Source organism: Microcaecilia unicolor, chromosome 7, assembly GCF_901765095.1.
Source record: "Microcaecilia unicolor chromosome 7, aMicUni1.1, whole genome shotgun sequence".
Lineage (NCBI taxonomy): Eukaryota > Metazoa > Chordata > Amphibia > Gymnophiona > Siphonopidae > Microcaecilia > Microcaecilia unicolor.
The window spans coordinates 95,980,202-96,052,290 of record NC_044037.1 but is presented as its reverse complement, the minus strand read 5'-3'; positions in this window follow the sequence as shown (position 1 = coordinate 96,052,290).

Here is a 72,089-nt window from a genome sequence, read left to right as displayed (position 1 = left end):
TTCCCTTATTGGCCGAAGCCGGCCATCTCTTAACCACGCCCACATCCCGCCTTCGGTAAACTACTGACACTCCCCCTTGAACTTTGGCCAGCTCTTCGACGGAAAGCAGTTGAAGCTGGCCAAAATCGGCTTTCGATTATACTGATTTGGCCGGCTTTAGGAGAAGGCCAGCCATCTCCTGATTTGTGTTAGAAGATGGCCGGCCTTCTCCTTCGAAAATAAGCAGGATAGAGGCTGGGAGGGGGTTGGTGACCACTGGGGGAGTAAGGGGAGGTCATCCCCCATTCCCTCCAGTGGTCATCTGGTCAGTTCGGGCACCTTTTTGAGGCTTGGTCGCAAGAAAAAATGGACCAAGTAAAGATGGCCAAGTGCTCGTCAGGGACGCCCTTCTTTTTTCCATTATCGGCTGAGGACGCCCTTGTGTTAAGCACGCCCCAGTCCCGCCTTCGCTATGCTGACAACACGCCCCTGTGAACTTTGGTTGTCCTCGCGATGGAAACAGTTGAGGGTGGCCAAAATTTGCTTTACATTGTGCCGATTATTATATTGAGGAATAATTATTTGTGGTTTGTATATGAATGCTAGTATAATTATATTGCAATTTAGATACCCATTTTAGAAACATAGTACAAGTACATTATAAAGTACAAGTGTACATGCACATAGTACATTCATGAAGCGAATTTTATGGTGAGCGTTAGTAGTAAATTTGAGAAACTATGATCATATAGTACACATCCACTGGCTTAGGAGTGAGGTCCATTCCTATCATGGAATGAATAAAACTAACCCATAAGGAAAATTTGCCTCTAAGACAAATCATTTACATACAGATATTTGTATCTGTTTCGGAGCAGGTGCAAATTTATGCAAAAGCATTTGGATACCATTTGGGTATTCCAGATAGTTTTATTTTGGCTTTATAAAAATAGGCATGAAATATGCACTTATTTTGACATTTTAACAGGTGCCCTGTTATGAAATTAGTCACAACGTGAATTTAAAACTGAATTTATGAAGCTGTTCCTTAAGAGCAGAAAAATAAGAAATTAGATCAACATTTTCCTGATGGTGAATAACATTTTGAAACTGGGCTGTGAAGTATGTTTACGTTTTTCCAACTGTGACATATATTGCCATTGTGATAATGTCCATGCATTTGATGTACACTATGATCATCACCACAAAGTCTGCTGGCTATACCATTATGGAAAGTCATGCCTTCAACTGGTGCAGACACAAGACTATGTGATTTGGAAGACCAGCTTTATGGAATGTTTTTTTCTATAGGTCTGCATTCAGAAACAGATCATCTGAAGTTTCACAAAAAAAGCAATATGCTTTTTATTTCTACCTCTAGGAAATTGATTTGATATGCATGAGTTTGCTATTGTCCAATGTTTTCTGCTATCTACCTGGAAAAATTCTGGTCATTATTCAGCTGAGGTAGTTAGTGTTTATTTAAAACACCAGTTGCTATGGCTGAATTAAATCTAGATATTCAGTACTGCTATCCAGATAGGAGCTGTCCCTGAGTACTCTGATTTAGCAGTAACTAGACAGTGAATAGCAGTGATAAAGAAAATGATATCCAGATACCAAACTGGATAAAGTTAGGATAGCTTTTTTTTCTGTTTTTACTATTGGAACCAGTATCCGGTTAGTAGACTGATTATCGCCACTAATTGGATTCCTGTCAATTAGCCCCAGCTCTGCCATAGTCCACCCCAGCACTCTCCAGATAGTACTGAACCAGTCTGTAATGATATTGTGGCACTACCCACCTAATGTTGTTGAATACCCACACATAACTGCAGCTAAGAGAAATATCAAGATGACTACAGCAGTTATCTGGATATTTCTTTTTGAATACTGGCCTTTTTTTTCTTTTGTATTTCTTTGTTTTATTAAAGCGTTTGTCATACAAATAATACAAAAGTGAACACTACAGCAAACAAACCCCCCCCCCAAAATAAACACAAATATGTTAAAAAAAAGATCAGCATAACATAATCAGAGGTCCATGGCAATACCTGTAAACAAATAGTATGGATACCCCAGGTCAATGAGTGCTATGTGGCTCCTGGCAAAAGAGATCTAAACGAGCCCAGGTCCGCAAAACAGACCTAATGGTTCTACGCCTATGGGCCAAAATTGTTTCGTATTTCCTGATCACGCATACATAACTCCACCATTCATTATAATTCAAGTACATATTGTTTTTCCAATTGGAGACAATTAAATGCAAAGCAACAGCTAGCAGTATATTGTACAATTTCTTATCCGACTCCAAAAGAGAGATAGCAGGACAAGAAGCTCTTAAGATCACAACCTCATAAGAGAGCGCAGTGGACTCAGGCAAGCGAAATATTAAACACATTTTTTTCCATATAAGTTGCCAGTAAGCTCTGACGTTTTTACAAAAGAAAACCATGTGTGCCAGTGAACCATCTTATTCCTGACAAGACGAGCAGCTGAAGTTGACACTCTTAGTGATTCTGGCCACTCGAGCAGGAGTCCAATAGACTTTGTGGAAGATGAAGTATGAGGATTGGGATATTGCTGCTGACTTCGTGGGACGCATGGTGTTAACCCAGAAAGTGGACCAATCAAACTCAGACGCATCCAAACCAAATTCCGCTTCCCAAGACATCCTCAATGGAGCAACTGCATCAGCATATAGGTCCTGAAGTTTTTTGTATAGCAGAGAAGCCTTCTTCCCACCTGATGTAATTGTACAAGTGAATTGGAGACCTGAAAATTTGAAATATATGTGGAAAAGTCCTTCCATGTGCCAGAATCTGGTATAGAAACATTATACAGTGCAGACAGAGCAGCAGGCGACAACAGAGTACCAGCAACATACAGCTGCGACAGTTGCCATACACCCCTCTCCTGCCATTCCACTGTTTGAGACTGCAGGAGACCAGCTGGAAACCAGAGTTATACCAGAGAGATATATCCTCCAAAGAGACAGCACGGATTCCAAGACCAGCCCTAAACGTATGGATATCAAAGGCAGTGGCTTTTAACAGCCGAGTGCATCTGGTATAGGGGTACAAATCTACATACGGGAGAAGAGATAAAGGGCAAGGGTGCACCAACGCCACCTCAAAAATCTGCCACCGAGGCGTGAGATGAGAAAATTCCCTTTGGAACCACCTAGACTGGGCAAGCTGAAAGGCCTTATGATAATGTTTAAAATCAGGAACATTAAGACCTCCCAAGTGTTTCTTGAGTGCAATGCAGGGAGGCTTTTGCCTCCATAAAAACTTAATTAGGAGGGAATCAAGCTTGTTGTAGAGTGAGTTGGAAAAGGAAAAGGGGGTCATGCTGAAAATGTAATTTAGCTTTGGGGCTAGAACCATCTTGATTGCCTCTACCCTCCCCCACCACGTTAGATATAGTGGAGACCATGCATCCAGGATGGAAGCAGTTAAAGATAAGATTTGGTCCTTAATGAGGGACAGACTTTGATCAACAGATTTGGAATACCATACTCCTAAATACTTAATTTTGTGTGGCTCCCAGGAAATGGGTATTGAGATACCTGTGATCTATGCACTAAGGAATTGAGTGGCATTATGGCTGACTTAGACCAGTTTATTTTATAACCAGACAGAGAGGAAAAAGAATTGATCACTTCCAATACACTTGGAAGAGAATTTGGTGTGGTATATAACAAAATATACCATCCAACAGAAATATGCGAATGAGCTCTAATAGCTATAGCTAGTGGCTCCAAGGCAATGTTGAAAAGGAGAGGTGACAATGGACACCCTTGTTTTGTGCCTCTTCTAAGGGGAAAAAAGTGAGAATTATTACCATTCACTGAGATTGTGGCCATCGGATTAGTATACAAAACTTTAATCATTTTAATAAAGGATAAGCTAAAATTAAACCAAGCCAAGACATGGAACAAATAAGGCCATTCAATTCTATCAAAGGCTTTCTCGGCGCCAAGTGAAACCGCTAGAAAAGGTTCACGAGAGCCCTCAACATGTGCCAGAATATTCCAGAAAAGTCTAGAGTTATCACCAGCTAATCTATCTACCGTGAACCCATTTGAATATTGGCCTTTTAATCAATAGGAAGACTATAAATAAATCCATTATATTTTTTGGGAGCTACTTAAAGTTTAAAACAATGTTTTAACACAAATATATAGGAATTTGAATTCAAACCATTTATCTGATTATCTGATGTACAGCCCCTTAGGTTTGAAAATGCTGAACTCATCTGTTTTCTCATGTGTAAAAATACATATGGTACAGTATTGGCGTGCTTAACCATAGACTCAGTGTAACTGTGTGCACCCAAATCTGACAAAGATGTATATAGGTTGTATGCAACTGTTCACGCCCTTCCCATGTTTTGCCCATGTGATCACCTTCATGACATTTACAAGCTATACCACTTACATGTGCCCTTAAAGAATAGCATGTAGGTGTTTTGCTGTTATTTATGCACATAAGCATACATTTGTCTCAAAAGGAACGGCATTCTATGCACTAACGCACTCAAGTGGCATATAAATGCAGGTGCCCTGTTTTAGAATTGTCCTTAGAAGAGGTAACCTGCACAGAACAGAAGGTATAACCCTAAACAAGGGCATATAGGGTTGAATTCTATAAATAGCACCAAAAAGTGCATAGATGTATTGTATAAACTGCACCTACAGTTAGGCTAAGTATATAGAATAGCACTTAAGCCCAGAGATCACACCATTTATTTATTTATTTTATTTATTTATTTATGACATTTGTATCTCACATTTTCCCACCTATTTGCAGGCTCAATGTGGCTTACATAATTCCGCAAGAGGTGATTACCAGTTATGGATAGGAGAAATACATAGTTGGGGCAAAGGGACAGATTAGGTTAGGTTACAAGAGGAAAGTTCATCCTATGATAAGAGCTAAAGGTAAGAGGTTAAACTTCGATCATAACAAAAAAAAAATAGCTTGAACAATTAGGATCATTAAACTGGAAAGCAAGATAATTAGCAAAACAGTTGAGATATAGTGAATACATGTTGTGTAATTGTGTTTTGTTAATTTATGAGGAGTTGTTATTGTATGCTTTCTTAAATAAATAAGTTTTCAATAGTTTACGGAAGGTCATGATGTCGTGTGTTATTTTTATGGATTTTGGTAATTCATTCCAAATTTGTGTGCATATGTAAGAGAAGCTGGATGCGTATGTTAATTTATATTTCAGTCCCTTACAGTTTGGGTAGTGGAGATTTAGGAATGTTCGTGATGAGCTGGTAGAGTTCCTGGTTGGTAGATCAATAAGGTCTGACATATATCCTGGAGCCATTTAGCCGCAGCCATTTGTACCAACCAAAACCTGGCGCATAGACGTGGAGCCCCTTTATTCTATAATTACGCGCATAACTAAATGTCACAGCCCGATCTGCCTATGGGCTTTCCATTTCCTCACCACCTTTTCCTCTTTTTGAAATTGGAACTGTGGCATTTTTTGGCACCAAGGCATTTCCGTTTCTGACCCACACACACATACAATTCAACCAGGACCATTGTATTACTTGCACCTTTTCTTCATCTCACTAATCAGTATAACCTCTGACCCCTGAGTCAGGCGGTTTGTTCTGTCGAAACATGGCCCCATGTTTGGTCTCTGTCTGGTGCTAATAAAGATGTTTCCTGTACATTTCCTGCGTTGGAACCTTCGTTGTAATGTATACTCCCTGTGCTGCAACACGTGCTTCGTTCTGTACTCTTCTGTCTTCCTTGGATTCCCGTAGAGGTGTCTTCCTGTTTGTTGCCTACCAACCCTTTTCTGACATGCATGTAAAATGTAGGCATGGATTCTGCACCTAAATTTACACGCATACATGTTAATTGAATCTAATTAGTCCAAATAATTGTTTGTTAAAAAGTCAATTATTGGTACTCATTAGCTCATTATTCAATTAAAATTTGCACATGTTTTTTTAGAACTTTTTATAGAATTAATGGGGTAGGGCATAACCTGCAGAGGGGAGCAGATACAACTCTGATCATAGACATAGAGGGGCTAACCCTCACTAAGTAGCAAGTACAACTCTTGAAACCAACCTAAGCAAACTAGTTGGACCAGGCTGGTTTTCTGCCATCATTTATTATGTTAGTATATTACTATGTATTCAATATACATTTGTCCTTTAGATTGTAAGCTCCTTTGAGCAGGGACTGTCCTTCTATGTTAAATTGTACAGCACTGCGTAACCCTAGTAGCGCTTTAGAAATGTCAAGTAGTAGTAGTAGTAGTAATATACATGTGCATGTGTTTGAAACATTTCTCAAATGATTCCATGCCATTTTTAACCCAAAAATGACAGGGAGAAAACCCCAACTTTTGGGGTTTTCCTGTGTCATCATGCAGTATTTGAGCAAAAAGGCATATTATTTTGTACTAATGAGCACCATTTCAAAATAGTGCACAGTATTGTGAAACAGTGTGCACTACTGCAAAATAGAGGGCACTATCAAAGAAAGAATTCCCAAATAATATAAAAACAAAATGTAAAAATCCCATAAATGACATGGGAAACTAAACAAAATGAACATTTTTGCTCCACACCCCCTAATAATTAGTCACCTTTTATAATGTAAGTCAAGGTGAATTGAAATTCAGACACAGTTTACTGAATGTGCAGCCTTTTGTAAAATAGTCGTAAACTCATGGTAAAAATAGGTGTCTTTGCCAACGTAAAGTGGGAAGAGCAATGCAATTCTACAAATCAAAAACCTAAAAGAGAAAAAAAATTTAAATCCAAACTGCACTGTGTATAAAACAAACAAAAAAAACCCCAACTAATTGGTTAAACAATCTTTCCATCATGTTAAATTTGTAATTAATTTTTAGAATTTTGATTCTTTAATCTTAAATGAAAATCCAATTTTCTAAACAACACTCAATTTAATTATGGAGGAAAAGGAACTTAGACACCCTGAGGGCTCCTTTTGCAAAGCAGTGCTACTGATTAGCTTGCACTGAATGTGAAGAAGTCCATGGGAATTGAGTGAGCTTCTTCACATGCAGCACACAACTAATCAGTAACGCCGCTTTGTGAAAGGAGCCCTGAGTGTCTTATCTGCACCCAATGGAGACCACTCCATTTCACTTGAAATCTTCCTGAGGGGAATTTGTACAAAATTCATTACTGCTCCTCCAAAGCAGAACCACTGCACTCTTTCACTCTATAGTACTTGCTCAATCAAACGCTGCCAAACATTCTTTCACTTTTGCAGCACTCAGAATTTCAGGAAACATTAGGGTGCAGATAAGTGCTCCTTCTTTAGCATTTAAAATTCTTTGTTGCTGCAATTTTTAACATAATATTGCACTTTTTTCATGAGATTCCTATGTGCCTGAATTTTTGAATGCCTCAATTGTTGTCTAGAATTAAAAATTGGAGGTTTTTCTGGTCCAATGATTGACATAAAGGACAAAACAGTATAAATAGCATGAAAAATTGGTGCAAAAAAAAAATAACACACTAAGTGCTATTCTATAAACTGCGCTGAAACTTTGGCCAAGTAAATCCAGGTGTAAATCCTGGCGTCTAAATTAGGTATGGGTCCCCCTTATTCTATAACAGCACACATAAATTGTAGGAATGCCCCTGATCTGCCTATAACTCACCCATGGCTGAGACCCCTTTTTGAAGCCATGTGGAAATTCCCCATGACTAAAATATGCATATAACTTTCAATTAATGCCAATTAGTGCTAATAATTGTTTATTATCACCTAAATATCAATTCTAATTGGCTCATTATTCAATTAAATTGCATGTGCAAATTGGGTGCACTCCCAAATTTGAGTGCACAATTTTAAGAACCATTTATAACATTTTAGGGAATGTGTGAGCTCTTGAGAAACCATTATGCAAAGTTCCACTGAGGGTGTCTAAGGATCTTTTCCTTCATAATGAAGTTGAGTGTTGCTATAGAAAATTGGACAAGATGCGTCCTAGAGAACAGACATGTATGGAGCTCTCATTACCTCTGAGCAAAGCCTAATGCAGGAATGAGGGGTTTAGATTTCTTAGGAACAGGGCGACATACTTGGAAAGGGAGAGACTGTTCCGAAAGAATGGGCTTCGCCTTAACAGGGATGGAACCACACTAACTTGGAAAAAGGAGATAGAACATCTTTTAAACTAGAATGGGGAGGTGGGGGGGGGGGGGGGGGGGAGCTGACAGTCGGCCAGGAGTGCATGGTTTGGTATGCAGTATCCTTGAAGGATACTATTGAAACAAAACATTTAGGGAATCCCAGTAGAGAGGTTTCTACAATGCTGAAAGTAAGCCAGGTGTGCTTAATGAGAGAGCAGGATAAAGGATGCGCATTATCCCCTTCAACTTCTAAGCAACTTGTAAATCAAAGGAAAAAAACACAATTTGAAGTGCCTGTATACAAATGCTAGAAGCCTAACAAATAATGGGAGAGTTAGAGAGTATATAGCAATAAATGATGAGGTAGATATAATAGGCATCTCAGAGACTTGGTGAAAAGAGGACAATCAATGGGACACTGTGTTAAGGTACAAATTGTATCACAATGATAGAGAGGACCAAATTGGAGGTGGGGTTGCGCTATATGTTAAAGAGGGAATTGAGTCAAATAAAATAAACATTCCACATGAAACAGATAGTAGCGTGGAATCATTATGGATAGAAATTCCATGTGTGAAGGGAAGGATTATTCTTGTAGGGCTGTACTACCGTCCACCGGGACAGTTCGAACAGATGGATGAAGAAATGTTTATAGAGATTAGGAAAGCTGGCAAATTGAGCAATGCTATAATAATGGGTGATTTCAATTACCGTTATTTTCAAAATTTCTACAATTTATCAGTGTTTGAAGGGTGCACATAAATTTGAAACCATGAAAGTTGGTGGAGAAAAAAGACCTCAGTAAAACCTGACACACCTCTGTTCAAAGGACACGCCTTAAATAAAGAGGGGACCTCCTTAATCATTGGTCTCAAAAAAACTCCACTTACACTTCTTTCATGCTTTATATCATAGCATCCTTTCAAAACACTGTTAATGAAGGCAAAAACAAATAATCTCGGCCTCAAGCCATTACTTAGCTTGGATGGTGAAACCAGCGTGATTTTCTTAGTTTCGTGCAGTATGTCTGACAGTTCCTTCCTGCACTCGTACCCAATTCCCAACAGGGAAGCCCTGTTTCGCCAATAGAATGGCTGCCTCAGGGGAAAACACAAAACAAATGTTCAATAACACATCCAAGTCACGACCGACGCCTTCACTGCGCATTCAAACATCTTCTCAGGAATGGCGGACATTGAGCCTGCAAAGAGGTGGGAAAACGTGGGATACAAATGCAATAAATAAATAAATAAATAAATAAATAAATAAATAAAATATTACAAAATAATGCCTTAGAGTGCACTTGATGAAGGATTTCTAACTAAATAATCTGCCCAACAGTTGTCCTGTGTCAACATAAACTGTATACATACTTTATGGAAAACCACCATTTAAAAAATTTCTATCCTGCACTATCCCACAATTTAGGCAATTATTAGACAAACAGAACTTATACCTGACCAGACATAAGTCTACTATAATGGCAAACATGCTAACATCACAGTATCCTGCAAAATAATGATAACAATGGCACGTATCCGTCAAACTTTGCTTTATAACAAATGTAAATGCCTGATTAAACTGTGTTAAAACCACCTTTTCTAAAACTTTAGATAAAAATGGCAAATTGGCTTAAAATATTTAGTAAATCTATCATAGTCCACAGCTAAGGTGTTTTCTCTTACAGTTTTCCATTGAAAAAAAGTGTATTAAAATTCTGGTAGGACCTCAGTAATAGCAACATTGTCAAAACCCCTTCCCTGCCAGATTCTTTGTGAACTACTAATACTTATCATTTCTATAGCGCTACAAGGCATACACAGCGCTGTACACCACAAAAAGACAGTCCCTGCTCAAAGAGCTTACAATCTAGATAAGACAGGTAAGCAGACAGAGCAATTAAGGGTAGGGGAATAAAGAGGTGAGGATAAAAGGACAGGGCAAGTGAGTCAGGAGTCAAAAGCAGTGGCAAAGAGGTGGGCTTTGCGTTTGGACTTGAAAACGGCCAAAGATGGGGCTAGACGTAAAATCCTGAAATGCAATACTTCCAGTCACCTGAAAATATGCATACAAATTCTGAAATTTGTATAGTTCTGAAATTTGCGTAGTTTGATTGTCAAACTACGCATGTCATATATATCTTGACTTGCCCATGCAAGAAATTTTATGTAGGTAAACCCAAGCGCAGGCTACATCAGCACATTACTGAACACCGGTCCTGCATTAAATTAGCTAAAACCGGTGTCCTGCTAGTTGCACATTGCTTGGACAAAGGCCATCATTTTGACTCCCTCAGATGCTTTGCTATTGATCATGTCCCTCACAACATTCGAAGGGGGGACAGAAATAAGATTTTGATTAGGAAAGAACAAAAATGGATTTACACGTTACAGTCACTGGAACCACGTGGTTTAAATTCTTTGATTGAATGGTTTGTGTTCTTTTAATTCCCCTCCCTCCCCATCATCATATGAAGTAACATTAAATCTTATGAAGCTTCTTAGAGCCTATATAGCAAACCTTAACACCACCAATTCTGAACACACAAATATGAATAACAATACCTTTAAAAAGGCAGCAGTGAATATATACAACAGCAATTTATGTCCCATTTTAAAAGCCAAACAGATATAAGTCCCCTGATTAAAAAAAAAAAAAAAGCATTTACAATTTTATTACTGGCTGGGGCTGGGCTGGCACTGGCAGGAACTCGATTCTCAACTCGAATGATCTCGGACTTGAACCTTTCCAATTCCCACGTTTCCACAGGGCAGGCCAGGCTGAGGCTCACACTAGTTCAATACTCAACCCGGCCTGCGTGCACGTGCAGACCGCAGCTATTTTTTTAGCCTGCCCTCAGATGTGAGCGGAGCGAGAGCGAGGCTGAGCACGCCGCCGCGTCATCATATGGTACTACCGCGTAGGATCATATGGAGGGAACAACAACAACTACGACGTGCTGCGTGGCCGTGATGGGACCTGCTGCTGCTGCAACAAGTGCATTTTCCAGCGCCGCCGGAGCCGAAGGTAGGCGGGATAAGCCTGCTGGAGAGATCAACTGAGCCGGCCCTGAGCGGGTGCCCGCAACCGCGCGACGTGGTACGCTGCTGCAGTGTTTGCGCTTGCCGCTTGGGTGGGAGGGCCGAAATCGGGCTGGAGCCTGCCCTGGAGAGATCAGCTCAGCTGAGCCAGAGCGAGCAGGTTCTGTTTCTGCGGTGGTCACTAGGCTGCTGCACAGTGTGTGTGCGCTTGGGTGGGCGGGCCTGAGCTGAAATTAGGTGGGCCTGGGTCCACCCAGGCCCACCCGTAGCTACGCCCCTGCTGTGGCTGCATTTAATTTTCGAAAGGGTGACTACAATAAAATGAGGAAAATGGTTAAAAAGAAACTATAAAGATTGGCTGGAAAGGTTAGGACACTAACCGCCTTATTTTCAAAAGAGAAAGACGCTCATATTTCGACCCAAATCGGGAGATGGGAGTTTTTCTCGCAAAGGCGCCCAAATCGGTATAATCAAAAGCCGATTTTGGGGGTTTCCAACTGCACTCTGTTGCGGAAACGAATAAAGTTGACAGGGGCGTGTCGGAGGCGGGACTGGGGCATGGTTATCAACCGAGGAGAGATGGGCGTCTGTAGCTGATAATCGAAAAAAAAAGCGTTTTTACCGCGATTTTGGGTCACTTTTTTTGGACCCTTTTTTTCATGAACAAGTCCCAAAAAAGTGCTCCAACTGCCCAGATGACCACTGGAGGGAATCGGGGATGACGTCCCCGGACTCCCCCAGTGGTCACTAACCCCCTCCCACCAAAAAAACCCCCACTTTAAAAACTTTTTTCCCAGCCTGTATGCCAGCCTCAAATGCCGTACCCACCTCCATGACAGCAGAATGTGTTCGATCCTGTCACAGCCTTTCCCTGGGTCAGATGTGGCTCTCGGGTGCAGTACAGGGTCACATCAGCATTGCATTGTGGTGGGTGTAGGGTATTGGGCTTTGTGATTTCATTAGCTTGTGTTACAGTCTCACGATGTTGGTAGTTGGTAGGCTCTTCTCCCATGGTGCTTTTCCCCCTGCCTACTGGGTCAGAGTGTGCCCTGTTGTGTTTCCTGTTGTAGTCCATGCGGTAGTGGCCATTTTTGTAAGCCAGTTTTAGTTCCCTTTCCTGTGTTAGCCACATTAGAGAACTTAGTTCTTACCTTGAATGTGGTTGAAAGAGGGCATTGTACAGCATTCTGCCAGCTCTGACCTACTGCTAATCTCAGTACCAGGGAGACTCGTTGCCAGTGGGGCACAACCTCTGATCTGCAGTTAACTGTGAGTAAACGCGGTTATTCCAATAAAGGACGTTTTCGGAGAGATTAGTCTTCAGGTGTCAACTGGTGTGCCAATGTTATACAGCAGCAACAAGTCCTAGAGGCCTGCATGTATGCAGGTCCCTGGAGCACTTTTAGTGGGTACCGCCGTGCACTTCAGCCAGTTGGCCCCAGGCCCATCCCCCCCCAACCTGTAACACTTGTGCTGGTAAATGGGAGGCCTCCAAAACCCACTGTACCCACATGTAGGTGCCCCCTTCACCCCTAAGAGCTATGGTAGTGCTGTACATTTGTGGGTAGTGGGTTTTGGGGGAGGGGGGTTGGGTGCTCAGCACCCGTGGTAAGGGAGCTATGCATGTGGGAGCGTTGTCTGAAGTCCACCGCACTGACCTCTAGGGTGCCCAGTTGGTGTCCTGGCATGTCAGGGGGGCGAGTGTACTACGAATTGTGGCCCCTCCCACGACCAAATGGCTCGGATTAGGACGTTTTTGAGCTGGGCGTTTTTAGTTTCCATTATCGCTAAAAAAAACAAACGCCTAGCTCAAAAACGTCCATTTTTTTGAAAATACGGTTTGGCCCGCCCCTTCACGGACCCGTTCTCAGAGATAAACGTCCATGGAGATAGGCGTTTCCGTTCGATTATGCCTCTCTAAATCAGGCATGGACATTATTCAAAAATACCATCTTGGAAGCTCAGTCCAGATGCATTCCACGTATTGCAAAGATGGAAAGAAGAGAAAATGTCAGCCTGCATAGTTAAAAGGTGAAGTAAAAGAGGCCATTACAGCCAAAAGATTATCCTTCAAAGAATGGAAAGAGGACCCAAATGAAGAAAATAAGAAGCAACATAAGCACTGGCAAGTCAGGTGCAAAGCATTAATAAAGAAGGCTAAAAGAGAATATGAAGAGAAACTTGCCACAGAGGATAAAACTCACAGTGACAACTTTTTCAGGTACATCAGAAGCAGAAAGCCTGTGAGGGAATCCATGGGACTGTTAGATCATGAAGGAGCAAAAGGGGTGCTCAGGGAGGACAAGGTCATAGTGGAGAAACTGAATGAATTCTTTGCTTCTGTCTTTATGGAAGACTAGGTAAGAGAGCTGCCCATACCAGAAGTGGTTTTCAAGGGTGATGATGTGAAGGAATTGAAATAAAGCTTGGTGAACCTGGAAGATGTACTGAGCCAAATTGACAAATTAAAGAGTAGTAAATCACCTGATCCAGATGGCATACATTCAAAGGTACTCAAAGAGCTCAAGCATGAAATTGCTGATCTGCTGTTAGTAATATGTAGCCTGTCGTTAAAATCGTCCGTAGTACCTGATGATTGGAGGGTTGTCTATGTGACACCGATTTTTAAAAAGAGTTCTAGAGGTGATCTGGGAAACCACAGACCAGTAAGTCTGATGTCAGTGCTGGGCAAAATAGTTAAAACTATTATAAAGAATAAAATTACAGAATAAATAGTTAAAAATGGTTTAATGGGACAGAGTCAGCATTGGTTCAGCCAAGGGAAGTCTTGCCTCATCAGTTTGTTTAATTTCTTTCAAGGTGTGAATAAATACCTGGCTAAATGTGAGCCGGTTGATGTAGTGTATCTAGATTTTCAGAAAGCTTTTGATAAAATTCCTTATGAGAGACTCCTGAGAAAAATAAAGAGTCATGGGATAGGCGGCAAGGTTCTGGTGTGGATTAGGAATTGGTTATTGGACAGAAAACAGAGGGTAGGATTAAATAGTCATTTCTTTCAATGGAGGAGGGTGAACAGTGGAGTGCCGCAGGGATCTGTACTGGGACTGGTACTATTTAACATATTTATAAATGATATGGAAATCAGAACAACGAGTGAGGTGATCAAATTTGCAGATGATACAAAACTATTCAAGATTGTTAAAACACGTGCGGACTGTGAAATATTGCAGGAAGAGCTTAGGAACTTGGAAGACTGGGCGTCCAGATGGCAGATGAAATTTAATAAGGACAAATGCAAAGTGATTAACATTAGAACAAATAATCTGAATCACAGTTACCTGATGCTAGGGCTCACCATGGGGGTCAGCGCTCAAGAAAAAGATACGGATTGTCATCGTAGATAATATGGAGGGGCATAATCGAACGGGGGCGCCCATCTATAAGGGCGGCCATCTTTAAGACAGGCCCCATAAAGCGGCATCCCCGACCGTATTATCGAAAAAGATGGCCGGCCATCTTTCGTTTCGATAATAAGGTTGGGGCCGGCCAAATCTCAACATTTGGGCTAGCCTTAGAGATGGCTGCCATTGGTTTTCCCCGATAATACAAACTAATGGCGGCGATCTCAAACCTGGCCAAATCCAAGGCATTTGGTTGTGGGAGGAACCAACATTTGTAGTGCACTGGTCCCCCTCACATGCCAGGACACCAACCAGGCACCCTAGGGGGCACTGCAGTGGACTTCACAAATTGCTCCCAGGTGCATAGCTTCCTTACCTCGTGTGCGAGCCCCCCAAATCCCCCCAAAACCCACTACCCACAACTGTACACCAATACCATAGCCCTTAGGGATGAAGGGGGGCACCTTGGGGGGGGGGGGGGGGTTGGAGGGCTCACATTTGCCACCACAAGTGTAACAGGTAGGGGGGATGTGCCTGGGTTTGCCTGTCTAAAGTGCACTGCACCCACTAAAAACTGCTCCAGGGACCTGCATAGTGCTGTCATGGAGCTGGGTATGACATTTGAGGCTGGCATAGGGGCTGGCAAAAAAATGTGGTTTTTTTTTGGATGGGAGGGGGTTAGTGACCACTGGGGGAGTAAGGGGAGGTGATTCCCGATTCCCTTCGGTGGTCCTCTGGTCAGTTGGGGCACCTTTTCAAGGCTTGGTCGTGAACAAAAAGGGACCAAGTAAAGTTGGCCAAACGCTCGTCAGGGCCGGCTTTATTTTTTCCATTATCGGCTGAAGCCAGCCGTCTCTTAATCACGCCCCCGTCCCGCCTTAGGTACACTGCCCCCTTGAACTTTGGCCGGCCCTGCGATGGAGAGCAGTTGAAGCCGGCCAAAATCGGCTACCGATTTGGCCAGCTTCCGGAGATGGCTGGCCATCTCCCGATTTGTGTCGGAAGATGGCCGGCCTTCTCGTTCGAAAATAAGCAGGATACTGAAATCTTCTGCTCAGTGTGTGGTGGAAGCCAAAAAAGCAAACAGGATGCTAGGAATGGAAAACAAAAGTGAGGACAATATAATGCCTTTGTATCAGTCTATGGTGCTACCGCACCTCGAATATTGTGTTCAATTCTGGTTGCTACATCTCAAAAAAGATATAGTGGAATTAGAAAAGGTACAGAAAAGGGTGATGAAAAGGGGATGGGATGACTTCCCTATGAGGAAGGGCTGAAGCGGCTAGGGCTCTTCAGTTTGTAGAAGAGACAGCTGAGGGGAGATATAATAGAGGTCTATAAAATAATGAGTGAAGTGGAACGGGTAGACATGCATCGTTTGTTTACTCTTTCCAAAAATACTAGGACTAGGGGACATACAATGAAGATACAAAGTAGTAAATTTAATACGAATGGGAGATAATTTTTCTTCACTCAACGTGTAATTAAACTCTGAAATTTGTTACCAGAGAATGTGGTAAAGGTGGTTAGCTTAGCGTGGGTTAAAAAGGGACTGGACGGCTTCCTAAGGAAAAGTCCATAGACCATTATTAAATTGACTTGGGGAAAATCCACTGCTTATTTCTGGGATAAGCATCATAAAATGTAATGAGCTTTTCTGGGATTTTGCCAGGTATTTGTGACCTGGATTGGCCACTGTTGGAAACAGGATACTGGACTTGATGGACCTTTGATCTGTCCCAGTGTGGCAATACTTATGTACTTATGTAATTATTAGGAAAGGGATGGTGAATATGACTGAAAGTACTATAATGCCTTTGTATCGCTCCATGATGCGTCCGCACCTTGAGTATTGCATTCAGTTCTGGTCACCGTATCTCAAAAAAGATATAGCGGAATTAGAAAAGGTTTAAAGAAGAATGACTAAAATGATAAAGGGGATGGAACTCCTCTCGTATGAGGAAAGTCTAAAGAGGTTATGGCTCTTTAGCTTGGAAAAGAGACGGATGAGGGGAGATATGATTGAGGTCTGCAAAATCCTGAGTGGTGTAGAACGAGTGAAAGTAAATTGATTTATTACTCGTTCCAAAAGTACAAAGACTAGGCGACACTCAAGGAAGTTATATGGAAATACTTTTAAATCAAATAGGAGGAGCTCTGGAACTCTTTGCCAGAGGAGGTGGTAACAGCGGTTAGCTTATCTGGGTTTAAAAAAATGTTTGGACAAATTCCTGGAGGAAAGGTCCATAGTCTGCTATTTAGACAGACTTGGGAAGCATGTAGTATGGAGTATGTAGTATGGGATTTGTAGTATGGAGTGTTGCCATGATTTGGGTTTCTGCCAGGTACTTGTGACCTGGCTTGGCCACTGCTTGGAAAACAGGATACTGGGTTAGATGGACCACTGATCTGACCCAGTATTGCTACTTTTATGTTCTTATGTTGAAATATTTGTTAAGAAATTCTGCCTTATCCTTGTCAGCTTCCACATATTACTCAACTTCACCTTTTGAGTCTCACGATGCAATTTTTATCAGCAACATATCTAAAAATGGTCTTATCCCTCATTTTAATGTATTGGATATTTTTTCTTTCATTTTTATCTTTGCATTCATAACTACTCTTCCAGCTTCTCTCAGTTTTTCCAGATATTGTTGCCTGTTTTCTTCTTTCTGTGAACTCTTGCAGTTTATGAAAGCTAACTTCTTTTTTCTTATCTTTTCAGCTACTGCTTTTGAGAACCAAAGTTGCCTTATTTTCCTCTTAATTTTATTTACTTTCCTTACAAAAAGGTTTTTACCCTCGCAGTAGCTCGTTTCATTTTTGCCTACTACTTTCCTATTTCCATCTTGACAACTCCTTGAAACAATCCTCCATCTGAACAAAGCTAGACTTTTAAAGTCTAGAACCTTCACTTTTGAATGAACCTTCTCCACACCTGTCTTGACATTAAACTACTAGTACCAAGATGACCTGATGTTGTAAAGCAGTTCTTTTGTTGAAGAAAAGTAAAGTGTTGTACAAGTCCCAGACAGAAGAATGCATTATTTTTCTTCAATAAAAGAACTGCTTTTACAAAATAAGGCCATCTTGGTATTTGTTTTCTTCCACCCCTGGGATTGTCCTGTTTGTGCTGATTTGTGGAAGCTTCTGGTTTTCTTTTGCATTTTGGAATTAATGTTAAACTACACCATCAAGTGATCACTGAATGCCAGATGATCACCCATTATAATATCAGAAACATTCTCCCCATTCTTAAGCACTAAGTCTAATATGGCCTCATCCTGTATGGGTTCCATTAACAACTCTTGAACAGTTCTTCCTGTAGAGAACTCAGGATCTCCCTAGTATGTTACCACGTTACCCCGTAATACAGATACCCCAATCAACATCAGAAAAAACAGGTTGAACAGCAGATATTCAATCAAATCCATAAGCTTATAGCCCCATGAATGTTAACCTAAAAGTATGTATTTATTTATTGCATTTCTATCCCACATTTTCCCACCTCTTTGCAGGCTCAATGTGGCTTACATTATGCCGCAATGGCAGGTGCCATTACCAAAAGGAGAGATACAGAATATTATTGCATTTAAAGTAGAGAAATAAAACATAAAGTATATAAGAAAGGGCACTAAAAGGGGAAATTTATCAATGTCAGCTACTGTTAAGATGTGTTATATTACTGTTTATCCCAGTTCCTATTAACTAGAGGGCCCTTTTACTAAGCTGCATTACACATTAATGTGTGCCTCATGCATTTTAAAATGGTGTATCATGGGACACGTTCAGGCATCCTGCAGCAACTGCCAAATGGGCACGTTAAACATGTGCTAAAATATGTAGGCCCCTTTTACCAAGCTGCAGCAAAAGGGGACCTGCATTGGCATCAGCGCATGTTTTACATGCGCGCCGAGGCCCCCTTTTATCACAGCTGGTAAAAGGGCTGGTCTCGCTTTCCTTCAGGAAATGGCCAGGCAGCAAGTAAAGCACTTGTCGCGTGGCCATTTCTGAGGGGAGCCCTTACCACCACCCATTGAGGTGGAGGTTAGGGCTCCCATGCTAACCCAGCGGTAGCCAGGAAGTGCGCGGCACTGCCTGATTACTGCTGGATAGTATCCGGTGCTACAAATTTGCATAGCTCCAGAAATGATGGCATGGTAGGGGTAGGGAGTACTGCCGGGCTGCTGCGTTAGCCCGGTGATACTTCCTAAATAGCGAGCGGTAAGCCCGCATTGGACTTACCACCACATAGTAAAAGGAACCTATAATTTTAGGCGGCATGTCAGGGAGTGGAGAGTGGGGCATTATGTAAAACAGAGACAACAACAACAACAACAACAAAACCCAAACAAAACCAAAGCAAAAAAACCCCACAACTGTTCAATTTTGTACCTCAAGGCTATTGCATGTTGCACTATTGTTTTTTCTGTCAATCTCCTAAATAAAACTCTAATGTTCTAAGAGCCATGCTTTCAATTAGTTTTATCAATGTAAATTAAGTTGCAAAGGCAAACTACCACCTAGATACATATGTAGAATTACAGTTTTAAAAAGTTCCAACTCAATTGAAAAAGTTCCAGTTATTGTACATGTCATTGAATATATTTGAATGATTGTTCAAATACTGGTGCACAATCTGACAATAAACTGAAAGATTGACAACGACAACTTAATATATTGAGTATCATCTGTTATGCCTATTACATATTAGATTGTTTACACAATTTTTTATTTCATGTACGCTTATATTTGTGATACTAATGTTTTTATTACATTTGGTTTTAATTCATTACATATACATTTATTACTGTTGTTTAAGTTTGTTCCTCTGAAGGGGCCCTTTTACTAAGAGGTAGTTTTACTAAGCTGCTGCAAAAGGGGGCCTCCTTTTACTATAGCAGGTAAAGGCTGTTTTCTTTTTAAAGAAATGGCCATGCGGCAAGTGAAGCACTTGCTACGTGGCCATTTTGAGGGGAGCACTTACTGTCATCCATTTTGGTGGTGGTAAGGACTCCCTTGCTAACCCGATGGTAAGCGAACAGTGCATGGCACTGCTTATTTACTGCTGGGTGTACACCGGCGCTACAAAAATAAAAATATTTTTGTAGCACCAGAAATGGCATGCGCTGGGGGTGGGAAACACTGCCAGGCTGCTGTAGTAGCCCGGCGGTACTTCCGGTTTAGCGAGCGGCAAGACCACATTGGGCTTACTGCCGTTTAGTAAAAGACTCCCTAAAACATTTTATTATAGGAAAAAATGCCAAATGCAGGATGCATTAAAGCATCATGTCAGGGCCGGTCTTAGCAAATGCGGGGCCCTGTGCAGACCAATTTGGTGGGGCCCCATCCTAGCTCCGCCCCCACCCTAGCTCCACCCCATTGATAAGATTATTCCATTTTTAGAAATTTTTTTATTTATGAAATTTCAAATAAAGACAAATGAAGCTAAACTTGTACAAAAAAAACTGATTGAAATAATAAGCACAATGCTATCATCATGAAACCTCCCCTCCCCAGAAATTATTCCGTTCAAGTCCACTACAATTAGTAGTTCCAATTCTCATAAGAAAGGAGAAAATAAGGAAAAATATTAAGAAAAGATCCAGCACAGTGCTACAGTGTACAAGGTATGCCAGGAATGCTTTATCTGCCTATGGCTGGAGAGAGGTTGAGTGACTCGATGCGGTCCCGGTCCGGGTCAGAGCGGAGGCACGAGGCAGAGTTGAGGCACGCTGAGCGGGGCCCCCTTAGGCGCGGGGCCCTATGCGGCTGCCTTGGTCGCCTCTGCCTAAGACTGGCCCTGCATCATGTGTTACTTCTGGTAATAACACGTGGTAATCTGTGCTATTTATTTTGAAGAAAAATTTGGCTGTGGGTGTATCACAGGCAAAGAATGGGAATGGAAGTGTAAACCAGTAACCAAACTGGCACTGCTGCATGCTAACTGGTTTATGCTGGTTTAACCTGGAACCCTTAGCACCTCCTAAGTAGGAGGTGGTAAGTGCTCCTGTGTTATTTAATGCACAGCCTGAAAAAATAAATTGAAAAGTAGATATTTTAAGGCCACAGTAGAAATGGTCTTAGCATGCGGAAATGTCCTATGTTACCACAAGGTATTTATTTATTTATTTGTTGCATTTGTATCCCACATTTTCCCACCTATTTGTAGGCTCAATGTGGCTTTATAGTGCAATAGTGGCAGTCGCCAATACCGGCATGAATAAATACAAAGTGAGGTTAAGACAGACTAATGATCAGAATTGATAGACATATTAGGGGTCAAGGGGAAGAGAAGGTTATGTCCAATATGAACATTTATATTGTTGTGTTGCGGGGTTAGGCATTTAGGTTGAGTCGTTTGAGTATGCCTTTTTGAACAGGTAAGTCTTTAGAAGTTTCTGGAAGATTAGGTGGTTGTATGTTGTTTTAACAGCGGTCGGAAGCGTGTTCCAAAGTTGTGTGCTTATATAAGAGAAGCTGGATGCATAGGTTGATTTGTATTTAAGTCCTTTGCAGCTTGGGTAGTGGAGATTTAGGTATGTTCATATTGATTTTGTTGCGTTTCTGGTTGGTCTATCATGTATCCTGGGGCATTGCTGTAGATGATCTTGAGGGGCATAATCGAATGTTGCCGGCCAAATAGATCGCCGGCGATCTATGTTGGCGGCGGCGCTACAGCTGGCCGGAACCGTATTATCGAAAAAGATGGCCGACCATCTTTTTTGTCAATAATATGGTTTAGCCCGGCCAAATGCCGTGGAGTTCGCCGGGTTTGAGATGGCCGGGTTTGTTTTTCAGTGATAATGGAAAGTTATGCTGGCCATCTCAAACTCCAGCCAAATTCAAGGCATTTGGCCGAGGGAGGAGCCAGCATTTTTAGTGCACTGGTCACCCTGACATGCCAGGACACCAACCAGTGACCCTAGGGGTCACTGCGGTGGACTTCAGAAAAGCTCCCATGTGCATAGCTCCCTTACCTTGGGAGCTGAGCCCCCCAACCCCCCCCCCCCCCCAAACCCACTACCCACAAATGTACTGCACCCACTAAAATTGCTCCAGGGATCTGCATACAGCCTCTGGGACTTATTGCTGCTGTATAACTTTGGCACACCAGTTCATACCTGAAGACTAATCTCTCTGAAAAAGTCCTTTCTTGAAATAACCACGTTTACTCACAGTTAACTGCAGATCAGAGGTTGTGCCCCACTGGCAAAGACTCCCCTGGTACTAAGATTAGCAGTAGGTCAGAGCTGGCACAATGGTGTACAATGCCCTCTTTCAGCACCATTCAAGGTAAGAACTACGTTCTCTAACGTGGGTAACACAGGAAAGGGAACTAAAACTGGCTTACAAAAATGGCCACTACTGCAAGGACTACAACAGGAAACAAAACAGGGCACACTCTGACCCAGTTAGCAGTGGGGAAAATCACCATGGGAGTATGCATTGCTAATGTGACTCTGCAGGGCACCTAACAGAAAAGATGTCACACTCACCTGAGAGCCACATCGCAACCAGGGAAAGGCTGTCGGAGGATACAACACATTCTGCTTTCATGGAGGTGGGTATGGCATTTGAGGCTGGCATACAGGCTGGCAAAAAACGTTTTTAGTTTTATTTTTTTAGTATGGAAGGGGGTTGGTGACCACTGGGGGAGTATGGGGAGGTCATCCCCCATTCCCTCCAGTGGTCATCTGGCCAGTTGGGGCAACTTTTTGAGGCTTGGCCGTGAAAATAAAAGGACCCGGTAAACCCGGCGAAATACTGCTTAACACCGCTTTTTTTTCCAATATCGGCAAAAGCCGGCCATCTGGTATCCATGCTCATGCCCGTCCATGTCCCGCCTTCACTAATCTACCGACACGCCCCCTTGAACTTTTGCCGGCGAAGCGACGGGAAAGCGGCGAAGCTGTCAAAAATGCCGCTTTCAATTATACCGATTTTGCCGCTTTTAAGAAATCGCCAGCCATCTCCCGATTTGTGTCGGAGAATGGCCGGCGATCACTTTTGATTATAAGCTGGCTTGTGAACCAGGGTGCAGATTTTGAACGCAATACATTCTTTGATTGGGAACCAGTGTAGTTTCTCTCGTAAAGGTTTGGCGCTTTCGAATCTTGTTTTTTCCGAATATAAGCCTGGCTGCTGTGTTTTGAGCAGTTTGTTTCCTTATGATTTGTTCTTTACATCCCGTGTATATTCCGTTGCAGTAATCTAGATGGCTTAGTACCATGGATTGAACTAAGTTGCAAAATATTTCCATCGGGAAGAAAGGTTTCACTCGTTTGAGCTTCCACATTTTCTTTGTTGTGGCTTTCACTTGGCTCTCCAGTGTAAGATTTCGGTCGATTGTAACTCCGAGAATTTTCAGGCTGTCTGAGATAGGGAGGGTGTGATCTGGGGTGGTTATGTTAGTGGGTTTGATTGTGTTATATTGGGATGTGAGGATGAGACAGTGTGTTTTTTCTGTTGAGTTTTAGTTGAAATGTGTTTGCCCAAGAGTTCATGATGTTCAAGCTGAGTTTGATTTCTTCAGTGATTTCCGTTAGATCATTTTTTTAAGGGATGTACAATGTGACTTCGTCCGTGTATATGAAAGGGTTAAGGCCTTGATTGGATAGGGGCTAGGCTAGTGGGGTCATCATTAGGTTGAAAAGGAGCGGTGATAGTGGTGATCTTTGAGGTACCCTGCAGTCTGCTTTCCATGGTGATGATATGCTCAATTTCAATTTCACTTGATAGGTTCTAGTCGTTAGGAAGCCCTTGATCCAGTTAAGTACACTTACACCGATCCCGAAGTATTCTAGTATGTTTAGTACTATGTTATGGTTCACCATGTCAAATGCGCTAGACATGTCAAATTGTAGGAGAAGTATGCTTTTGCCTGTTGCAATTTCTTGTTTGAATTTGGCTAGGAGGGTATGGCTGTTTTCTATCACAGCTTCTTGAAAGAGCCCCAGGGACTTTTGTGAAACATGGCCATGTTGGTTTTTACACTATGCAATACAGACTTTTAAATATCTACTTCATTCTTGGTGGATCCATTGGCGTGGAGTGTCTATACCCTAACTGTCATTCATAAAGCATGGCCACTTTTTTTTTAATACTTTTCTGATACAGGAGAGCTCTGAGCTATAAAGTATGATTGCATTAATTATCATACAGAAATAAAGTGCACATTAGAGATATTTGTTATAATATCCTTTTTTTTTTTTGCCTCTTCTCATTCCAATAGCTAATCAGGATTGGAGAAATGGAAAGGACAAATCACTCTGAAGTGACAGAATTCATCATTCTGGGATTCTTTGAGTTTCCTGAGATGCAGCCCCTCCTTTTTTTTGTGTTTTTGGTTATTTATATGATGTGCTTGACAGGAAACCTTCTTATTATACTCACAGTTTGCTTTGATTCCCATCTGCATAGTCCCATGTTCTTCTTCTTGAGCAACCTTTCCTTCCTAGAAATCTGTTACGTGACAGTCACAGTGCCTAAATTGTTAGCAGTGCTCATAGCACAGAATAAGACCATTTCTTTCATGCAATGTATGATCCAGGAGTACCTGTTCCTGGCCTGCACAGATGTTGAGATCTACCTTCTCACTGCCATGGCCTATGATCGCTATGTTGCCATCTGCAATCCTTTGCGTTACACCATTGTCATGAACAGGAAAATCTGCATCATTCTAGCCATTGTTTCATGGACAATTGCATTTATAAATCCAGTCTCTCATGTTACTATAATATCGCAGTCATCTTTTTGTGGTTCCAACAAAATTAACCATTTCTTTTGTGACATAACAGCATTGATGATCCTATCATGTTCTGGGACCTATGTCATTGAAACCATAAATTATATTCTAAGTCCACTTTTATGTTTTACCCCACTCTTATTAACTGTTATGTCATATGTGTATATTATTTCTGCCATTTTAAAAATTCACTCTGCTAAGGGTAGACAAAAAGCCTTTTCTACCTGTTCCTCCCATCTTACAGTTGTCCTTTTATTTTATGGAATCATTTTAGTTGTGTATATAATACCAAAGCCTACTTACTCCATGGATCTTAATAAACTGTTTACTGTAGTGTATATAACTGCTATTCCACTGCTCAACCCCTTGATTTACAGTCTGAGAAATAAGGAACTGAAAGGAAGTTTATGGAAAGTAGTCAGAATAGCTGAGAACTATTTTTCATCCAGAATTAATAAAATGCTGCACACTCTATTTGATGGCAATATCTCAACAATAAGTAAACAGTGTAGAAGGTAATTTTATAACATGGTGGCTATATGAGGTATTAAAAAGCCACCTGTGATAAGCATATTTTATAAAGCAACAGAGGTGCCTGTGTGAGTTTTAAAAACAGGCTCCTACAATGACCTCTGATTGTACACAAATTCTCACTCCAAGAATGCTCTATTCATATACTTGTGTATTAAAAAAATATGGGTTCATACTCAGCTATTGATGGTCAGCTGTTTTGAAGCTACTAGCCACTGTGGGCTGAATTCAATGCCATGTCTGGACTCCGATATTGAATATCCAGGTAAGTATGGTCATCTGGAAATTAACCAGGCATCCCTTTTGCTGTTCTAACTTTATCTGCTTACTTAGGGACCCTTTTAGTAAAACATGTTAAAATCTAGGGTTAACACATTTTAACATGAGAGTTTCACACATACTAAGCTCAGATTGAACGCAGCATATTTAAAGATTTTGTAATATATATTTTTTTGTGGTTGTTCGCATTAGTGCGTGGTATGGGTAAAAAAATTAATGCAGAAGCACTTATAATCTCGCCCTTTCCAAAAATAGTGCACCAACAGGCAAAGTAGTGCAAAATGCTATAATGCATTTTGTAATAAGCCTTTTTGGCATGCTAACCGCATGTTAGAGCTTAATGCCTTCTAGTGAAAGGGTCCCTTTGCTGCTTAGCAGACTAAGATGGAAGTTATTAAGATGCATTAGGGATTTAAGCTGCATTATTTGCCCCTTAACACAACTTAAAGGGGCCTAATGCAGCTTGACCAAATTTACCCTGGCAATATTTAAGTCACCATGGGTTACACATGTTTTGCATCTCATTACTATGTAAATACCACAACATGTTAGGTATCAGAAATCACAGTATAATATTCTCATGTATGTCTGCATTGCACTGAAGGTGTGATTTATGCCAATTATGTTAGTACTTTATAAAGAGCATAAGTACCTAAAAAAGGGGGAAATTATCAACCTGGGCTACTGTTATATCACTGTTAACTGCAGTTATAATTAACTAGGTCTTGTGGCATAAAATGTGACCTGTGCTAAACTAGCATGAGATAATGTTAAAATAGCACATCTTAATGGTAGCCCACATTAATAACTCCCCCCCTAAGGACTGAATTCTATAAATGGTGCCTACAAAATCAGTGCGAAACCAAATAGCGCCAGGCGCTATTCTATAAATGGAAGTTAGGTGCCATTTATAGCATAGCGCTTAGTGCTGGGTACCATGACTATATTTAGGCGCAACTGTTTAGACCAATGAAACCTTGATGTAAATCCCTGTTCCTAAATTAGGTGCAGATTGCCTTATTCTATAACAAGTCATGTGAATTAAAGGAATGTCCCTGATCTATGACTTGCCCTTGGCCACACCCCTTTTTGGTCTTGCAGGTAAAATTTATGTGTGGATCCTGTGCCTAAACTTAAACACGTATATTTGAATTAATTTCAATAAGCACCAGTAATTGCTTATAATGGCAATTATGGCCACTAATTGGCTCATTATTCAATTAAATTGCACACAGAAATTGGATGTGCTTCTAAATTTGCATGCACAATTTTTATCGCATTTTATAGAATTTGAGGGTAAGTGATTTTATAAAATCATACCTAAGTAGGCTCTGACGAGGCTTCCTAATCTATGTGCCCAGGTTTAAAGACTCCATGTGAACCTTTTACTAAAATGCAGTAAACTGTTAATTCGTGAATTCACCATAGAAATGCGTTAGCTACTGCACTGGCATGATAGTTTGTAAGCACTAGTTCTTGCGTTAACTGCATATTCTGTTAGGGTGAAGGAACTGGGTGGTCCATGGGCGAGGAATGTGCATGGATGGCATAATGTGGTGAGTTCAAGGTACTTAACGTGTGCTGTCATTTGTGCCATTAGAGCGGCTTCACTTAGCATTTCCTCAGTAGAAGGCACTAATTTCAGCCATGCTAACTTGTGACCAGATTTTACGCATCCTACTGCAGACATCCATATGTTAGTTCCACAGGACATGCTAGAAATGTCCCCCTTAGTAAGTGTGAAATATTTGCATTTACTGTACCTTAAATTTTGCTGTAAAGGTTTAGTAACTATATAAAAACTTCATGTGCTCTAGTAAAAGACTCTTTACAAATAGAAACCTTTGTGAAATGTATCCCCTGGATTGTACCAATCATAAGATATCCAAAGAAGTAAAAGTAATAATATCTGTACAAATACAATACTCTGGAAGAAAGAACAAGAGCCTGAGCACCAGGGCTTTCGTCCTTGGCATCTCTTCTACAATATTCAGTTAGCTGAGCAAGGTTCAAAATGGTTTGGATAATTTCCTAAAAGAAAAGTCCATAAGCCATTAATAAGATAGACTTGGGAAAATTCATTGCTTATTTCTAGGATAAACAAGATAAAGTGTATTGTACTGTTTTGGGATCTTGCCAAGTACTTGCGACCTGGATTGGCCACTGTTGGAAATAGGATACTGGACTTGATGAATCTTCGGTCTGTAGTATGGCAATGCTTATGTTCAGAGTTGTGCAGACATCCATAATGAAAAGCAAATATCCAAGGAGCATAGCAAAATATTTCTGCATTTTTTTGAATATCTTTCTTCCAGTAGAGGCTGAATTCATCAAAATGATTCAGTCTCTGGAAGGCAAGTAGCATTAAACAAAAATAGGTGCAACTGTAATATAAGCAGGTGTCAGCTTCCTTATTCACTAGAAGAAAAATTTATAGCATGGCAAATTATATTTGAATCATGTTGGATGTGTTTTATCTTGTAAACCACTTTGTTTTTAATTTGAAAAGTGATATATCAAGCTGCAATAAAGATAAATAGAAACATAATGTCCTCATTGGAGTAGTTTTATAAGGTTTATTTTATTTTTGTTTCATTTGTACCCTGTGCTTTCCCACTCATGGCAGGCTGAATGCGGCTTACATATATAGGAACTTATTTGTACCTGAGGCAATGGAGGGTTAAGTGACTTGCCCAGAGTCACAAGGAGCTCTGCCTGAAGAGGGCCTTGAACTCAGTTCCTCAGGACCAGAGTCCACCACCCTAACCACTAGACCACTCCTCCACTCCAGATTTTTTCCCCACAAATAAAATGAGTTGTACTTACAGAAAAGGTCTTTTATAAAATTGTGTGGCCATTTATTTATACATAAATAGATGTATTTGGTTGAAAGATACGTGATAGTGGGTGGTGGTAAATACAATTCACTCAAAAGAGAGACAGGTGACTAGGGAATGTCTCAGGGATCTTTCCTGGGGCCAATTCTCTTCAACATATTTGTGAGTGATATTGCCAAAGGGTTAGGAAAAAAGCATACCTTTTTGTAGATGACATGAAGATTGGCTTCAGAGTGGGGGCGGACGGGGTGGAATGCAAAAATTAGAAGTTTGAGCTAATGCTTGGCAGTTAAGATTCAATGTGAAGAAATGTAGGGAGATGCATTTGGAGTACAAAAATGCTAAGTTGCTGTATGTGATAAGAGGTGAGAGGATGATGTGCATGAGCCAGGAAAAAGACCTCAGGTTGGTAGTTTATGAGAATCTCAAGGTGGCAAAAGCATATGACAAGGTGGTGGCCAAAGCCAGAAGGATACTTGGCTGGAATAGGTAGATTAAAAATAAAACCAACCAACCAAGGAGAGGTGAAAAATTAAACAAATATTTGAAAGAACCAATCCTTACTATGAATTAACCATAGACTAGAGTCTAAATAAAATTTTTCAAAAAAAGTTTTTGGGTTAGCAAGGAAAATTCAGTATAGGCTGCACTTGCAACATAGCCAATTCCCGATGGCTTTGCTGCATTGTAGCCTATACTGAATTTTCCTGGCAGACACTAGTAGCCCCCACTAGTCCAATGGGATCATCTTTGATCGCTTTATACACATGCCCCCATATTCTATATAGTGCACTGAAAAAATCTTGGTGGAAATTCAGACGTATTCTATATGCAAGCCCCTGATGGTGGGGCAAGGTATTACAAGGTTATTAAAATTACCATGGTGTTTTCCCAAGGGGTCCTTTTACTAAGGTGCACTGAAAAATAGTCTGTGGTAGTATAGGTACGTGTTTAGGGAGTGCGCAAATCCATTTTTCAGTGCACCTGCAAAAAATGCCTTTTTAAAATTTTTGCCAAAAATGGACACGCGGCAAAATAAAAATTGGTGTGTGTCCATTTTGGGTCTGAGACCTTACCGCCAGCCATTGATGTAGTGGTAAGGTCTCATGTGTTAACTGGGCATTAATGACTAATGTGCGCCAAATGCCACTTGGTGTGCATAGTAGACACGCACCGGAAAATAAAAATTATTTTTTGGACACGCATATTGGACGCATGCCAAAAATGAAATTACTGCAAGAGACACACGGTGGCCGGATGGTAACTCCACATTGGTGCGTGTTGGGTGCACATAGATGCTTACGCGGCTTAGTAAAAGGGCCCCCAAATGAACTCATCGTCTACCAGGGTGCTTAACAATAATTATAAAGTTTATTTTAATACATTTAAGCAAAACATTATCATTTTGTTACCCAATCTACTCTTTCACAGAGTTTTCAAGTACCTCCAACGAAATATTCAAGAACCACAAGAAAATATTTAACATTTAAAAGTCAACCTCAGATAAGTACGGCTTTTAGAAACAGTATAAAGGTAAGTCAAACTGTTAACTAATTACATCAATTGACTTTAGAGTTTGATACTTTGTTTTAACTTTTGTTTTTCAGGTACAAACCTTAACTTGAACCCCAATACAGGTATGTATGTATTTTTTCTCTCTCCCCACTATTCTGTTTTCACAGTTCACTTTTACTTTATTTAGTAGAACAGCGGGACTTAGCTGGGCTTCAAGCTCTCTTGAAATACCTCTTTAACATTGCTTTTGACTTGTAACCACTCGCCCCACCTACCCTCCTACCCTCCTCTCCTCTTTCCTCTAAACATTAATTGATTTGCTTGCTTTATTTTTGTCTATTAGATTGTAAGCTCTTCGAGCAGGGACTGTCTTTCTTCTATGCTTGTGCAGCGCTGCGTACGCTTTGTAGCGCTATAGAAATGCTAAATAGTAGTAGTAGTAGTAGTTCTTTATTCTCCTTTCTTTTATTGGGTACCAGATGCTCTTCCTTCCAGTTCTTCATTACGGTCAGGACACCTACTGCTCTATCTATACAACCTAAAAAAATAAGGCAAATTCCTTTCCCAACAAAGTTACTTATTTCATTAATAAATGCTGAATTAAAATAGTTTTTTTTAAATATTTACTAACTACCCAAAAAGAACAGCTAATTTGTTAGCCCTAAACTAGCCCTCCATCTTAAAGTCAAAGGAGAGTAATAACTCACACACTGGCAGACTCAATTCATTATAGTCATTTCCCAATGCTCAGTGTACTAGCTAAGAAAACATACCATGACTCAAAGCTGTAATTAGTTAGATAGCACTCAGGAGAGATAGCTTGCTTTAATCACTTCTAAGTGACAATCGTAGAGAGCTGCTGTATAACACAGACAAGTTAGTAAAATTTAGTAGATCAAGAGTTTCCAACCCTTTAGAAAATATTTATCACGTAAACAAATCACATCCATTCTTAAACTGTCAGTTCCCTGATGTGACTACAACCCCTATACTTTTATGATAATTGATCTCATCTCCCTGTTTTCTCTACAGGTGTGTGGCCAGCAATGACCCAGTGGATTGGAGAATGGCACTTGTGAGGACTGTCACTATAGATCTGGCAAAGAAGAGAAATAACCCCAGCTTCATGTTTGATGTACTAGAAACCAGTGGCGTAGATATGTGGGGCCAGGGGGGCCTAGCCCCCATAGATTTGGGCCTGGACCCCCCTGCCGATGACCCTCTTGACCCCTTCTCCTGCCGTCGCCGTGGGCTACCTTTGCTGGCGGGGGACCCCAATCCCCGCCGACCCCCGCCGCCGCCAACTTTAACAACCCCCTCGACCCCCCTCCCACCGCCAACCCTCCCCCGCCGTCGCCTACCTTTGCTGTCAGGGGACCCCAATCCCCGCCAGTTGAGGAGGTCCTCTTCTTCTCGCGAAGGCTTCATTCTGTTTCTGACGTCCTGCACATTGTACGTGCAGGACGTCAGACTTACAGAAATAGAATGAAGCCTTCGCGGGAAGAAGAGGACCTCCTCAACTGGCGGGGATTGGGGTCCCCTGACAGCAAAGGTAGGCGACGGCGGGGGAGGGTTGGCGGTGGGAGGGGGTCGAGGGGGTTGTTAAAGTTGGAGGCGGCGGGGGTTGGCAGCCCCTGCTAGAAACAGTCAACTGCTCAGCTACAAATGCTCAATATTCCTGACAAAGATATATATATATATATATATATATGTAAATGTACTCCAGACAAATAATGTAAATATCAAATTTCCATTTATTATAACAGAATATAACCCAACATACACACATTCCTTTTGTCTGAAAAGCTCAATCCTGCCTATACACTGTATGCCAAATTACTTGCTCACATTATAAATCTTCATCATCTCATGATAATATTTTAAACCACATTGTCCACACATATCATGCGGATCTTCATAAATTCCTAAATATCAGGTCCTCCTGATATTGAAAGACAGCTGTCCATAAATGAAAGAGAAAGGTGATATTTCCTCTTCAATATGCGCACATATGATCCTGATTACGCACAAATCAGAATCTCCTTATACTGTGTAACTCAGTTCCATGATTTCTTGTGGCAGAGAAAAACAACCCGCTGTTCCAACCTTCAAATCCTTCCTAAGATGTTGCGATGTACTCCCACAAGACAGTTGTAGACAATCTTTAATCCTCAATGACATGGCACAATTTGCTCCCTTTGTGGCAATATTCCAGCAGGCAGGAGAGCTTCACTCAGTCCATTTAAAAATAACCATAACCCCAAACGTTCCACTATTCCTCTCTTAATGCGTGATCGCATTTCGTGGTACTTCTTCAGGAGGAACTACTTCCCATATAATCTATAAATACCAACAGAGCATGTCATAACTATAACCATTCTCATTTAAAAATCATTCAATAATATAACTTTTATCTTACATTTTCTTAATGCTATTTATGGATGCTTACCAGTGGGACTACTGCCCAGTCAGAGTCCCGGATCTCCACTCCTCAGACTTCATGCCCGCACATTCTATTTCCGGGGTTAAATATCTAAGCTCAAGGTTGACCCACCCTACAATTAAAGGGAAACACACTTTAACCCCACTCTACCTCCAAGTTGAGTCCGTTTGGGGCCACCTTAATCCAGGAAAAAATAAATCGCTGTTCAATTGATAATAGTACTTCACTCACATCACCGCCCCTATTCAATGTAACCTGAGACAGAACCACACATTTAAGATCTTCAATTGAGTGATTCTTAGACATCCAATGAGAGACGTGGAGGGGCATTTTTGAAAGGGACGTCCAAGTTTTGATTTGGACATCCTCGCAAAATGTCCCGATCCAGGGGTGGGAAACCTGTATTTTCGAAACAAGATTGACGTCCATCTTTTGTTTTGAAAATACCGCCAGGAACGTCCAAATCCTTAAATTTGGTCGTCCCTAGATTTGGTCGTCCCTAGACATGGACGTTTCTGATTTTCGGACACCCAGACCCTCCTCCCTCCAAGCCCCAGCAGCTGTCAAAAGGGAACCTTTGCCTTTGTCCCTGCCCAAAAAAACTTGTTTAAATGATGGTGTAGGCTGTGAATATCTTTATTTAACAATCTTAAGGGTAACATTTGCATAGCATATAGCCAGCGAGGAAATTCTCATTTTAAATAATTGAAATCATCCATGGAGGCCCAATGGCAAATGTCGCCATCCCCAAAAGGTGTCTGATGTATGCTGGATCAATAAATCCATGTTAACAAGGTGCAAGTCAGAGGTATGCATAGTAAGCTGTATGCCCAGGTACCTAAAGGAAGGTTTTGCCCACTAGATAGGAAAGATCCCCTGCCACCCCACTCTAATTCCAGGCTGTGATGCCAGTGCACAAGACTTATTGAGATCTAATTTAAAGCCCGAATAGTCCCCATACTCCTCAATAGTCTCAAGCAAAGTTATCAATGAATTTTGGGGGTCCGTAATGTGGAAAGGCTGAGATCTTAAAAATTGAGTTACCTATGGGAACCCCCCCCCCCCTAATCTCCGGGTGCCACTTAATATCCCTAACTAGGGCATCTAATGTTAAGATAAAAAGAAGAGGGGATAAAAGGCATCCCTGTCTTGTGCCCCTGTATAATCAAAAAGGTTGTGTGGTAACACCATTCACCACCATCGTTGCCTGGGGGTTTGTGTGTAGGACATTCACTGCCTCCGCAAAAAACCAAAACTGAGAACAAAAAATCCCAAGAGACCCTGTCGAAGGCCTTCTCCGCATTAAAACTAATGAGCAGAGAAGGCCATCTATTGGTTTGAACCACCTCTAAGGACGCCAATATAGCTCTAATATTTTGAACAGCCGTGCGGCCACGCACAAATCCAACCTGGACCACATCAACCAGGTGAGATAGTATGGGACAAGCTGATTCACCTATACGTTCGCAAACAGCTTTGCCTCAAAATTTAACAAGGAAATAGGGCGATATGAAGATAGATCCAATGGGCTCTTCCCAGGTTTCAATAGTACTATCATCTGGGCCATCTGGAGGGAACTGGGGAGTTGCCCCGTCTCCATCACCTCTCCAAACACAAGTTCCTCTCTGTCATCATAAACTTGTAGAATTCTGCCCGGAATCCGACAGGACCCGGGGCCATCCCCAATTTACATGACTGAAAGGCTACCTGGATTTCCTCCAAGGTTATAGGACCGTTAAGAATCTTCTTTTGAGAAGAGCTAACCTTCGATACATCTAAATTGTTTAAATACATTGATCCTGTATTGATATCCTCGTCCGACTGAACCAATTGACCAGAAGAGTTCTTAAGTTGGATTATCTTCTTTGGACCTGATTTGACTCGTACCAAATAAACAGCCTACCACTCTTATTACCATGTAAGAATAATTGGTATTTATAGTAATTGATAGATTTAACTGTTCGCTGTTGGAGGAGTTCATTTAGCTCTGCCTGTGTAGCTAACAAGGCTTCCTTATGTTGAACGTTGTGTGTCTGCCCAAATAGCCTTCTATCCCGTTTAATAGTTTGCTCTAATCGCAAAATTTGGCTATCTCTCATCTTTCATTTATGGTTAACATCTGATATAGTCTCTTCTCTTATGACTGCCTTGGCTGCTTCCCAATATAATATTGGTTTGTTCTTGTAGTCTTGATTAAAAGTTTGATACTCTTTCCATTTGTTATATATAAATGAACGATAAGTTTGATCTGTGTACAGTTCTGAAGGAAACCTCTAACTCTCCCTCCCCCCGCCCTCCAATCGGCATCTGGAGCTACACCATTGCATGATCAGACAGCCCATATGGGCCTATCTCAGCCTTAGTTATTTTAGTTACCAATGCTCTTGAGGTTAGCACATAGTCAATTCTAGACTGTGTGGAGTGTGCCTGGGACAAGTGGGTATAATCCCTCTCTCCTGGGTGCAGAACCCTCCAGACATCCAAAGTATCCAACATTTCACATAACATAGGTAGCCTAATGGAAACATCCATGCACGCCGATGGTGGTGGATTAGATCTATCCATCTGCAGATCGAACACTATATTAAAGTCCCCCCCATTATCAAATTATCTCTCTGTAGGGGTGATAAAAGCCCTATCAGTTGCCTGAAAACTCCATGAGCATTGACATTTGGGGCATAAAAATTGCAGAGTCAAAGTTGCTGTCCTGCCAAGGTGAGCAATGCTACTACATATTGGCCACACTGGCCCTGTATGACCTTATGTATCTGTATGTCTAAACCCTTTCTAAACAAAATCAGTACCCCTGCTTTCCTATTCTCAGCTGGTGATTCCACTACTTCCCCTACCCACAATTTCTGAAATTTTTAATGTTCTGCTGAGGATAAATGAGTTTCCTGAAGCATCGCTACGTCGGCTCGCTGTCTATTTAATGCCTGTAAAATTTTTTGTCTCTTAATTGGCGAGATCACCCCTCCCACATTCCAAAATATGACTTTTAAGGAAGTCATCCCACTTTCTTGAATTGCATTATTGTTAAGAACCACCTGCATATAAAATAGAAGGGAGACTGTCCCAGCCACCATACAACTATGCCCCATTCTAAAAGAAAAGGGGTCATCCAGGTAGTTCCCCCACCTACCGGGACATCTACACCAGCGAGACCTGGACTGGAGCGCTTCTTCCCCGGACGGAGCGCCAATGGCAACACCAGCAGCTAGTGACAAGTGCGGGGCCATGGGAGCACTGGCCACCCACCCAAAATGGCAGAGTGTGGGACGCAAGAGATTGCAGCGCCAGCAATCAGCAGGCCGCCTGACATGAGGTCCCTGGAAGAAGAGGCGACTAGGCCAGAAAGGATTCTGACTTGTACAGAGCCCAAAGGGATCGCAAAGGGGAATATTGTGGACTGAGCAAAGTTGTTGGTTTATGTGTTTGGGGGAGGTGGGTCCCAATGCATAGAGGAGGGAATAAGGGGGTGAATATGGCTGCCTTCCCATGGAGCTGATAACGTGTGGGGGAGGGGATAAGTCTATAAGTAAGGAGACAAGGGTGTGTTTGGAGGTCACCTCATGTCCGGTTAGCACCTACTTGTTTATGGTAGTGGTGCTCAGGATGAGTGTGGGGAGGGGGAAGCATGGGGGAGAGAGGGGGGGGGGCTGGGAAAGGGAGGAGGGGAGGGTTTAAGGGAGAAGAGGCGAATGTTTGGTATGCAGGGTGGTGGCTTGGTAAACGGACAACATGTAAGAAGTTATGATGGCGTTTAAATGTGTGACCTTGAATGTGAGAGGTCTTAATACTCCTCAAAAGCGTAATCAGATGTTTAAAGAAATGTTACGATTGAAGATAGGTGTAATGTTTATCCAGGAGACGCACTTGAAGCGGGGGCACGAACGGCTGGTGTGGTATAAGAGGTTTCGCACAGTGCAATGTGCCTCAAGTAGAGATGATAAAAAAAGAGGGGTTCTTATAGCGCTATCAAGTGCGTGCCCATGGATTATTCATGAAATGATTAGGGACGTTGAGGGGAGGTATCTAGTGTTGGTGGCATCCCTGTATACTGAGCAATATACGTTGATATGTGTGTACGCGCCCAATGATGGCCAGCGGGAGTTTATAGAGGGTCTGGAAAAGATAATACAGAATAAAGCTAAAGGTCATCTCCTGATAGGAGGGGATTTTAATCTCACATTAGATCCACAAGTAGACAACTCGGGAGGTACTTCGGGATATGCTCAGAGAGATAGACTGACAATGCGAAGCTGGATGGCACGGGGAGTCCTAGTGGATGTATGGAGGGAGTTGCATGAGTCCAAGAGGGACTACACGTACTACTCGCCCAAATATAAAACATATTCGAGAATTGACTATTGGCTGGGTGATGGAGCTATACGGGGAAAAGTAATCCAGACACGGATTGAGCCCTGGAAATGTCTATAGGGGGAGAACATAAGGGACCCAGAAGCTGGCAAATGAATGAATCTGTATTATTAGATCCCCAGAATGCACGGGAGATTGAAAAATGCATAGAAGAATACATCAAAATTAATGATACGGGGGAGGTCCAACCATCTAGTTTGTAGGAGAGGATGAAAGCTGTGGTTAGAGGCCAACTTATTGCTCTGCAGACACATCTAAATAAGGAAAAAAAGGAAAGAGAAGCTAAATTAAGAGGACAGCTGACAGAGCTGGAAAGAGAGCATAAAGCTGATCCCACTGACAGTAAAAAGGAGGGGGATATACAGCTGATTAGAGGGCAGCTGAGGTGGAGGGGCATAATCGAACGTGAACGCCCATCTCCATGGGCGTCTATATCCGTGGACGCCTATTTCCGTGAACGGGACAACCCGTATTTTCGAAAAAAGATGGGCGCCCATCTTTTTTCTGATAATACGGGTTGTGCGGGCCAAATGCCTAGGAGTTGACCGTTTTTCAGCTGGGCGCTATCGTTTTTCAGCAATAATGGAAACCGAAGGCGCCCATCTCAAAAACAAACAAATCCAAGGCATTGGGTCATGGGAGGGGCCAGGATTCGTAGTGCACTGGTCCCCCTCACATGCCAGGACACCAACTGGGCGCCCAAGGGGGCACTTTTACAAATTAACAAAAAACAGTAAAAGAGCTCCCAGGTGCATAGCACCCTTCCCTTGTGTGCTGAGCCCCCCAAATCCCCCCAAAACCCATTGCCCACAAGTCTACACCATTACCATAGCCCTAAGGGGTGAAGGGGGGCACCTACATGTGGGTACAGTGGGTTTGGGTTTTTTTTTTGGAGGGCTCAGCATTAACCAGCACCAGTGTAACAGGTAGGGGGGGATGGGCCTGGGTCCGCCTGGCTGAAGTCCACTGCACCCACTAACAACTGCTCCAGGGACCTGCATACTGCTGTGATGGAGCTGGGTATGACATTTGAGGCTGGCATACAGGCTGGGAAAAAGTTGTTGAAGTTCTTTTTTTTTGGTGGGAGGGGGTTAGTGACCACTGGGGGAGTCAGGGGAGGTCATACCTGATTTCCTCCGGTGGTCATCTGGTCATTTAGGGCACTTTTTTGGGACTTGTTCGTGAAAAAAAAGGGTCCAAAAAAAGTGACCTAAATTCTCACTAAAAATGGCTATTTTTTTCCATTATCAGCGAAAGCTGCCCATATCTGTTTGGCCGATAACCACGCCCCAGTCCCGTCTTCACCACGTCTCCGACACGCCCCTGTCAACTTTGGCCATTTCCATGACGGAGTGCAGTTGAAGACGCCCAAATTCGGCTTTCGATTATACCGATTTGGCCGCCCACGGGAGAAAGATGCCCATCTCCCGATTTGGGTCGAAATATGGGTGTCTTTCTCTTTCAAAAATAAGGTGGATAGCGATTCAGTTGCAGTCGGCGCAACAAGAGCACTTTGAATTTGGAAATAAAGCCAGTAGGGTGTTGGCTCATAAGCTCAAAAAATGAGAATAGCGTAATTTTATAGCCGCAGTAAAGAATAATGGGGGAGACCACCTCACCAAAACAGAGAATATACAAGAAGCCTTCTGGGTATTCTATAGTCAACTATATCAAGGGGAAAAGGCAGCAACCTGGGAGGAAATGGAGAGATACTTGGAGGGGATAAAGCTTCAGAGGGCGTCAGAGGATGAGATGGAGAAAATTTCAGCAGGGATTACGTTGGAAGAGGTAGAGAAAACAATAGCTGATCTTCCTAATAATAAAGCCTCAGGGCCAGATGGATTTCCAGTTAGATTCTATAAAATGGTTGGGAAATGGCTTGCCCCTATACTGTTGAAGGTGATCTCCTCCTTCGATGAAGTGAGTGAGTTGCCCTATTCATGGAGATTAGCGGAAATAGTATTAATATTGAAGCCAAGGAAGGATCTACAACAGTGTGGCTCCTACAGACCAATATCGCTCTTAAACACCGACTACAAGATCTTCACCAAAAGTTTGGAACGTAGACTGAGGGAGGAGATGCCGTGCTTAATACACGATGATCAGACAGGATTTATAGAGGGCCGCCAAGGGTGTGACAACATTAGATGCTTGTTACATGTGATTTAGCGGGCTGGGGAGGAGACTGACCCCATGATCCTGTTCTCAGTGGATGCAGAGAAGGCTTTTGACCGGGTGGACTGGTCCTTTCTGTTTCTAATTTTGAGCCAGGTAGGAATGGGGGATAGATTTTTAAAATGGATTAATCTGCTGTATACTAAGCCCCTGGCTATCCTAAAAATTAATGGCACACAGTCCAGACCAGTAGAGCTTCACAGGGGCACGAGACAGGGCTGTGCTCTCTCTCCCCTGCTATTTGCATTGTCTATAGAACCCTTAGCCAGGAGAATCAGAGAACACGAGGGTATTAGGGGAGTGGTTAGGGGAAAACGGGAGCATAAGATCATGTTCTTTGCCGATGATATATTGATGATACTTTCTCACCCGAACCAATCATTGCAACGGGTGATGGAGGTGATCTTACATTATGGACGCACAGTGCTTTTTTTGTAGAAAAAAAGGTGCCGGTACTCATTGTGGGCGGGGTCACCACATATGGTTCCACCCCTATGATAGCCACACCCACATTGGCCACACCCCTTATAGCAGCCATGGCGCATATAAACAGACATCATTGAAAATATACTAGTATAGGAGAAAAAAATAACATGATTATTTTCATTATAAATAATTTCTGTAAGCTGCTACAGCTCCAGTATACCTAGTGCAAAATAAGACAGCAGATGTAAACACTAAAATGAAAATAAAATGATTTTTTCTACCTTTGTTGTCTGGTGACTTTGTTTTTCTATCCATATTGGTCCCAGCCTCTGATTCTGCTGCTCTCTATCTGTTCTCTTAACTCCATTTCTAGAGCTTCCTTTCCATTTATTTCTTTCCTTTCCTCTTCTTCATTTCTTGCCCTACATCCATAAGTAAAAGCTGGATCCTCCTCTGCGGAATTGACTGGAGGAGGTACAACATGGATCCAGCTTTTGTCTCTTTTCTCCATCCAAGTGCAGTTTTTCTCCTCTCTTTCCTTTCCCTCATCTCCATCCATGTGCATCTTCTTTTTTCCTTTCCTCCGCTCCATCCATGTCCAGCATTTCTCCTCTCTCTTCCCTCCCCTGTATCCATATAAAGAAATAATTCTCTCTCCCCTCTCCTCCATCCAAGTGCATTTCTCCTCTCTCCCCGCCAACCCCTCCATCCATCCATCCATGTCCAGCAATTCTCCTCTATCTCCTGCTCTCCTCTCCATCCATGTCCAGCATGTCTCCTCTCTTCCCTGCTCTCCCCTCCCATGACCAGCGATTCTCCTCTGTCCCCTGTCTTCCCCTGCCATCCATGACCAGCCATTCTTCACTGCCCCCTGTCCTCCCCTGCCATCTGTGACCAGCCATTCTTCTCTGCCCCCTGTCCTCCCCTGCCATCCATGTCCACTGATTATCCTCTCTCCCCTCCCCTCTCCTTCATGTCCAGCAATTTTCTCTTCCCTGCCCTCCCCTTCTTCTCCAGCCCCAGCATCAGACCCTCAGCCCCAAACCTCAGCATCTGTCCTTGGTCCCTTTTTCTCCCAGCCAGAGTCAGACTCTTCTCCCTAAATCAGCTCCCTTCTCCCAGCCCCAGCAAAATACCCTTCTCTCTCCTCAACCCCTAGCGCCCAGCATGTGCCCTGTTCTCCCATCCCCAGGATCTTCCATTCATCCAACCTCCACATCAGACCTCCCCACCCGACGTCGAGATCCAGCGCCCCTGCCCCAGCTGCCCGCCCTCTTTGCTTCCCGACAGCCCTGCTTTCTGATCCAAACCTCCCCCCCCTCCCCGCGACGCGTTTCAATCTTTTATTTATTTTTTTTACTTGCAGTCACAGCGCCGGGGTTGTTGAGAGGACCAGGCTCGCCTCCTCATGCTTTCCTTCCCTTCTCTGTTCCGATTCGCTGCCTCTCAGTGTCCCGCCTTCGCGGAAACAGGAAACACATCACAGGAAGGCGGGACACTGAGAGGCAGCGAATCGGAACAGCGAAGGGAAGGAAAGCATGAGGAGGCGAGCCTGGTCCTCTCAACAACCCCGGCGCTGTGACTGCAAGTAAAAAAAATAAATAAAAGATTGAAACGCGTCGCGGGGGGGGGGGGGGAGGTTTGGATCGGAAAGCAGGGCTGTCGGGAAGCAAAGGGGGCGGGCAGCTGGGGCAGGGGCGCTGGATCTCGACGGGCGGCAGGAACGCAAGTCAGGAACCCTAGGGAAAAAAGGTGCCGGTACACAGTACCGGCGCGTACCGGCACAAAAAAAGCACTGTGGACGCATGTCAGGATTCAAAATTAATCTAGCAAAATTGGAAATTTTCAACCTGACGGTCCCCCCGCCAGAGGTTAAGGAGATAAAGGAGAGATATCCATTTGTTTGGGCTCCAAAATCTATAAGATACATAAGGGTCCAGATCACCCCTAAAGTGGAGAAGTTATATCAGGCTAATTACCCAAAAAAGGTTAAAGAGCTCTTTGTAGAATTGGATAGATGGGAGGGTTTAACTGTGTCCTGGACGGGGAGAATCAACGCGATAAAAATGATGTTGTTGCCAAAACTCCTGTATCTCTTTATGGCTCTCCCAGTGCCAATCCCGCGGACATTTTTTCAGCAACTTCACTGGAGAGTATTTGCATATATTTGGAGGAAGAGGCCGCCGAGGGTACGCAGGGGGACAATGCACCAAGCACCAGCAGAGGGAGGTATGGGAGTCCCTGATTTTTATTTGTATTACCAAGCGGCCCAGTTAAAAGTGTTGGCTGTCTGGATGCCGAGAGGCACCAAGAAATGGCTGCACTGGGAGAGGGCATGGGTGGGCTCTCGTTATTTGGGGAATATATTGTGGAGACCGAAGGAAGCTATCTTGGCTATGGCAAGGAGGCTTCCGATAGGGATGAATCATTTGCTCTATACTTGGCTTCAAATAAGAAAAAAGGTTTTCCCAGAGCGGCAATATTATTTGCAGATGGCCATCTGCGGTGCCCTGGGATTCCCGCTGGGAGAAGGGGAAAAACATACCAGATTTGGGCCTGCAAAGAATTGTACATGCTAGGTCAGCTATGGGATGATGGGGAAATAAAGGGCTTTGAGGAATTGAAAGAGGAATATGACTTAGAGGAGAGAGACCTTGTCTACTATCACTGTTTTCGGAATTTTATCCAGAGAAGAGCAAGGGAGGAGCTGGAATTGGCAGAAACGGGACTGGAAACAGTATTGAGGGGGGGGGGGGGGGGGAGGGTGTATAACATGATTATATAGGGCGTTGTTGCTCTTATCCTCCCCACAAGGGTATTATACAGGCAGATGGGAAAATGCGCTTCAAAAACATTTTTCAACAGTGTGGTGGGCAAACAGCTATTAGGTTTTTACTGAAGTCTTCAATCACCCAGCCACTGGTTGAAAATGGATATAAGATCCTGTACTGGTGGTATTACATGCCAGAGAGACTCCATAAGATCTATCCGAAGGTTTCAGTAGATTGCTGGAGTGAGTGTGGAGAGAGGGGAACATTCATGCATATATGGTGGGAGTGCCCTAAGGTGCAAATATACTGGCAAAAGATTTTGGAAGTGGTCAATACGATAGGAACGGGGAGATATCCACGACAGGTGGAATGCTGTTTGCTCCATGCACGCCCTAAGGAGTGCTGGGTGCAGGAACATAAGCTAGCTATCCAAATTTTTGTTGCGGCCAAACTACAATTGGCCCGGGCATGGAAACAGCTGGAGGTGCCCTCTCTATAAAAGGTGGGCTATAAGGTTGATTGTATCTATCAGATGTCTAAATTGACTGCAATGAGGAAGGGGCAGATTCAAGTGTTTCAGAAAATATGGGAGCCATATGAGCAGAAAAGAGAGTTGCTATGGTCACCACCTGGGAGCGGGGGGGGGGGGGGGGGGAGCAGGGGGGAAGGGAAGTGATGGGTGGAGGAAATGCAAGATATGTTATATGTTTGAATTTTAGTGGAAAGGGAGGCTCTTGTATTGTATTTGAGGTTAACTAAACCAGTGTTGTCTGTGATGTAAAAAAAACTGTTAAAAAATTCAATAAAGCAAGTTGGAAAAAAAAAAAAGAAAACTAAGATCTTATGGTTTGGAGATGTGGACAGGGTCCTGGTTAAAGAATTGATGTTCGCAACAGGTGAAAACTTGAAGATGGATAATCACTCCAAAGTGCTAGGGATTATCCTAGATTCCAAATTAACATTCAATAAACAAATTAATGCCTTGAGTAAAAAGTTCTTTTTTTACACTTAGGCAATTGCAGGCGATTAGGATCCTCAATGCAACATGACAACTTTAGGATCTTAGTTCAGGCAATTCTCCTTCCACAACTGGACTACTGTAATTCACTATATTGTGATATTTCAAGCAAATTGCAAAAATGGTTACAATTGCTGCAGAATACAGCCACAAGGCTGATTTATGGAAGAGGTCATTTTGATAGTGTTTCACAACTAATGAAAGACCTTCATTGGTTGCAGATTCAGCAGCGTGTTAAATTTAAAATTATATGCTTAATTTTTAAATCAATCTATGGGTTGAATTCAGAGGGTCATGGAGAATTATAGGTGATACCTTTCATTGGGCACAGCCTTTGTTTTCATTGTACTTTACAAATACATACATAGTAAACATAGTAGATGACGGCAGAAAAAGACCTGCACGGTCCATCCAGTCTGCCCAAGAAGATAAATTCATATGTGCTACTTTTTTATTTGTACTGTCCTCTTCAGTGCACAGACCGTATAAGTCTGGCCAGCCCTATCCCCACCTTCCAACCACCAACCCCGCCTCCCAACCACCAGCTCTGGCACAGACTGTATAAGTCTGCCCAGCACTATCCCTGCCTCCCACCACTGGCTCTGGCACAGACCGTATAAGTCTGCCCAGCACTATCCCCGCCACCCAACCACCAGCCCCAGCACAGACCGTATAAGTCTGCCCAGCACTAGTCTCGCCTCCCAACCACCAGCCCCAGCACAGACCGTATAAGTCTGCCCAGCACTAGCCCCGCCTCCCAACCACCAGCTCTGCCACCCATTCTAGGCTAAGCTCCTGAGGATCCCTTCCTTCTGCACAGGATTCCTTTATGTTTATCCACGCATGTTTGAATTCCGTTACCGTTTTCATCTCCACCACCTCCCATGGGAGGGCATTCCAAGCATCCACCACCCTCTCCGTGAAAAAATACTTCCTGACATTCTTCTTGAGTCTGCCCCCCTTCAATTTCATTTCATGCCCTCTTGTTCTACCGCCTTCCCATCCCCAGAAAAGGTTTGTTTGCGGATTAATACCTTTCAAATATTTGAACGTCTGTATCATATCACCCCTGTTTCTTCTTTCCTCCAGGGTATACATGTTCAGGTCCGCAAGTCTCTCCTCATACATCTTGTAACGCAAATCCCATACCATCCTCGTAGCTTTTCTTTGCACCGCTTCAATTCTTTTTACATCCTTAGCAAGATATGTCCTCCAAAACTGAACACAATACTCCAGGTGGGGCCTCACCAATGACTTGTACAGGGGCATCAACACCTCTTTTCTTCTGCTGGTCACACCTCTCTCTATACAGCCTAGTAACCTTCTAGCTACGGCCACCACCTTGTCACACTGTTTCATCGCCTTCAGATCCTCAGATACTATCACCCCAAGATCTCTCTCCCCATCTGTACCTAGCAGACTCTCTCCGCCTAACACTAACGCCTCTCTTGGATTTCTACTCCCTAAGTGCATCACTTTGCATTTCTTTGCATTGAATTTTAAATGCCAAACCTTAGACCATTATTCTAGCTTTTTCAGATCCTTTTTCATGTTTTCCACTCCCTCTGGGGTGTCCACTGTGTTACAAATCTTAGTATCATCCGCAAATAGGCAAACTTTACCTTCTAACCCTTCGGCAATGTCACTCACAAATATATTGAACAGAATCGGCCCCAGCACCGATCCCTGAGGCACTCCACTACTCACCTTTCCCTCCTCCGAGCGAACTCCATTCACCACCACCCTCTGGCGCCTGTCCGTCAACCAGTTCCTAATCCAGTTCACCACTTTGGGTCCTATCTTCAGCCCATCCAGTTTATTTAAGAGCCTCCTGTGGGGAACCGTGTGAAAAACCTTGCTGAAATCTAAGTAGATTCTAAATAGGCTACCTCTCTTTAAAAAATATATGCTTAAAGTCTATTTATGAGCATTCCTTTCCATTTCGGGGAATGTTACCCTTTGGAATGAAATATGTACTATCATATTCTATCTTTAGAAAGGTCTTGAAGTCTTTTTATATGAACAGTGATAGGGATGATAAATTATCAATTGCATGGTTGGCAATTGTAATCTTTCTGATTGTTGGAATTGTTCAAATCTGTGAACTGCTGTGAATTCCTTTCGGGAAAACAAGTGGTATAAAAAACAAATATAAGAAAAGTAAGATAAGTAAGAAACCCAGTGTGCATAACATGTCTCCTTAAAGACTTGAAGCACCCAGTTTCCATCATAGCATGTCATTATCGTCCATATTCAGTTGTCTCTTATTAGTTTGTCCCAATTTTTCAATATTTTCACTAACAATTTCAAAAACTTGTGTCAAACTTGAGTTTCTTAGGTGTCTCCCTTCAACAAAGGCTTTATCAGAATGCTGAATTCATATTGCGATTTTTGAGTTTTTGAATAACCACTGGTCTGGCAATAGCCTAATCAGTACATTGTAAGCCACTTTGAGTCTGCACAATGTGGGAAAAAGTGGGGTATAAATGTGCTAAATAAATAAAGTGAAAATTAAAAATAATAATAATATAACTGTTAAAGATAAATAGTGAACTCCATATCTTTGAGTAATTTGTACAATAATTGATGTTTGATCTAGGTTGAAATTGGAAAGGTGATCTAGTTTGCCCCTCATATTTTTCTTTTTAATAGTTAGATTCAGCACCTTATACTGGTTTTTCTTTAGATGTGCAGTTGCTGCTCAAAAGCAGATTTGTGTGATACACAAAACTATCTCAGATTACCAACTGGATGTATGAACACAAGCTTATCTTGAATCCCAAAAAATCCAAATCTACTCTTTTCTCCAAAAGACCGGATAGAGTTTTACCTACACCTTTTCTTCTCTCCAATAATCTGATTCCCCAGGTTGAAACTGTCCACATTCTGGGAGTCCTCCCAGATTCTGAGCTTTCTTTCAAATCACAAATTTTCCAGATGGTTAGGCGTTCTTTCTACAAACTTCAATTAATTTGTTCAATACATTCTTTGATCTTCCCTTCAGCACTTAACAAACTGGTTCGCTCCTTGGTTATTACTCAATTAGATTATTGTAATTCACTCTATAAAGAACTTAAGGTTAAAGATATCCATCGCTTGCAAATCATTTGGAACAATGTGATTTGGCTTATTACCAACATACGGAAATATGATCACATCACTGCCCACCTGAAAGATGCTCACTAGCTGCCTCTTGCTCAGCGCATCTCCTTTAAGTTACTTCTACTAGTGTTTAAAGTTCTGTTCTCCAGTAAACTCCTCTACCTCTCTCATCGCCTACTAGAACCCTTAGATCCACTCATCAAAATCAGTTAGTCATTCCCAGGTATGCTGAGATAGTACACAAACATATTCTGGCTGATATTTAAAACTATTTAACCAGCCAGAAAAGACTCCTAGCCAGTTAAATAGCATCAAGCTGGCTAAACGCTAATATTCAGTGCAAGATAGCCAGCTATCTTGGCTGATTATTACCACTTAGCAGCTAGTCTGTCTCTGGCTATGTCATACAACATTGCCAGTTAGCACCAATATTCATTGGCTAACCCACTAAGATAGACCTGAGTGAATAGCAGATCTATCTTTGGCCACCAAAACTTAGCTGGTCAGACGATGAATATCAGCTTAATCGGCTATTTTTTTAGCAGCCATAAAAATATAAATTCAATGTCGATGACCTTGGGCTCACTGCCAACTGCGGGATTTAGCCCCCTCTTGTGGTCTCAATATCGGCCCCATTAGACACATGACCTTCTCCATTCAAGATCTGCAGTTATGGAATTTTCTCTCATCCCTTCATCTGCAGACTTCTACTGATAAATTTAATGCTGATCTCAAGCTTTTCATCTTTGTTCCTTTCAGTGAATCTTTGGGATGGGTCCTGAATCACACTGTAGCATTTCTCCTATATTTTCCCCTACCCTCTGTTCTAATAGATATCGCAGTTCTTCCCCTCTTGCCCTTCCCATCCTGTTTTGCTTGTATTTGTTCTATCTGTTTTAAAATTTATCGTTTAGACTGTAAGCCACCCTGAAGGCTTCCTTTAAATGTTAAATAAACTTGGAACCCATTTGGAGAAATTGCCCTGAGATGAACAAAACATCTCTTTGAACAATGCTGACATAGTGCACGTTTGAGATTATTATACTTTTATTCATGTTGTACACCTGAAGCTTGGAAAATTCTTTTGGGATTTTACCTCATAGGTACCAAAAATCTCTTAAATATATCTGCCTGATCCAAGTCTTTGTTATCAGGAAGAAAAGATTTCTTGCCACACAATTAAGTAGGAAATGTAAGTATACCTTTCTGCATCTACATCTTGATAAAACATTTATACAAGGCAACATAAAGCTATAAAACCAAATGACCTAATGCTCTATGCTGAAAGTGGAGTTTTGCAACTGCTTCATTGATCTTCTATGACCTATCTCATTTCAAAGAGCAGATGCATAGAGATGAATAATTTGCAGTCTTAAATGGGGTCATTTTTATAAGGCATTTTCCATGTGTAAAGGAGGTTTTACAAAGTGAAAAAAATCTTTTAAAAATGTATGGTGTACATGTACATATAAAGCAGGCAAATAGAACACAGCATCTACTTTTACTCAGTATAGGATAGGGAGTTCTGGTGCAGCAGTTTGGATGGAGCAGGAGCAAAGTTGTGATAGCCACAAGTACTTTATAAAGTACATATGTAAATGAATGAAGCAAGATTTATGGTGAGTGTTAGTAGTAAATTTAAGAACCTAAGATCATATACTGCACATGCCCTGGCTTAGGAGTGTACAGCGCTGCGTATGCCTTGTAGCGCTATAGAAATGTTAAATAGTAGTAGTAGTAGTAGTAGAATGGGTAAAACTAACCCATTTGGAGATATTTGCCTCTGAGACAAATCATTTACATAGACATATATGTATCTGTCTTGGAGCAGGTACAGATTTGTACAAAAAGCATTTGGACACCATTGAGGTATTCCAGGGATTTTTATTTTGGCTTTACAAAAATAGGCATGACATGGGAACATTTATAATTAGTCCCACTGTGAATTTAGAGCTGAATGTATAAAGCAGTTCTTTATGAACAGAAAGATAAAAAAGGAATTAGATCAATATTTTCCTGATTGTGAATCAAATTTTGCCACTGAACAATGAAGCATGTTTCAAGTTTTTCCAACTGTGCCATATATTGCCAATGTGATAATATCCATGCATTTGATGTGCTCTATGATCATCACCATTATTGAAAGTCATGCATAAAACTGGTGCAGACACAAGACAATGTGCTTGTTCAGTTGGAAGACCAGCCTTATGGAATATCTTATCCATAGAGCTACATTTACAAACAGATAAAGTGTCACCAAAATATATATATATGCTTTTTATTTCCCCCTCTAGAAAATTGATTTGATTTGATATTTATGCATGAAGTTGCTATTGCCCGGTGTTTTTCTATTATCTGCCTCGAAAGATTCAGGTCATTATTCAGCTGAGGTAGTCAGTGTTTATTTAAAACACCAGTTACTATGGTTGAATTAAATCTAGATATTCAGTGTTTCTATCCAGATAGCACCTGTTCCTGAATACCCTGATTTAGCAATAACTAGATAGCGGATAGCATTGATAGTGAGACTGATATCTAGATTTCAAACCGGATATATTTAAGATAGTTCTTTTTTTTGTCCTCACTATTGGAACAGGTATCCAGTTAGTAGACTGAATATGGCCACTACTTTGATATCTGTGAATTAACCCCAATTAGGGCAATTAGATGAAACACGGAATAACAGTCTGCTCAAGCCAAGTGATCAGAACTTTGTTTTTGAGGAAAATATATTAGGAATTACCTTATCTGGTTCTCTTACATTAGAATCACAAGTTAATCTTCTTGTTACAACGTCTTTTCTCCTATTAAAAAAACTCAGAAAGATCCACAATATATTGGACACCCATACATTTAGACTTGTTGTTCAAAGTTTACTTCTCTCAACTTTAGATTACATAAGAGTGTTAAAAAATGTTATGAGAAAAATTCAATAATCCAAAATATAACAGCACGCTTGATTTGTTTTCAGCTCATAAAAGAGATGAGTTACACCTTTGTGGTTAGACCTTCTTTGGTTGCCAGTGGACGTACGTGTTCAATTTAAGGTGCACACAATGGTTTTTAAGATCTTCTATAGGTCTGCTCCAGTCTACTTGTCCTATTGGGTCCAAACTATTACTAAAATGAAGGGCTTCTAAGATTATCTCAGGGTTCATTTTTGAAATAGAAAAATGTCCAAAAAGTGTCATAAAGCACCATTTGTATGGATTTCTTCATAAAACGGGGTTCAGGAAAATATTTCTATCATACTCAGATAACATCATGCTCCTTCTACCTCTGATATCCACACAACAAGATCCAACCTGACCAGTAACAGTTGGTATGCATACCATTCAGATCTGGGCCCTGTCAAACACACTGAAACTGAACACCGAAAAGACGAAGATTCTCTGGTTCTGGAATCAAGGAGCTGAGGTTCCAACTTTAATAACACTACCCAACAACACCACTTTCCCAATTGAATCAGAAGCTAGAGTGCTGGGAGTCATCCTTGACTCCTCACTGTCATTCACACCTCATTTCAACCAACTATGGAAGAAAACAATGTTTAAAATGAGACAACTTCGTCTAATCAGACCACTCTTTGACCAAAAAGCAGTTCCACTACTAGTACAAATGCTGATCCTACCACACCTGGACTACTGCAATGCCCTATTTCTTGACATTAAGTGCAAACATAAAAAAAAATAGAGATCATACAGAACACAGCGGCAAGATTAATTTTCAAACTGAACAAATACACCAGCGTTTCACCATACCTCACAATATTATACTGACTATCAATAGCTGTAAGAACTAAGTTCAAAGCTGCCTGCCTAATCTTCCAGATCCTTTAAGATGCAACCTCAGCACTACTGATCACCATCTCATCTGTTTGTCTTGTTCACCATCTCATCTGTTTGTCTTGTTCACTCCAACAGATTAAAAGATCCTAGCCCCCACCATTTAAAAAGGAAGTCCAATCTCAGAAGATCTTTAACTCACTCTTCTCAGTGGCAGGGATCCCATTATGGAACTCACTCCCTCTGACTATCAGAGCAGAGAGCCACTACCTTGGCTTCAGTGACCACTAAAATCAATAATAGTTGGTTCGGATGACCTAGGAAGATTATAGGGGGTGAATCTTCGAAAGAGCCGTTTTGGCAAAACATGATTCATGTCAGAACTGCAGCACCCCAGGCACCGACACCACTAAGATAAGTCACAAACTTCAGATAAAAGTGAAGATGTGAAAGTTATAGTACACAAAGAAGTTTTAGAAAGACAAGTGAAAATATATCTACAAAAAAAAATGGAAGACCAGTGACGATTTTGGAGAATTACTTCAATGGACTATAAGTATACTGTTCAAAGAAATAACCCAGTTGAGGTCTTCATTGACTGGTGAACTACATAGATGATTTGCATATTATAAAATAGCCATATTGTCCTCCATGTGGAGAGAGAAGCTAATGATTAGAGTAGCTGGCTATGATGCAAAGAACCAGAGGCTGCCAGTTCAAATCTCACTGTTGCTGTTTGCAATATTCTTTTTTTTTTTTAATTGTGAGACTTCCAGGAACTGAAAAATACCTGCTGTGATTTTACTTTCTCCATCCTACTACTACTACTTATCATTTCTATAGCGCTACTAGACGTACGCAGCGCTGTACACTTGAACATGAAGAGACAGTCCCTGCTCAACAGAGCTTACAATCTAATTAGGACAGACAAACAGGACAAACAAGAGATAAGGGAATATTAAAGTGAGGATTATAAAATAAGAGTTCTGAACAAGTGAACAAGGGTTAGGAGTTAAAAGCAGCATCAAAAAGGTGGGCTTTTAGCTTAGATTTGAAGACGGTCAGATATGGAGCTTGACGTACCGACTCAGGAAGTCTATTCCAGGCATATGGTGCAGCAAGATAAAAGGAATGGAGTCTGGAGTTAGCCGTGGAGGAGAAGGGTGCAGATAAGAGAGATTTAGCCAGTGAACGGAGTTCCCGGGGAGGAATGTAGGGAGAGATGAGAGTGGAGAGGTACTGAGGAGCTGCAGAGTGAATGCACTTATAGGTCAATAAGAGGAGTTTGAACAATGGAGAATTGCTCAATCAGAGCGCCTTTTTGTAACTTGTATGTGTCAAGACCAGGTCTAAATAACATCTTTTTGGATATGGATGTCCCTTCCCCTTCTGAATTCAGAGTTGGACATCCATATTTTGGCCTGCCTTTACTGCTTCCCATAAACAGGCCAAGACCCCACCACCTGCCATATGGATGTACTGCTGCAAGGAATTAAACATACTGGCAAAAGAATCTTTAACTAAACTAATGAGTATTGATAGGAGATCTTTAGATCACTGTCTAATTCCCATATTCTATCCTCATTAATTGGGGAGAATTTCTGCAACCATTTTTTAGCACACCTTAGTAAAAGGACCCCTGAATCCCTTGACATTAAGGGATAAAACTGTAATGGTCATTTAGAATGATGGTATCCTGTATAATCCGCAACAAGCAATAAACATACCATAGTGATACATATTTAGGAGACAGAATAGCAGGAAATAGAAAAACAAACAAAAAGGTGCATTCATAAAGTAAATAGCAATGTGCCACCAAAAAGCACAAACTGCTCTAACCACGGGATTTGGAGCCTTAAAGAGTGCAGCAACAATCATCGACCCCTGCTGAAAAAAACAAAACAAAACATATAATAGCATCAACCTATATGCAGGGACCATGAGAAAAATTATATATATATATATTGAACATGTTTAGTGAAGTAGTGAAGATTCAATTATATTATAATATTTAAGCAAAGTCAAACGACACGGTCAAATGCATTAATATCCAATAGTGCTAACAAGCAGCCAAACTTTAATGAAATAAAAGCAGAAGCTGAGAGCGTGCAGATATAAACTCATGCAGAATCATGGGTTTTGTCAGGTGCGATCAGCATGCATCAATCCGACTTGGAGCAATCTCTTCTAAGTAAGAAGCCAGGGCCTCAGGGGAGTGAAAATCCTTCATAACATTATTGCATGTTACTTGAATGTGAATGGGAAAGAAGAGGCCATAACGAGCGCTGATTTCTTTCGTTCTAGAATGATAAGAGCAAAACTGTTTCCGGATTAAAACTGTATTCTTATTTAAATTGGGCAAAAATGTCAAAACCTGACCTTTATACTTTCCTGGAGCTCTCATTCGAGCATGCTGCAGTATTTCAGCAACTTGATTGTATAGGAGCACTCACATTGCAATGGGTCTCAGAAATTTATCATGAAGCCCGCTTTGAGCAGGAACACGGTGAACACGTTCAATTTCAAATTCCTTCACAAATTGAAGACCAACTAAAGTAGGAATAAATTGTTCCAAAAATTGAATTGGTTTAATACTTTCAATATTCTCAGGTAATCCAAGCAGCCTGATGTTCTTCTCGCTCTGTTATTACTATCCTCCATATCACGCTTAAGCTGTACTGAACTGTGATTGGTGGGAAAACTGTCATTTGATAGTACATAAGATTGCTGGGAAAACACCATTGCCATCTTGGCTATGTTACTTTTAGGTTGGCATGAGATATTTCAATATAAGTATTTATATAAAGGGGTGGTATATTAATCATCTATGTTTTATTTTCAGCGGATATCCTTGAAAAAGCGTTTCAGCAAAACATGTGCCATGTTGGATTAAAAGATCCCCTGAGCTGACCAGCTTTGAAATTCATTTTGAAAAGATGAATACTAAATCATTTTATTAAAAAATTTAAAGTAATTAACTGTATAAAAAATTGAAAATTAGCAGGGAGTCAGGTTTGAATCAATGACAATACAAGTATATAAATTGCTGTGTAAAAATCTAGTGAACATAGCGTTGTATGGCTGAGGTTTAACATAAGCATAATTGATTGGTTACATCTGGACATTTGAGACTGTTGAAGATTAAAACAGTATCTAGTCATTTCATTAATAAGAGTAAAGCCATTCATTCCAAGAACCACCAGCTGCCAAACAATCAAGTCTTATCCTCTACAGGTCCTCTGCCTGAGGGACAACCAACTCAAACACTCAAAAATTTCCTAAAAAATGGGATTTCAACTTGGTTTTAAATAACTAGTAAGATTGTTCTTCATGAATGTCCAGTGGTAGCTGATTCCATAAATAAGGGGTATACCAAAAAAGCCACCCTCCCTAATTCTCTGATCAATAGGAAGCCAGTGGTATTTCTGAAATACAAGTTGGAAAATCTTTTAACGTTCACAAAAAACATATTAAACTTGATGTTTTGGTTTAAACTCCAATCAAGTTACAAAAGATTTGTGTTTATATAATCTTTCCTCAATGTAGTTTGTAAAACAGAAATAACAAAAAAGCAAAAACAAAATAGAACTGTTCAATTTTGTATCCCAATGCTATTGCATGTTATACTATTGTTTTCTGTCAATTACCCCTAATACAACACCTGTGTTCTATGAGCCATGTTTTCAACATAGTCCTAATTTTACCAATGTAAATTAAGCTGCAAAGGCAAATTGCCACATAGATACAATTACAATTTTAAAAAGTTCCAACTCAAGTGAAAAAGTTTCAATTATTGTGCTTCATTGAATGAATATATTTGAATGTACATAAGTACATAAGTATTGCCATACTGGGAAAGACCAAAGGTCCATCGAGCCCAGCATCCTGTTTCCAACAGTGGCCAATCCAGGTCACAACTACCCGGCAAGATCCCCAAAATGTACAAAACATTTTATACTGCTTACCCAGAAATAGTGGATTTTCCCCAAGTTCATTTAATAATGGTCTATGGACTTTTCCTTTAGGAAGCTGCACAAACTTTTTTAAAACTCCGCTAAGCTAACCGCCTTTACCACATTCTCTAGCAACGAATTCCCGAGTTTAATTACACGTTGAGTGAAGAAAAAGTTTCTCCGATTCGTTTTAAATTTACTACATTGTAGCTTCATCGCATGCCCCCTAGTCCTAGTATTTTTGGAAAGCGTGAACAGACGCTTCACATCTACCCATTCAACTCCACTCATTATTTTATAGACCTCTATCATATCTCCCCTCAGCCACCTTTTCTCCAAGCTGAAGAGCCCTAGCCGTAAATGTATAGATTTTTCAAATATTGGTGCAAAATCTAACAATGAACTGACAGATTGACAATGACAACTTATTATATTGAGGAACCCTTTTACTAAGCCGCATAGGCGCTTATGTGAACCCAACGTTTGCCAAAATGGAGTTACTGCCTGGCTACTGCGTGTCCCTTGCAGTAATTTCATTTTTGGCGTGCGTCCGAAAAATTATCTTCAGATGTGTGTAGCGGGTGCACGTCAAGTCGCTTTCTACATGCATAGGTCATTACAGCCCGGTTAACGCATAAGACTTTATTGCTAAGTCAATGGCTGGCGGTAAGGTCTTAGACCCAAAATGGACACACACCAATTTTGATTTTGCCACATGTCCATTTACGGCAAAAATAAAAAAAAAGGCTTTTTTTGCAGGTGTGCTGAAAAATGAATCTGTGTGCACACAAAACCCATGCCTACACTAGCGCAGGTCATTTTCAGTGCACATTAGTAAAATGACCCCTGAATTTCATCTGTTAAATCCACTATTTCTGGGATAAGCAGTATAAAATGTTTTGTACTTTTTTGGGATCTTGCCAGGTATTTGTGACCTGGATTAGCCACTGTTGGAAACAGGATGCTGGGCTCGATGGACCTTTGGTCTTTCCCAGTATGGCAATACTTATGTACTTATGCCTATTAATTGTTAAATTGTATACACAATTATTTATTTCATGTATCCTTTGTGATACTAATGTTTATATTGCATTTGTTTTTTAATTAATTATATTATTCTTGTTGTTGGTTTGTAACCCTGACAAAGGAGACCTTTAATAAACCAGTGCTAATGTGTGCTTAATATGGGAAAAATGCCTAATGCAGCAGGATGCGTTAAAGTATCGTGCATTACTTTTGGCAATAGCATGTGGTAATTGGGTGCTATGTTTAAAAAAAAAAATTGACTGTGGGTGTGTCATGGGCACAGAATGGGCATGGAAGTGTAAACCAGTAAGCATTACTGCATGCTAACTAGTAACTGTCATTACTGCATGCTAACTAGTTTATGTGGGTTTAATGCGTGATCCCTTAGCGCCTTCTAAATAGGAGATGGTAAGTACTCCTGTGCTACTTTCAGTTGCTACACTCTAATGCTAACATTAGTGCACAGCCTAAAAAAAATAAATTGAAAAGTAGCTATTTTAAGGCCACAGAAGAAATTGTCTTAGTACATGGAAATGTCCTATCTTAACATGTGCTAAGGGAATTTTCTATCATAGCTTTGTAAAAGGGCCCCAAAGACTTTTGTGAAACATGGCTATGTAGGATTTTGCATTATTCAATAAAGACTTTTTAATATCTAATTCATTCTTGGAGGATCCATTGGTGTGGAGGGGCTATGCCCTGGCTGCCATTCATAAAGCATGGACACTTAAAAAAATCATTTTCTTATATAGGAGAGCTCTGATCTATAGAATATGATTGTATTATTTTCCATACAGAAATAATGTGCACATTGGATACATGTATTATAATTTCCTTTTTATTTTGCCTCCTCTCATTCCAATAGCTAATCAGAATTGGAGAAATGGAAAAGACAAATCACTCTGAAGTGACAGAATTCATCATTCTGGGATTCTTTGAGTTGCATGAGTTGCAGCCCCTCCTTTTTCTTGTGTTTTTGATTGTTCATCTGATGTCCTTGTCAGGGAACCTTCTAATTATGTTCACAGTTTGCTCCAATTCCCATCTGCATAGCCCCATGTTCTTCTTCCTCGTCAACTTGTCCTTCCTAGAAATCTGTTATGTGACTGTCACAGTGCCTAAATTGTTAGCAGTGCTCATAGCACAGAATAAGACCATCTCTTTCATGCATTGTATGATACAGATGTACATGTTCATGGCCTGCACAGATGTTGAGTGCTACCTTCTCACCGCCATGGCTTATGATCGCTATGTTGCCATCTGCAATCCATTGCGTTACACTATCATTGTGAACAGGAAAGTCTGCATAATTCTAGCAACTGTTTCATGGACCATTGCATTTCTAAATCCAGTTCCTTATGTTACTTTAATATCTCAGTCATCTTTCTGTAGTTCTGTTGAAATTAACCATTTCTTTTGTGACATGACAGCGTTGATGAGCCTGTCATGTTCTGGGACCTCTGTCATTGAAACCGTAAATTATATTGAAGGCCCACTTGTAGGTTTACCCCCATTCATATTAACAATTACATCATATGTGTACATTATTTCTTCTATTCTAAAAATCCACTCTGCAAAGGGGAGACAAAAGACCTTTTCTACCTGTTCCTCTCACCTCACAGTTGTTCTATTATTTTATGGGACCAGTTTTGGTGTGTACTTGAGACCCAAGTCTGATTACTCTATGGACCTTAACAAACTGCTTACTGTAGTGTATATAACTGCAATTCCACTGCTCAACCCTTTGATTTATAGTCTGAGAAATAATGAACTGAAGGGATGTTTATGGAAAGCAACCAGAAGAGCTGAGAACTGTTTTTCATCCAGAATTAATAAAATGTTGCACACTCTATCAGATGGCAATATCTCAACTATAAGTAAACAGTATGGAAGGTAATTTTATAACATGGTGCCTACATGAGGTGTTAAAAAAGCCACTTGTCATATGCATATTTTACAAAAGCAACAGAGGTGCCAGCGTGCCTATTAAAAATAGGCTCCTACAATGACCTCTGATTGTGCACAAAATTCTCTTGCATAAATTCACACCAAGATTGTTCTATTCATGTACTTGTGCATTTTAAAAATGATGGGGTAATTTTCAGCTCTTGATGGCCAGCTGTTTTGAAGCCACTAGCCACTATGGGCTGAATTAACCCCAGATATTTAATGCCGGGCTATGTCTGGACTCTGACATTGAAGATCCAGGTAAGTACTGTCATCTGGATGTTAATCAGGCAAACGTCTTGCTCTTTTAACTTTATCTGCTTACTTAGGGGTCCTTTTAGTAAAATACATTAAAATCTAGGCTTAACAGATTTTAACATGGAAGTTTTCTATGTACTAAGCTCAGATTGAATGTGGCATAATTTAAAGTTTGTTTTAAAATATAATTTTTAACTGGTTGTGCACTAATGATCACATTAGTGTGTATTGGGAAAGACTCTGTAAATTCTGTCTAAATTATAGGTGTGTTGGAGTAACGCATGTAAAGCATGTCTATATTAAGATGTGCTTTATAGAATATTGCATAGGCCAGGTGGTAGTTCCAGACTGGTACACGGCAAGCCTGTTACCGCACATCAACCCTTTAGTAAAAGGGCCCCTAAGGGAGAAAGTTATCAAACTTCAGCTGCTGTCAAGACAGTTTATTTCCAGGGGCGTAGCTGCTATGGGGCCATGGGGGGCCTGGGCCCCCATAGATTTGGGCCTGGACCCCCCTGCCGGGGACCCTCTCAACCCCCCCCTCCTGCCGTCAACCCGCCGCCTGCTACCTTTGCTGGCATGGGACCCCAACCCCCACCAGCCGAAGTCTTCTTCGTTTGGTTTCCTCTGACTGAGTCTGATGTCCTGCACTTACAACGTGCAGGACGTCAGACTCACAGAAACAGAACGAAGCCCTGCAGATTGCAAGGTTTCGTTCTGTTTCTGTGAGTCTGGATGTCAGACTCAGTCAGAAACCAAACGAAGGAAGAAGACTTTGTTTGGCAGGGGTTGGGGTCCCCTGCCAGCAAAGGTAGGTGACGGCGGGCGGGGGGGGGGGGGTCGAGAGGGTCATCGGCAGGGGGGGGGTTCAAAGTTGTTGGAGGTGTTGGCAATGGCGGGCGGGCGGGGGGAGGTGTCGGCAATGGGGGGGGTCGGCGGCGCTGGGGAGGGGGCTAAAATGTGCCCCCTCACCTCGGCTCTGGAGCCCCCTACTGTTGAAGTCTGGCTACGCCCCTGGTTATTTCATTGTTAAATGCAGTTATTAGTAACTAGGTCTTGTTGCATAAAATGGGACCTGTATTAAAATAGCACGAGATAGTGGATAGCAAATCTTAATTGTAGCCCACATTAATAACGTCCCCCCTAAGGACTGAATTCTATAAATAGAGACTAAAACATTGTTGCAAAAAAAAAAAAAATTAGAATTAAGCACTATTCTATAAATAGTGCTTAAAGTTAGGTTCCATTTATAGAACAGCACTTAGCGCTGGGTTCCATGACTATATTTAGGTGTGACTGTTTATACCAATGAAACCTTGGTATAAATCCTTGTTCCTAAATTAGGTTCAGATCCCCCTTAATCTAAAACAGAAACCCCCCTGGTCTGATCACTTCAAGCTTAACATAACCCTTTACTGGAAAGAGCACAGAACCCACCCAATACAAACATGAAAACCATACAAATCACGAGGAAGGTTGATACAACCAAATTCTGGGCAACTACATATGAAGATCAATGGTCAGCAATGACTAACACAGAAGATTTAGTCCAGTATTTTAGTGCATGAGCACAAAAATACAGGATGTAATAGCCCCTATAAAAACAAAGACCAGACAGAAATACAAAGCAGTCCCGTGGTTCGACGAAGAACTTAAAGCAGCTAAAACCCGTTGCAGAAGATTAGAACAAGCCTGGGACCTCAATGGCATAGCCAGAAGGCAATTTTTGGGTGGGCTAACAGGTTGGATGGGTGGGCACTACAACTTTTTTGAAAGAAAAAAAAACAGCAACCTGATGTACCCATGCTCTGTCCCTACTATGCTCCCCATAACTTCAATGAGGGTAGCAGTGCAGGCTTTAGTGGCTGTAGGCCAATTGAGAGCTAAGGGCAGTACAAAAGACTGCACGTCAGCCCCATTGAGCCATGGTCCTCCAACACACATATGGTATTGAAGCCAAACACATTCTGTATCCAGAGAACCTCCTGGCCTTCCACCAACAATGGATACAGAGCATAGCAAGGACAATTCTCTATAAAACTCATCATACAAAGAAATTTGGGTTTCTAGTGTAATCTCAATAACAGACATATTATAAATTAATTTTTAAAAAATCACTCAGAACCCACAGCAAATCTACAATGCCAACACTAACTTCCAAAAACAAGGATCCTACCTATGAAAAGGAAGTGCCTTAAATATTATAATGGGGCCCTAAAATACAAATACATTTATCAGGAAAGCTGAACAAGCCAACTTACTACAGAATGCTACATTGAAACTTCATGCTAACAGAATATCTCACTCACACACAGAGAACACAAATGTCAAATACAGAATAAGTGACCACAAATTGTGCCTGGTTCCCTGGCCAGAGAAAGCCCGCCTGCTGGAAGCTGAAGGCGCAGCCTGGTAATGTACTTTGGGGTCCTTTCCTAGATTTCTGTCCTGGACCCCAGCTATGTTTAAAATCAACTCTGGCAAGATGTACATTCCAAATCCAACATATTATATTCACAACATTACTACTACTACTACTACTATTTAGCATTTAGCATTTTTATAGCGCTACAAGCATTAAAAATAAAATAATTTTTTGTACCTTTTTGTTGTCTGGTCATTTTAGTTTTCAAATCATATTGGTCCCAGTGTCTGATTTCTGCTTTCCTCTGTCTTCTCTTAACTCACTTGCCAGGGTCTCCTGTCCATTTGACATTTCTTCTTTATCCACGTCCATCATCCATCTCCCATCTCTGTTTTCCTATATTTCCTTGTCTAGTATCTCCCCTGTGTTCATATCCCCTCATTCATCATCATTTCTCTGTGCACCTATGCACCCCATGCCCAGCATATCCCTTCTGTGTTCCTATTCTCCCCCTTGTCTGGTATCTGTCCCCCCTCTCAGTGTCCATATACCCCCCTCTCCAGTGTCCAGCATTGTATTCTATTCCATATCCCCCTCCCCCCCCCCTTGTCAGGCATTGCCCCTTTGTGCCCATATGCCATTGCCATCCCCATACAGTATCTCACGTTTGTGTGTCTTTCTCCATGCTCCCACCTAATGCCCATTATTTCCCTTCTGTATCTGTACACCTCCCTATGTCCCCTTTCTCCCTCCTCCACACCAATGTGTCCCTCTCCTCTCTGATCCTACCCCAACCAGCTTCTCTTCCTGTCTCTTTCCTTCCCCTTATGCATCTGGCTCTTTCTCCCACTGTGAGTTCAGCATTTGACTCCCTCTTCCTTTATCCCCTTGTCCAGCATCTCCCTCCCTTCCCTCTAACCCCTCCCATAGGTCTAGCACCTTTCTCTCTTTGCTCTAACCCTCCTTGCAGGTCCACATCTCTCTCCTTTCCCTTGAGCCATCCCCTGCATATCCAGCACCTCTCTTCCAGCCCCCATACATGTCCAACACCTCTCTCCTTTTCATCTAGCCCCCCACTACATGTTCAGCACCTCTCTCTCTTTCATCTAGCCCCCTACATGTCCAGCAGCTCTGCCCTTCATTTCAACTCTCTGTATGTCCAGCATATCTCCTCTTTCCCTCCACCCCCCCTGCAAATCCAGCACCTCTCCCCTTCCCTCCAACCTCCCCCCTGCAAGTCCAGTACCTCTCTCCCTTCCGTTCTCTCCAACCCCCTGCCCCTCACAATTCTAGCACCTCTCCCTTCTCTTCAGCCCACTCCCCCTGCAATGCCAGCACCTCCCCCACAAGTCCAGCACCCTTCCCTTCAGCCCATTCCCCTTGCAGGGCCAGCATCCCATTGTCTTCCTAACCCCCCCCCCCCAACACACATCTAGAACCTCTCCCTTCCCTTCAGCCCCCTCCCCTTGCAGAGCCAGCAGAGACTACTGTCTTACTCACTCTCTCCCACCCCCTGCCGCAGCGCTTGAACACACCCCTGGCACGCCCCCTTGAGATTTAGACGTCCTTCTGACGGACTTCAGAGAAAAAATGTCGAAAAAAAGTTTTTAAAATACTGATTTGGACGTTTTTGTGATCTAAATGTCCAAATGCCAAATTATGTCACTTTTTGGATGTTTATTTCTTTTGAAAATGAGCCCCTTGAGCCAAATTGACAAATTAAAGAGTAGTAAATCACCTGGACAAGATGGTATGCATTCAAAGGTACCAAAAAACCGAACTTCTTGTCTTCCCACCCAAACCCACTTCTCCTCTACCTCCACTCTCTATTTCGGTTGATAACACCGTCATCGTCCCCGTCTCATCTGCCCACAACCTCGGTGTCATCTTCGACTCCTCCCTCTCCTTCTCTGCGCATATCCAGCAGATAGCCAAGACCTGTCGCTTCTTCCTCCATAACATTAGCAAAATCCGCCCTTTCCTCTCTGAGCACACCACCCAAACTCTCATCCACTCTCTCGTTACTTCTCGCCTCGACTACTGCAACCTACTCCTCACTGGTCTCCCACTTAGCCACCTATCCCCCCTTCAGTCCGTTCAGAACTCTGCTGCACGTCTTATCTTCCGCCTGAACCGATACACTCATATCACCCCTCTCTTCAAGTCACTTCATTGGCTTCCGATCAGGTACCGCATTCAATTCAAGCTTCTGCTACTAACCTACAAATGTACTCGATCTGCAGCCCCTCCTTACCTTTCAACCCTCATCTCCCCTTACGTTCCTACCTGTAAACTCCGCTCTCAAGACAAATCCCTCCTCTCAGTACCCTTCTCCACCACCGCCAACTCCAGGCTCCGCCCTTTCTGCCTCGCCTCACCCCACGCGTGGAACAAACTCCCCGAGCCCATACGCCAGGCCCCCTTCCTGCCCATCTTCAAATCTCTGCTTAAAACCCACCTCTTCAATGTCGCCTTCGGCACCTAACCTCTACACCTCTACCCCTCTACCCAGGAAATCTACACTGCCCCAACTTGACATTTTGTTCTTTAGATTGTAAGCTCCTTTGAGCAGGGACCGTCCTTCTTTGCTTATTTTGTACAGCGCTGCGTAACCCTAGTAGCACTCTAGAAATGTTAAGTAGTAGTAGTAGTAGTAGTAGAAAGAACTCAAACATGAAATTGCTGCTCTGCTATTAGTAATCTGTAACCTGTTATTAAAATCATCCATAGTACCTGAAAATTGGAGTGTGGCCAATGTAACACCAGTATTTTAAAAGGCTTCCAGGGGACAGCCGGGAAATTACAGACCAGTAAGCCTGATGTCAGTGCCGGGTAAGATAATGGAAACTATTATACAGAGTAAAATTATGTAGCTGGAGCAGATTTTGAAGGATATGTGTGCTTTGATGGGAAGCAAGTATAGTTTTTGGAGTAGTGGATTTGTGTTTTGCCATTGATTTACACTGAATTTTAGTCTTGCTGCTGTGTTTTATGCTATTTGCAGTTTCTTTAGTAGTTTTTCCTTATATCCAGCATAGATTCCATTGCAGGGATTGGACTAGTGTGTGTAATACATCTCTCAGGAAGTAGTTTTTTATGTGTTTCAGTTTCCACATGGTCTGGAACATTTTATTCATAGTGTTTGATATTTATTTATCAAAGGACAGGTTGCAGTCGATGGTGACTTCTAAGATTTGTAAATTGTCAGATATTGGGAGGGATGTGCCCATGGCGTTGATGTTTGGGAAGCGTTCAGTATTGTGTGATGATGTGAGTATCAGTCAATATGTTTTGTCCTACATAAGTACATAAGTATTTCCATACTGGGACAGACCAAAGGTCCATCAAGCCCAGCATCCTGTTTCCAACAGTGACCAATCCAGGTCAAAAAATACCTGGCAAGATCCAAAAAAAGTACAAAACATTTTATGCTGCTTATCCCAGAAATATTTTCCCCAAGTTCAATTTAATAATGGTCTATGAACTTTTCCTTTTGGAAGCCATCCAAGCCTTTTTAAAACTCTGCTAAGTTAACCGCCTTTTTCTGGCAATGAATTCCAGAATTTAACTACACGTTGAGTGATGAACATTTTCTCCAATTCATTTTAAATTTACTTCTTTGTAGCTTCATCGCATGCCCCCTAGCCCTAGTATTTTTAGAAAGAGTAAACAAACGATTCACGTCTACCCATTTCACTCCACTCATTATTTTATAGACCTCTATCATATCTCCCTTCAGCCGTCTTTTCTCCAAGCTGAAGAGCCCTAGCTGCTGTAGCCTTTCCTCATAGGGAAGTCATCCCATCCCCTTTATCATTTTCGTCGCCCTTCTCTGTACCTTTTCTAATTCCACTATATCTTTTTTGAGATGCGGTGACTAGAATTGAACACTATATTTGAGGTGCGGTTGCACCATGGAGTGATACAAAGGCATTATAATGTCCTGGCTTTTGCTTTCCATTCCTTTCCTAATAATACCTAATATTCTATTTGGTTTCCTAGCTGCTGTAGCACACTGAGCAGAAGGTTTCAATGTATCATTAATGACGACACCTAGATCCCTTTCTTGGTCGGTGACTCCTAACGTGGAACCTTGCATGACGTAGCTATAATTCGGGTTCCTCTTTCCCACATGCATCACTTTGCACTTGCTCACATTAAACGTCATCTGCCATTTAGATGCCCAGTCTCATAAGCTCTTCTTGGATAAAGGCTGACTATAAATGTAGTAAATAAATAAATCTTTCCTCCCCTCCCTTCTCCTGCTCCAGCAGCTTCCTTCTCCCCTTCCCCTCCTCCATTGTGTCCATCAAAAAATGAATAAATAAAGCAGTATTGGTGTGGAGCTGCTGTCTAGAATGTATGGCTGATGGCGCTGCTGGTCCTGTCCCTTCTGATATGAACTTCTTATTTTTAAGGTGCAGAACCAGCAGAGTCATCAGCAGCGTGACCTAGACAGAGGTTCTGTGCCTTTATGCCACCTTTGTTTCAGCGGAAAGCAGCTTGGCTGGCAGCTGTTAAGGATGATGTGCTAATGGCTCATATATAACATTTGCCCAGTGCCACATAGGAGATTAGAGCAACCCTGCGTATGTGGATCAAGCCCAGACACATGAATGACTAAGAAGAAGAAGAAGAAGAGAGCTGAAATCTAAGGATGAGAGACTGATAGTTGCAGCTCAGGACAGAGAATTATAGACAAGATGGTTCACAGTGAACATAGAAAAAACTGGCACAACAGACAGCTGCAGATTCTGCAAGAAAGAACTGGAAAAGGTTACTAATCTCATAACTGGCAACAAAGTGCTGATGGCAGAAAATTTTTATACAGAAAGGCACAACACGGTGACATGTCTCATTCAGAGGTGTAGCCAGATCTTGACATCCGGGGGGGGGGGGGGGGGGGGGGGGGGAAAGCAGACTTTAGTAAACTAAGTGCTGGTGCAAGGCTGAAAGGCCGAATGAGAGGGGAAGGTTAAAATCTGCATAGGCATAGGTGGTTGGTGACTGTTTGAGGAGCTAAGGTGGAGTGGGGCTAGGGTGGGGTTGGGATGGGATGGGCTAGTTAAAATCCTTAGGGTAGCAGCAACACCTGTGTCATCACTTTTGCTAAAAGAAGGGCCCCCGTCACTATATATCTCTCCCCTTGTGTCTCTATTACTGATGATATTATGCACACTGAATACACTCCAGGGAATTATGTGCTGAAACAATCCAAATAATCCAATCCAAATAATGCACCACAATAATTCAAATTATTAAACAAAATAGTATTTATAGTATTCTGGAAATATATGCAGATACTTTAACATTTAGCTCCCAGACAGCCCTAACTCCCCAGTCTAGCATCTTCCTGTAGGCGATATGAACAGTGATGTTTAGCAGTACTGTAATAGAAATCCTATGGTTACTGGTGTTTAGTTTACCATAGAGTTATCAGACATGTTTGGAATAGATATTATCTGTATTAGCTGTACCTAATTGTCAGACAAGCAGGCTGAGAACTGGGGAAGCCAAGGTTCAAATCCCACTGTTGCACCTTGAGAGCTTGGGCAACTCAACTCTCCATTGCCTCCAGTACAAGCTAAGGGCCTTTTTATTAAGCTGCACAAAAAAATGGCTTGTACTATGATTAGCGCATGGGATTCTCACATGCTGCAGCCAGTTTTAGTGAAACTGTAAAATGGCTGCTTTTCCAATTTCTTAAATTAATGGCCAAGCGCTAATTTCCCAATTAGCATGCAGCCATTAGCATGGGAGCCCTTACTGACACTTAGTAAGGGCTCCCACGGTAACCATGTGCTAATTGGTTAGTGTGCGGTGAAGTAGCTGTGTTCTATCTGTTTTAAAATTTATAGTTTAGACTGTAAGCCACCCTAAAGGCTTCCCATAGGGCGAGATAGTACATTTTAAATACATTTTAAAACTTGGAACCTGTTTGGAGAAATTGCCCCGAGAGTAACCATACACTCGGTTAGCAAAGCACATCTTTGAACAATGCTGACATAATGCACTTTTCAGCTTGTTATATTTTTATTCATGTTGTACACCTGAAGCTTGGAAAATTCTTTTGGGATTTTATCTCATAGGTCCCAGAATTCTCTTATATATATATATCTGCCTGATCCAAGTCTTTGTTATCAAGAAGAAAAGATTCCTTGCCACACAATTAATTAGAAAAAGTAAGTATACCTTTCTGCGCCTATATCGCGATTAGAAATTTATACAAAGCAACATACAGCTATAGAACCAGGTGACCTAATGCGCTATGCTGGAAGTGGAGTTTTGCAGCAGCTTCATTGATCTTCTATGATCCATCTCATCTCAAAGAGCAGATGCAGAGAGATGAATAATTTTCAGTCTTAAACGGGGTAATTTTTATAAGGCATTTGTCAGGTATAAATTAGGTTTTACACAGGGAAAACAATCTTTTAAAATTATGAGGTTTACATGTGCATAAAGAGTAGATACAAAGAAACACAGCATCCACTTTTACTCAATGTAGGGTAGGCATTGGTGGTGCAGCAGTTTGGAAGGAGCAGGAGTAAATTTCTGATACCCTCAAGTACATTATAAAGTACACGTGTACATACATGAAGCAATTTTTATGCTGAGCATTAGTAGTAAATTTGAGAAACTAAGATTATATACTACACATGCCTTGGCTTAGGAGTGAGGTCCATTCCTGTCATTGAATGTGTAAATCTAACCCATTTGGAGAAATTTGAGACAAATCATTTACATAAACATATCTGTATCTGTCTCGGAACAGGTGCAAACTTGTGCAAAGCATTTGCACACCATTGAAGTATTCTAGGGACTTTCATTTTGGCTTTATAAAACTAGCCATGAACTAGGTATGTTTCTTTGACATTTTTAAATGTTGCATGTTATAAAATTAGTCCCAAAAGTGACATATATTGCCAGTGTGAAAACATCTATACATTTGACTTGCTCTATGATCATCACCACAAAGGCTGTTGACTATACCATTATTAAAAGTAATGTATAAAACTGGTGCAGACACAAGACCATGTGCTTGTTCAGCTAGAAGACCAGCTTTATGGAATTCCTTAACCATAGATCTGCATTTACAGGTTATCTAAAGTTTCACAAAAAGCAATATGCTTTTTATTTCCACTCTAGGACATTGACTTGATATTTGCTATTGTCCAATGTTTTCTGTTATCTGCCTGGAAAGATTCAGATCATTATTCAGCTGATGTAGTCAGCGTTTATTTAAAACACTAGTTATCATGGCTGAGTTAAATCTAGATATTCAGCGCTGCTATCCAGATAGTGGCTGTTCCTGAATACCTTGAGTTAGCAATAACTAGATAGCGGATAGCAGTGATAATGAAACTGATATCCAGATATCAAACCGGATAAAGTTAGGATAGCTCTATTCTCTCCTAATTATTGGAAGAGGTATCCAGTTAGACTAAATATTGAAGCTACTTGGATATAAGTGAATTAGCCCCAGCTCTGCCATGGTCCACCCCAGCACTATCCATTTAGTACTGAGCCAGTCTGTAATGATATTAAGTGGCATTACCCACCTTGTGTTGCTGAATATCTGCAAATAGCTGCAGCAAAGGGAAATATCAAGATAACTACGACATAAAAATATTGGAATCTAAATTCAAACAATTTATCTGGTTAACTTTGAGGGTTAACTGGTTAAATTGTCAGTTAGTAAATTTCATGACCTAAGAACTGGATGCACAGTCCCTTAGGTTTGAAAATGCTGAACTCATCTATTTTCTCCCTCAACCTAAGCTACCTAAGTGTAAAAATATACATGCTACAGTATTGGTGTGCTTAACCAAACCTGACAAAGGTGTGTGTATCTTACTGTGTAAATGGCTGCTTTGCCCATGCCCTTCTCCTGCTTTGCTAATTTACAAGCTATGCCACTTACACATGTCCTTAAAGAATACCGCTTAGGTGTTTTGCTGTTATTGAGGCACATAAGCATACGTTTGTCTCAAAAGTAAAAGCATTCTATGCACTAACACATACACATTATTTGAATCTAAATCATGCCAATAATTGCTTGTTAAAAAGCCCCTCAATCACTTTCCTACTTGTTTCTTTTAGCAAAACCCAATGTATTTACATATACAGATCCTCCTGGCCTTTACCTATCCCTTCGGGCTAATAATAATCCAAGGCTGCTCCCTATATTCCTGATCACAATCCAGTTCTCTTTCAGGTGCATGTCCTTATTGGCTGTCCTCCTTCCAGCAATCACTTCTTTAGCTGCACCCCGGCCTTGAACAGGCTTTTCCTGCTCTAGTTCTTGCTACTTGGGCTGGGTTCCCCTTACTCACTCAGACCCCCACACTGCTTCTCAGTTGCTACTGTCAGGGACAGCAACTACTCTTTAATTCAGCCCTAGTTTATTCTTCCATTCTAGGACTCCCCTTCTGCTCCAAGAGTCCTGGCAGGGGTATAGACAACCAAAGACTCTGTGTTCCCCACTGTAATCCCTTTTATTAATTCTTGCACCTTTGATGACCCGCCCTGTAAGGCGTACAAAACCCCAACCTTGGCTGACTTCTAATATCCGCTACCTACGTTCCTGTACCCGCTCCGCCGAACGCCTCTGGCGGAAATCTCGGGCCCTTGCTGATTTTCTACACTTTAAGTTCATGCTGACCTCCTTCCAATCTGCTCTTTTACGTGCCAAACAGGATTATTATATCCAACTGACCAACTCTCTTGGCTCTAATCCTCGACTTCTCTTCACCACATTGAACTCCCTCCTCAAGGTGCCCCCTCCCCCAACTCCCCCTTCATTATCTCCTCAGACCCTTGCTGAATTCTTTCACAACAAGGTTGAAAAGATAAACCTTGCTTTCTCTACCTCACCACCTCTCCCTCCACTAGTCCGTTCCCCTCTCTCTCCTTCCCCTAATTCCCTTTCCTCCTTTCCTGAAGTTACTATTGAGGAAACTACACTTCTCCTTTCTTCCTCAAAATGTACCACCTGTTCCTCTGATCCCATTCCCACCCACCTTCTTAATGCCATCTCTCCTGCTCTTATTCCTTTTATCTGTCACATTCTCAACTTCTCACTTTCCACTGCGACTGTCCCTGCTGCCTTTAAACATGCTGTGGTCACACCTCTCCTTAAGAAGCCTTCACTCGACCCTACTTGTCCCTCTAATTACCGACCCATCTCCCGCCTTCCTTTTCTCTCCAAATTACTTGAGCGTGCTGTTCACCGCCGCTGCCTTGATTTTCTCTCCTCACATGCTATTCTTGACCCACTACAATCTGGTTTTCGCCCTCTCCACTCAACCGAAACTGCGCTTACTAAAGTCTCCAATGACCTATTACTGGCTAAATCCAGAGGTCAATATTCCATCCTCATTCTTCTTGATCTTTCCGCTGCTTTTGACACTGTCGATCACAGCATACTTCTCGATACCCTGTCCTCACTTGGATACCAGGGCTCTGTCCTTTCCTGGTTCTCTTCCTACCTCTCCCTCCGCACCTTTAGTGTTCACTCTGGTGGATCCTCTTCTACTTCTATCCCTCTGCCTGTCGGCGTACCTCAGGGTTCTGTTCTTGGTCCCCTACTCTTTTCTATCTACACTTCTTCCCTTGGTTCATTAATCTCATCCCATGGCTTTTCCTACCATCTCTATGCTGATGACTCCCAAATCTACCTTTCTACCCCTGATATCTCACCTTGCATCCAAACCAAAGTTGTCTGACATTGCTGTCTGGATGTCTCAACGCCACTTGAAATTAAATATGACCAAAACCGAGCTTCTCATTTTTCCCCCCAAACCCACCTCCCCGCTCCCCCCGTTTTCTATTTCTGTTGATGGCTCTCTCATTCTCCCTGTCTCCTCAGCTCGAAACCTTGGGGTCATCTTTGACTCTTCTCTCTCCTTCTCTGCTCATATCCAGCAGATTGCCAAGTCCTGTCGTTTCTTTCTTTACAACATCCGTAAATCCGCCCCTTTCTTTCCGAGCACTCTACCAAAACCCCTCATCCACACCCTTGTCACCTCTCGTTTAGACTACTGCAATCTGCTTTTTGCTGGCCTCCCACTTAGTCACCTCTCCCCTCTCCAGTCGGTTCAAAACTCTGCTGCCCGTCTCATCTTCCGCCAGGGTCGCTTTACTCATACTACCCCTCTCCTCAAGACCCTTCACTGGCTCCCTATCCGTTTTCGCATCCTGTTCAAACTTCTTCTACTAACCTATAAATGTACTCACTCTGCTGTTCCCTAGTATCTCTCCACACTCGTCCTTCCTTACACCCCTTCCCGTGCACTCCGCTCCATGGATAAATCCTTCTTATCTGTTCCCTTCTCCACTACTGCCAACTCCAGACTTCATGCCTTCTGTCTCGCTGCACCCTACGCCTGGAATAAACTTCCTGCGCCCCTACGTCTTGCCCCATCCTTGGCCACCTTTAAATCTAGACTGAAAGCCCACCTCTTTAACATTGCTTTGACTCATAAGCACTTGTAACCACTCGCCTCCACCTACCCTTCTCTCTTCCTTCCCGTCCACACTAATTGATTTGATTTGCTTACTTTATTTATTTTTTGTCTATTAGATTGTAAGCTCTTTGAGCAGGGACTGTCTTTCTTCTATGTTTGTGCAGCGCTGCGTATGCCTTGTAGCACTATAGAAATGCTAAATAGTAGTAGTAGTCTTACTACTCCCCAACCATCAGTCATCCCTCAGCAACACTTTTCCCCTGCAAGTTTTCCAAGAACCGCCCCCTTGGGCTGGATCCCCACTTCTCTCACACTTTATTTATTTATTTATTTATTTACATCAATTTATATACTGTATCTTATTGCAACTGCAAGACAGAACAGTTTACAGTTTGTAAAATAGAAAAAGAACAAAATGACATTATATGTACAGTTTGGACAAACAATGGAACTCCAATCATTACAGGAAAGCACAGCAAAACCAAAAATTAGCTACATAGCATAAAAACAATATAAATCATGATTTAGTATACAGGAAAGCACCGCAAATACAGAATTGAGTACATAGTATAACTACACAAACATAAACTGTACAAATTATGATTTAATATACATTGAAGATACCCTTTTATGACCTTGCTTCCATTATTCTAAATTCTGTTCTACATAATTAATAAAGTAAAAGGTTTTCAAAAGTTTCCGAAATTGAAAGTAAGATTTCTCAAGTCTGATCTCTTTTGGAAGGCCATTCCAAAGAGAAGGGGACAAGTAGAAAAAAGCCGATCTCCGTGTAGATTCCCATCTAGCCCTAGCGAGAGGAGGAATCACTAACCTGTAATCTGTTAGGGATCTAAGAGTTCGTGTAGCAGTGTAAGGAATTGTTAAATTTGACAGGTAGTCAGGGTTTAGTGTGTGAAAAGCCTTATGGGTCAAAACTAAGGCTTTAAACTTAACTCTTGCTTCAACCGGAAGCCAGTGCAGTTGATGTAACTCTCCCCCCGAAACTCTGGAGAGTTCTTATTATACACCCTTAGTAATCTCCATTAGGAAGGGGGATTACACAGAAATAACAATAAACAAAACAAAAATCAACTGTTCAGTTTTGTATCCCAAGGCCATTGTATGTTGCATTATTGATTTTTCTGTCTGTAACCTCTAATACAAATCTTATGTTCTATGATCCAATTTTTCAACACTCTCATGGTTTTACCAAAGCAAAATAAGTTGCAAAGATCAACTGCCTCATAGATACATATGTAGTATAACAATTTGAATAAGTTCCAAATGCACTAAAAAATTTCCAGTTAATGTGCATGTCATTCAATTAATATATTTGAATTCAATATATTAACTTCTCAAATATTGGTGCACAATCTGACAATGAACTAACAGATTGACAATGAGAACTTAATATATTGGATATCGTCAGTTATACCTATTAAATGTTAGATTGTTAGATTGTTTACACTATTATTTATTTTATTTCTGCATATATCTGTGAACCGTTTTTATTATATTTGTTTCTAATTAATTATATATTGTATATCTGTTGTTGTTTTCGTTTGTACCCCTGAGAAAGAGGACCTTTTACTAAACCATGTTAAGTGCTAATGTGAGCTTAATATGGGAAAAATGCCTAATGTAGGATGAGTTAAAGTGTTGTGCGTTAGGTTTGCCAATAACCTGTGGTAATCGGGCACTATTTATTTTGTCATCGGCAAACAATGGGCACGGAAGAATAAACCAGTAAGCACACTGACTTTACTACATGCTAACTGGTTTATGTTGGTTTAACGCGGGAGCCCTTAGCACCTCCTTAATAGGAAGCGGCAAGTGCTCCTGTGTTATTTTCAGTTGCTACACGCTAATGCTAACATTAAAGCATAGCCTGAAAAATCTTAATTGAAAAGCAGCTATTTTAAGGCCACATAGACATGGTCTTAGCACACAGAAATGTCCTACGTTACAACATGCTAAGGCTGTTTGTAAAAGGGCCCCAAAGACATTTGTGAAACATGGCCATGTTGGCGTTTACATTATTCAATAAAGACTTTTTAATATCTACTTTATTCTTAGTGGATCTATTGGTTTGGAGGGGCTATACTCTAGCTGCAATTCTTATACAGGAGCGCTTTGAGTTATAAAGTATGATTGTATTCATTATCATAAAGAAATATTGTGCACATTAGATACATTTGTTAAAATTTATTTTTTGTCTTGCCTCATTTCAATAGCTAATCAGAATCGGAAAAATGGAAAAGACAAATCACTCTGAAGTGACAGAATTCATCATTCTGGGATTCTTTGAGTTGCCTGAGATGCAGCTCCTCCTTTTTCTTGTATTTTTGATTATTTATCTGATGTCTTTGACAGGGAACCTTCTTATTATACTCACAGTTTGCTCTGATTCCCATCTGCATAGCCCCATGTTCTTCTTCCTGATCAATTTGTCCTTCCTAGAAATCTGTTATGTGACTGTCACAGTGCCTAAATTGTTAGCAGTGCTCATAGCACAGAATAAGACCATCTCTTT